Raw genomic sequence first — 65,271 nt, 5'->3', positions numbered from 1 at the left:
CAGCCTCCATTGTAGAGCGAGCAATACATGTTTGTTTGGACGACTTCCAAGATACCGCTCCTCCACCAATAGTGAATACATATCCACTTGTGGACTTAGAATCAGTTGAACCGGTGATCCAATTTGCATCACAGTATCCCTCAATCACCGCAGGGAAATTACTGTAGTGCAATTCAAAGTTCTGGGTATGTTCTAAATATCCCAAAACTCGTTTCATTGCCATCCAATGATATTGGCCTGGATTGCTCGTATATCGACTCAGTTTACTTATAGCACAAGCTATATCTGGCCGTGTACAATTCATGATATACATTAAGCATCCCAACACACGAGCATAATCTAATTGTGATATGCTTTGGCCTTTGTTCTTTGCTAATGCAAGATTCACGTCAATTGGAGTCTTTGCTACTTTAAAGCCCAAGTGCTTGAATTTTTCAAGTACTGTCTTAATATAATGAGATTGTGACAATGCCAGACCTTGAGGAGTCTTATGGATCTTAATTCCCAGAATTAAATCAGCAACTCCCAAGTCTTTCATATCAAACTTGCTATTGAGCATACGCTTAGTAGCATTTATGTTGGCAATGTCATTACTCATTATCAGCATATCATCCACATATAGGCAAACAATGACTATGTGATTTGAAATATTTTTAATGTACACACATTTATCACATTCATTTATCTTAAAACCATTTGACAATATTGTTTGGTCAAATTTTGCATGCCATTGTTTGGGTGCTTGTTTTAGTCCGTAAAGACTTAACAAGTCTACATACCTTCTTTTCTTTATCTGGAATCACAAACCCTTCAGGTTGTTCCATGTAAATTTCTTCCTCCAACTCTCCATTTAAGAAGGTCGTCTTAACATCCATTTGATGAATTTCAAGACCATACACTGCAGCTAATGCTACTAACATCCGTATGGACGTAATTCTTGTAACTGGAGAGTATGTATCAAAGTAGTCTAGACCTTCTCGTTGTCTATACCCTTTGACTACGAGCCTTGCCTTGAATTTATCAATAGTGCCATCATCTTTGATTTTTCTCTTAAAAATTCATTTAGAACCCAAAGGTTTATTTTCAGGAGGAAGATCAACCAATTCCCATGTATGGTTGTTCAATATGGATTCTATTTCACTATTGACTGCCTCTTTCCAAAACAATGATTCCGAAGAAGTCATAGCTTCTTTAAATGTTTGAGGCTCATTCTCCAATAAGAAAGTCACAAAATCTGGTCCAAATGAAGTAGACGTTCTTTGACGTTTACTACGTCTTGGATTCTCCTGATTACATGTACTTTCTTTTGTTTCTTCCCGAGGTCGTTTAGATCCTTCACCAAATGACTCACATTCCTTTTTATACGGATATATATTTTCAAAGAACTCGGCATTATCTGATTCTATAACCATATTATTATGAATGTCGGGATTTTCTGATTTATGAACCAGAAATCGATATGCTTTACTATTTGTCGCATATCCTATGAAAACACAATCAACGGTTTTCGGTCCTATCTTTACCCTTTTAGGTTTAGGAACTTGCACTTTTGCCAAACACCCCCACACTTTAAAATAATTCAAGTTGGGCTTCCTTCCTTTCCATTTTTCATATGGAATGGATTGTGTTTTGCTATGGGGCACTCGATTTAATATTCGATTAGCCGTAAGAATGGCTTCCCCCCACAAGTTCTGTGGCAAACCAGAACTTATCAACAACGTATTCATCATCTCCTTTAATGTGCGATTCTTTCTTTCCGCAATCCCATTAGATTGGGGCGTGTAAGGGGCTGTTGTTTGATGAATAATTCCATATTCTAAACATATTTCTTTAAAAGGAGATTCATATTTACCACCCCTATCACTTCTTATCATTTTTACTTTCTTGTTAAGTTGCGTTTTAACTTCATTTTTGTATTGCCTGAATGCGTCTATTGCTTCATCTTTACTATTTAGTAAGTAAACATAGCAATATCGAGTACCATCGTCAATAAAAGTTATGAAATACTTCTTTCCACCGCGAGATGGTATTAACTTCATGTCACAAATATATGTGTGAATTAAGTCTAAAGGATTTGAATTCCTTTCAACTGACTTATAAGGATGTTTAACATACTTAGATTCCACACATGTTTGACATTTTGATTTTTCGCATTCAAACTTGGGCAGTACTTCCAAGTTAATCATTTTCCGCAAGGTTTTATAATTGATATGACCCAAACGTACATGCCATAAATCATTTGACTCAAGTAAGTAAGAAGAAGCTGAAATATTATTATTATTTTCAACAACCATTACATTTAGGTTGAAAAGGCCCTCGGTGAGGTAACATTTTCCTACAAATATTTCATTCTTACTTATAACAACCTTGTTGGACACAAAAATACACTTAAAACCGTGCTTAACAAGAAGTCCAGTAGAGATTAAATTCTTTCTCATTTCGGGAACATGAAGGACATTGTTCAAAGTCATGACCTTGCCAGAAGTCATTTTCAGAAATATCTTCCCATATCCTTTAACTTTTGCTGTTGAAGCATTTCCCATATAAACTGTCTCTACGGGTTCAGCAAGAGCATAAGTAGCAAAAGCTTCTCTAACTGCACAAACATGGCGAGTGGCTCCTGAATCAAACCACCACAGTTTAGGATTTTCCACCAAGTTACATTTAGAAAGCATGGCACACAAGTTATCAACATCATCATGGTTTACTACCATGTTTGCTTGAACCCTTTTCTTGTCTTTCTTCGGAGCACGACACTCCGTAGATTTGTGTCCGATTTTCCCACAGTTGTAGCAGTTTCCACTGAACCGCTTCTTGGTTGGGTTGTATTTCGGACCAGAAGCCTTCTTCCTCTTTTTGTTAGCTTCAACAATATTTGCTCCCATTATTGTTGAATTTTCACGGCCTCTCCTTTCAGCAGCTTTATTGTCCTCTTCGATTCTCAACCGAACAATGAGATCTTCAAGGGACATTTCCTTTCGTTTGTGTTTCAAATAATTTTTGAAGTCCTTCCACAACGGAGGCAACTTCTCAATCATTGCTGCTACTTGAAATGCTTCGTTGATGACAAGACCTTCAGCAAGTAGATCATGAATAATCACTTGCAATTCCTGGACTTGGGTAATAACAGATTTGCTATCTACCATTTTGTAGTCCAAAAATTTTGCGGCAACGAATTTCTTCATCCCGGCATCTTCAGTTTTATATTTCTTTTCAAGCGCATTCCACAATTCTTTTGAGGTCTCCACGCTACTGTATACATTATACAGATTATCATCCAGTCCGCTAAGAATATAATTCTTGCATAAAAAATCAGAATGCTTCCACGCTTCAATCACGAAAAAGCGTTCATTCTCTGGAGTTTTATCTGGCAGATCAGGAATATCTTCCTTGATGAACTTCTGTAGACATAACGTAGTTAGATAGAAGAACATCTTCTGCTGCCAGCGCTTGAAATCAATCCCGGAAAATTTTTTAGGTTTTTCTGTCGGTGCCAACGCCGGTGTTCGGCTTGTCGATGCGTTGGCAGTCACCATCGGAACAGCTTGGTTTTCGCTTTCAGTCATCATTTTTTCTGTAAAAGAATGATACGAACAAACGTTTAATACACGTTTTCAAATAGGAGTAAAAATCACGTAGATTTTAATCTCCAACAAAACGCCACGAAGGCTTTACTCTCCAAAACGGGAGTACTCAAAACCACAAAGGTTTTAGTTTGCAGAATAATAAGAATAACATAAATACAGAAATAAATATTAAATTCTTTAAGATTGTTATTCCCGTCAATATTGCTGTATTTGTAAATAATAATTCTGCAAAATATAAGTTAGTATAATGAATAAATAATTAATTCGAGCCCACTGAATTCACAGTGTTTCCTTAAGGAATTTAATCCCCTCCTAGTACCCAAGGTAATGGATTATTTCCTCCCAAGATAGAATGAAACACACACTGGTGTAGCGGTACTTCAAACCCCAGTGTTTCAGCGAACACAAAGTTCGGTAGCAAATCACACTTACAATTGCTTTGTTTGAAGTTAAAACAATGCAGAACGAAGGAGTAGAAACTCAGAAAATCGTATGAAAATGCTGAGAGGAAGCAGTGCAATGTATAGCCAAATATGTTGAGCGATTTTCAGTTTGTTTCTTGTGCGTTGTATGTTGAGTGTCTTTATTCAATATCTGCTGCACATATATATAGCAGCCAGTGTTGAAGAAGACCAAACGTCCACCCTCCATGGTGGAGCAAGCATTAGCTTGTTTGTGGAGCAAGCACATTCATGTTTGTGGAGCAAGCACATTCATGGTGGGAAGAGCATTAGGCGGCTGCCAAATGGTCAATACACGGATTGGAAAATATCCGTTATAAATGCGGATAATCTTACGTTAATATTTACTATTAACAAATAAATTTGGTCCAAAAAATTAATCAATCAATCGATCATTTGACCAAATCCAAATCCAAATCCGAATCCGAAGCCGAAGCCGTAGCCGAAGCCGAGCCGAGCGAGCGACGACGACGACGGCGCGAGGCTTGCTTTCTTCTTAACTCTTTAAGAGCTACAAGAAGAGCAATTATATATATACCCACCAAAAATCTCTTCCTCTTCCAATATGGGACAATGTCTCATTGTCAAGAGGGAAAACTTAAAATTTTACTCAAAAATTTTATTTTCCCTCCATTTTCCATTCACCCTCATTTTAAGACTATTTCATCTTAAAAAATAAAAATAAAAAACTCAACAGATTGTTTACCCAGAAAAAATAGATGACAATTGAATTGTACGCGATTTTAAGAATATGTGATTTTAATTCAATACGAATGATTAATGACGTTAGAAAAGCATTAAAGAATAGAATAAATAACCAAACTAATGATAATACTGAATCCGAGCTCGGTTCAAGGCTTAACAAGAAGCTCGCCTTCGGTTCCGGACCGGTGCTTATGAAGAACTTATGAACCAGAAACAAGAACTTCCAATACAACAACAACAACAACCCAGTAAAATTTCATTAATGGGGTCTGGGGAGGGTAGTGTGTACATAAATCTTATCCCTACCCCGAAGGAATAGAGATGCTGTTTCTGAAAGACCCTCGGCTCAAGAAAATAAAAAGACAAAAGGAGACAATATTAGTATCACCACATCGATCATAGGAAAAATAAGAACACCATGAAATTCAGAAGAAAGATGCAAAGCAAAACCGATAGCTTGTAAATAGGTCATGTACTGAAAAACAAAATAGTAAGACACAACATTGCCACTAGCTATCTTAGACAAAAACACTACCTGGCTAGTTTCACAATGGTACGCAGTAAGGCAAGACTCAATTACCTCCTAACCTACAACCCTAATACTCAACCTTCACATCTTCCTATCAAGTGTTATGTCCTCGGAATCTGGAGTCTTGCCATATCCTGCCTGATCACCTCTCTCTAATATTTCTTAGGCCGCCCTCTACCTCTTCTCGTGCCCTCCACAACCAGCCACTCACACCTCCGTACCGGAGCATCTGGGCTTCTCCTCTGAACATGTCTGAACTATCTAAGCCTCGTTTCCCACAACTTGTCATCAATGGGAGCCACGTGCACCTTCTCCCGAATATCATAATTCCTAATCTTATCTATCGTAGTGTGCCCGCACATCCACCTCAACATCCTCATTTCTGCTACTTTCATCTTCTGGATATGTAAGTACTTAACGGGCCAACACTCAGCCCCATACATCATGGCCGGTCTAACCACAACTTTATAGACCGACCATGATGTAGAGAAAAATAGACGTATATTGCATTGGTATACGTGTTACAATGTGTCTAATAAATAATTAGCTTCCCCTTTATATAGTAGGGGAGTTTTACCCTAGGTACAATTCTAAGAAAGGTAAAAATATTCCTTTTCTCTATCGCTGATTTTTCGCTGATACGGACCGAGATACACGCTGTGATATCCGGTTAGGCACGGATATCACAGCCCTTTGGTAATCGTGTATGGTTGCTCGGTAATGCTCTCCGAGGTCTTGGGACTAGAATCGGACCCGGAGCACGTGGTCTCGATGGCTCCGAGGGTAAGTGTTTTGCTCGGACCGTGATACGAGAGGCTCCTGGCTTTGATTCCGATTCTTTACAGTCACATCCTTACTCCGTTTCTCTCACCGGGAAATCGGGGTGCTCATTAGACTCGGCTTTACCCTTATACAAAGATAAATTTTAAATATTTCAAAACACTGCATATATCGTAAAAATTATTTAAAGATTTGAAATTTCTAGTTGAAAATCTTGATTCGATTTATAGTAGTTTTTTATTTTAAAATATGTAACGTTTATTCAAAAAACTTAAAGAATCTATGTCTAAATTCACACTTAAAATAGAGTGCTTTGACTCTCGAACTTAGAACCTTGCCACATAAAATGAAATAGAGGGAGTATCATGACATTAAACCACAAAACTCATGTTAATTCGATAATTATACCTCTAATGCCTTTACATGTCCTTACTTTTGCTTGAGTTTTGAAAGAAAACGGAAATTTTGTGAAGCACTCTATTTTAGGTTAAGCTAACATGTATCTAATTATCACTATATGTATGAAGTTTTTACTCAACTTCAATATTTTAGGGAGCCAAGTCCCTCTCAACAAGAGCTTGGTTGCCTGAAAAATGCTTTTTCACAACGTGAGTCGTTATATGGCGCTATCAATTAAGCATGCATATATTAAAGGAAGCATTGAATAAACCAACAACTCTAAGCAATTACTTGGCTGAAGATGTATCTACTCTTCATGTGGGATGTTTGCAATCACAAAATGGTGAAGGATGTCACATGTCACTGCCATAAAAACATTATACCAATTACCAGCAACCACAACACACAATTAATGAAGTGAGATAGATGTTATTTCATTTTGTCCTTTGTAAGGGACCCAGATCATTTAAAGAAGAAGAGTAAAATTTGTGTTCCAAACATCTCTCGGATACACATTTTTGGAACCAAGCTTTAGTTCCCACTAAGATCAGTGCAGTTGGACGAGCTGTATATGCGAAGCTACAGACTCTAGCATAATTTCTTTGAACTTGGCCTTTCAATATTAATTTCTGAAGTTGTAGAACTGTTTAGTGCGATTTATATAGAAAGCCACATTGTATTGGAGCATTTGGACATACACTGCACTTTAATTTGCTTACGATATATGTATGTATTAAAATGGTTATCATGAATTACAGTTCTAGACTTCTAGTACACTCCAAGTGGATATTGCATGGTTGCATGTACACATGGAAGCTCTATTTTAACGTATTACTATTAGCATGCAATGGCACACTCACACTCATAGACGGATGGATGATTTTAAATTGATGTGTTTAACCGTTTGGTTCTTATAACTGAACCTATATACACTTATGAAATTATGAGTTCAGACTCTAATATTTAATAAAATTTTAGTATTTTTTTAACTGTGTCAAAAACACTAAGTTTAGATGAACCCGACATGCGTACTCTACATCCCCACTGCTCACATTGGCCATTTAGGTATATATAACTTAAATAGCAGTCGGTGTTTCTTTTCGCAAGTCTCTTAGGCAACACTCTATGCACAAAGTATCTGGGCTGAGCTACTCTAAACATTTAATAAGCATCAAACTATTCCAGCTGTCTCTGGATCGGAAAGGTCCACATTTAGTTATCACATTTAATTTAATTAAAACCACTTATTGGTTTCCTCCCCCTCGCCCTCCTTTTATCTTGGCATTAATTATGGGCAGATCTAGCTCACAACATATGGATTCATATGAACCCAGTAAATTTGCTGTAGACTCTTTTTATGTGTTAAATTTACTAGAAAATTTCGACCTTGAATTCACAAAGTTTAAATTTTGAACCCATCTTTACATGAATACCACTTGGAGTTGGAGGAGAAGTGTTGATACTATTTAGAACGAGAATATAACAGTTAATACCTACGCTCTTACCAGAGTAGAAAGAATTCATTTTGGTAACTGATATATATACCTCTTGGTGGCTTAATTCCAAGAACTCAGAAAGATATTATCAAACTCTATTGAATTGAAAACATTAATGCATGCCCTCGTTCAGAATGATAAACGTGCACATATTTTTCACCGGAAATAATAGCCTCTCGCTTCCTAGTGAATGAACAATACATCAGCTAAAATTTTGGAACTAAGCAGCAGTGCACAAAGAACCATGTGTAACCTAACATGGCTGCTTCTTTTATGAATCACCAAAACTCTTTCTATATAGCATACCTGTGGAACGTAGGGATTGAATCTCAATCCAAGAGACATCACAAGCTCCTCTGCAATTTGGGGCCACTTTATTTCCGGATATGCAGCCATGCGTGCATTATAGTTTCCAACTGTACCTGCAAACTTCCCCAGCATCTCAATTTGAGAGATATCTCGCCTTTCCCTACTTAATCGATAAGCAAAAATTGCCATTTCCTTTCCGAGTGTGGTGGGTGAAGCAGGCTACAATGCAGAAAGGCAATTCTTGAAGATTACACTTGTCAAAAACCTCTGTGCAAAGCAAACTATACTCCATGGTATTTCATAAATGAAAGCACAACATTTTTTTCCCTAAATAAACTTAAGCACTATCGTAAAGCTTCTCCCAAATGCACCTAAATGAGAAATCATACACATAAATCTACCTGTCCATGTGTGCGAGAAAGCATGGGGACAGAAGAATTTGTTGTAGCCACGCTACAGATTGCAGCAATTAGTTCATCCATGACGGGCAAGATGACCTCGCTCAAAGCTTCTTTCAGCATCAGTGCATGGGCAAGGTTGTTGATGTCCTCAGATGTACAAGCAAAGTGGAAAAACTCAAGCACCTACCACAAAAATAAGACAAGAAGAAGAATAAGCAGAAATGCATGGTGTTGGTCAACGATAGAGAGATTATGTGTACTTTTTAAAAAATTTCTTTTCCCACTTGATTGAATGGCATGGAAATTTACTATAGTGTAATGCAAGACGTGCTAGAGAAACTATATATACCTTGACTATCTCTGGATGTGATTGGCATCTTTGTTTCAGGAAGTACTCCACTGCTTTCACATCATGATTTGTGACTTTCTCAATTTTCTAAACTTCCAGTGCATCATCCACGCTAAATTCATCAATCAAGTTTTGCAGAAAAGACTGAGCTCCTTCAGAGAAGCATGGAAATTCAATGATTTGAGGGATTTGGGAAAGCTTCAACAACCATTTAATCTAACAGATAGTTAAACGTCAAAATATCCTTTTCCTGTTTCCCACCAATGTGGAAAAGTATGAAAGGTAAGAAGAAACAGAAAAAGACAACTTCAATTAGAATAAATTGGAATACACTTTTGGACCCGTCATCATAGAATGCACAGATTATGCATGACGATAGAGCAAAATATATTACCATGACTATTGATGACATTCCACTGCATCATCACACCTTTCTATTAACAAGTACCAACCTTCACATAACATTAGTTCTGTAGGTACCACTACGTGAACTAATAGATAATTTCAGTTCATCGGGCTTTCACAGTTGAGTTGTCAATAAATCTGCATTACCCTTCAAAGAATCTGAAATTCTGAATACCTTTTTAAATAGTGTTGCTTTACAGAGTAGAGTCTAATACTAGTTAGAACTATGGTAAGTGCTCTTTGCAAGATTGTGTGAAATAGACTTTACATCTTCCTTCTCTTGCAAAAACACTTTGTATTGCATTGCTCTACAAAACATTAACTCACAAAAAGCAGCATGTGGAACCAAAAGCACTTTGTATTAGCTGAAAATAATTTTCTAAAATCTAGGAACCGAATTCCTAAGAAAGAAAAGACTTGTTTCAGGCATTAGAGACAGCATAGGCAAATCCTTTCTTCCCTTCCCCCCTATGCAACATCAAAATCAGCTTTTTCAGAAATGCAACAGCAGTAGAGTAAATTGCCGAACAGACATACCTCAACCAAAACTCTGAATCGAATTAAGCCGTATTCGCTAAAAAATGGAGCCAATTCCTTGACTTTACCCCAATAACGACCATCCAATGGGCACAGAGCAGATAAACTTGAGAGTTCCAGATCATGAGAGAGATCTGAAGACATCCTTTTGGCCTGAGAAATAGAAAGCTCCTTTATCAAGTTGTCCATCAAGAAATGGAAACTGGTGGTTCCATAAACCAACAAAAGAAAAGGTGATCTCAGTGTTATTCATTGCATCTACTTTATATTCATGATATTACAAAAACCAATCAGCTAGAGAAACATTTTTCGAAAGTCATCTACACTATCATTAGTATCATAGCAATTTTATGCTTCATATATAGGTTTTGCAGTAAACTAGTATATCTCTTCTTGTTTGTGCAGTGCTTAACTCCAATAAATGATAACAGCTCTTACATTATCAATTTCCATAAAGCATGATGATAACAAGATCGTAGCAAAATGTTTCCGTGAAAGCATCTGAAATTGTTCATCTTCTTCCAGCTTAGAACTTTATAAGTTAAGAAGCAAGGAACAATAGAATCTTATCTTTGTAACATGAATGTCAGTAGGTTGTGAATTTGGAGATATCCTGAGGTATTTAGTCAGCTAAGTAGCAAATGTAGGTAAAAGATATATAAACATTTTGAAAAATGGTTGTACTAGATAAAAATGTGAACTTTGACGTTTATGACAAGCGTGCTAGCTAATTCTTGAAATTTGTCCTTATATAATTCCACTAGCATTTCAATTTCTTCTACTAGAGCTCAAACGGCTTGGCGCCCAAAAAAAAAAAAAAAAAATACCCAAGCCTTTCTAATATCAAGAATTCCCCTTTATTGCAAATTACACATATTACTAACATCAAAACCAATAAAACTTAAGAAAAGTTGCTGAATTTGAAGTAGGAATTCTTTCATCCAGTTATCTCATAACGAAGACCCACTAAGGAAAAACAGGTCGCCTTTTCTGAAATTTTTAAGGAACTAATATTCCCTATAATGGCTGCCCTACAACAGCAGTCTTTCCTAGTGGGGAGCGAAACTTTAGAGCGATAGAGGGAAGGACTTGAAACATTAATAAACTTGTATACGGTCGAAACCGATTTCGGTCTTCGTACGACTGGTCGAGATGGGAACATAATGGACCAAAGAGCGCCGAAGAGCGTCTTCATAATTTCGGGATAAGATCCGAAGCCGGGTTATCGAGCTTCGAGATTTTAGGGACCGATCAATACCGAGCTCGAAGTTATTATCGAGCTCAAATCCAAATCGAACCATGATGCGAAGCAACGTTATCGAGCTTGAGAGCCAAAGACCGACCAATGCTGAGCCCGAATCAATATCGGACCCCGAGTCAAAACCGAGCTCGAATCAATATTGAGCTCGATTCAGTATCGAGCTGGAGTCAATATCGAGCCTCTAGACAAGAGCCGTTACAGCCGCACTAAGGGAGAGAATCTCGGCACGAAAAAGGAAAAAGTTGATTTATCATGGTTCCCCACTATATATTTTTAATTATACCTAAAGTAGGATCCCCCACTATAAGAGGGATATCTATTATCTCTGTAAAGGCACAACGATTGAGGCATTAAAAATACCATAACTCAGATACTGTGCATATGCTCCATATCGAGAGATTATCATTTCGAGTTTTATACATTATTTTCATCTGGCTTATTCATAAATCATCTTCCCTTAAACCTCGTTAGTATTTTCATTTTTGACAGTCAATACTCGATACTTTCGCTTATACGATTTGTATTAAGATATACCACGTACCCTTGGAACTACGTACAAATTCAACTCTATCCGTTTTTCGGGTAAACAGTTTGGCGCTCACGTGGGGCTAAGGATAACAATGGTTATTTGATACGAATCTGCAAAACACACCATTTTACGTTTGTTGTTGAAAATGTCTTTGATTTCGGATTAGCAACGACGAACTCTCAATTAATGGCCTTACCTATCGACAACGAAGCTGGCATTCAAGGTGAGAACAACAACTTGACGCCCAGGGCCGAAAGACTGCTTGTCGATACTGTTGGGGCTCGAGTCGAAATACCATTAGACATTAATTCGCATGTAGCCATTGAGGCAAACCAACATTCTGAACCTGAAAATAACATTCATGGTGGTACTCGATCTGCAGCTCGAGACACCCATAACGTTGAGAAAAACAGAATCAGCTTGCGTATGATTTTTGAAATGTTGCAGGCTCAACAAGTAGCGATAGCTCAGTTGCAGAGTCAAACCCAGATACCGAACAGGCCGGAGCCCAGTCCACCCCGAGAAGTCACCCACAAAACGGAGCCAGCTATAGTAAGGTCAAATGAGCAAGAATCGGGTACTAATCCCGAAATTACTAAGATGTTCGAAGAACTGACCAAACGAATAGAATCAGGAGAAAGCAAGATCGAGGCAAACGATAAAAAGGTAGAAACGTATAACTCCAGGGTCGATCAGATCCTGGGGGCACCACCAGTGTTGAGGGGTTTGGATTCCAAACATTTCGTGCAAAAGCCTTTTCCACCAAGTGCAGCTCCAAAACCGATCCCCAAAAAATTTCGCATGCCCGATATTCATAAATATAATGGAACGACCGACCCCAACGAATATGTCACCTCTTATACATGTGCCATTAAAGGGAATCACCTAGAAGATGATGAGATCGAATCTGTACTGTTAAAAAAATTCAGAGAGACCCTTTCAAAGGGAGCAATAATTTGGTATCACAACCTGCCACCAAACTCCATCGACTCATTCGCCATGTTAGCAGATTCTTTCGTAAAGGCACACGCAGGGGCCATAAAGGTTGCAATGAGAAAATCAGACCTTTTCAAGGTGAGACAAAGGGGTAATGAAATGCTGAGGGAGTTCGTGTCTCGATTTCAAATAGAACGCATGGAATTGCCACCGGTCACAAATGATTGGACCGTTCAAGCTTTTCACCCAAGGGTTGAACGAGCGGAGTTCGATAGCATCACGTCAGTTGAAACAAAGTTTGATCGAGTATCCGGCCGTAAACTGGGTAGATGTGCACAACCGATATCAATCGAAGATCAGGGTTGAAGACGACCAACTAGGGGCCCCTTCCGGTTCAGTACATCCAAACAGGTCGGTAGTCAAAAACCAGAGGGACATCGACATGGAGCCAAGGTCGAACAGAGACCGATATCAACCATATAACGAAGATTGAAGGAACAATGGTTCAGGATGCAATTCCGCCTGGAACAATCGAAGAAGTGATCGAGGACAGAGTTCTCGGGGACTTATGAGCAAAAGTGGTTTTGACAAGTATGCCGATCCCACAGAGGCACCTCGGTTATCGGAATATAAGTTTAGCATCGATGCATCGGACATTGTATCGGCAATTGGAAGGATCAAAGATGCTAGGTGGCCCATACCCATACAGACCGATCCTTCCCCAAAAAACCTAAATTTGATGTGCAAGTATCATGGCATGCATGGTCACAAGATCGAGGATTGCAGACAATTAAGGGAGGAGGTAGGCCGTCTATTCAACAAGGGCCACCTTCGAGAGTTCCTCAGCGATCGAGCTAAGAATCATTCAGAGAAAGAGACGCCAACAAGAAAAATGAACAGGAGGAACCCTAACATGTCATTCATATGATCGTCGGTGGGGTCGACATTCCACATGGACCCATGTTCAAACACACTAAGGTATCAACCACTAGGGAAAACGAACCCGAGATTATATGCCCGAAGGCACTTTGTCATTCAATAACGAAGAAGCAGAAGGCATTTCTCAGCCCCACAGCGACGCTTTGGTAATTTCTATCTTATTAAATAAAGTTCAAGTTAAGCGTATTTTAGTGGATCCAGGTAGTTTGGCGAATATCATCTGATCGAGGGTCGTGGAACAACTCGGCCTACAGAATCAAATCGTGCCCACAATTCGGGTTTTAAACGGCTTCAATATGGCCAGTGAAACAACTAAAGGGGAGATTATTCTACCGGTGAACGTGGCCGGAACAATTCAAGATACCAAGTTCTACGTAATCGAGGGTTACATGAGGTACAATGCCCTGCTCGAAAGGCCTTGGATCCACAGTATGAGGGCAGCCCCTTCGACCCTCCACCAAGTGATGAAATTTTCGACGTCGAACGGTGTAAAAACAGTATACGGGGAGCAACATGCTGCAAAGGAAATGTTTGCAGTCGATGAGGTAACACTGATATCGACACTATCAACCTCAGAAAGGTCGATCATCAAAGGTAAAGAGGAAGTCAAATAGCAATCACAAACATCAGCCTCGACCGAATCGGGGAAGCAGGAGATAGAAGAAGAAGAGGAGGATTTTCTGACCCCTCGAACTTGTATTGTTCCCGAAGGTTCCAACGCCACCAAATCAACGATCGAAGAGCTGGAACAAGTTATATTGATCGAGTACCTGCCCGAGCGAAAGGTATACCTGGGAACGGGATTAACCCCCGAACTCAGGAAAAGGCTTATCTAATTTCTTATTGATAACATAGATTGTTTTGCTTGGTCCCATTTAGACATGACAGGGATCCCACCCGAGATAAACGACGCATCGGTTAAGCCTGGACCTCGAGTTCAAACCGGTGAAGCAATAGAGGAGACCCCAGTCCGAGATAAAGCATGCATTCATAAAGGATGAGGTAACTAAACTTCTCAAAATAGGGTCCATTCGGGAGGTGAAATATCCCGAATAGTTAGCCAATATAGTTGTAGTTCCTAAAAAAGGGAACAAACTTAGAATGTGTCTAGATTATAAGGATTTAAACAAGGCGTGCCCCAAAGATTCTTTTCCATTGCGTAACATCGATCGCATGATCGATGCCACGGCTGGCCACGGGATCCTTACTTTTCTCGATGCCTATTCCGGGTACAATCAAATCCAAATAAACCCAGAGGACCGAGAAACGACTTCATTTGTCACCAAGTATGGAACCTATTGTTATAATGTAATGCCCTTCGGGCTAAAAAATGCAGGAGCTACTTACCAATGCCTAGTAAATAAAATGTTCGAAGAACAAATAGGTAAATCAATGGAAGTTTATATTAACGACATGCTAGTTAAGTCCCTGCGCACAGAGGACCATTTGGTTCATTTGCAGGAAACGTTCGACATTTTAAGGAAATACAACATGAAGCTCAACCCCGAGAAATGTGCTTTAGGGGTCGGTTCGGGCAAGTTCCTTGGCTTCATGGTATCGAATCGGGGGATCGAGATCAACCCCGATAAAATCAAGGCCATCAAAGACATCACCATCGTGGATAGTGTAAAAGTCATACAGAAGCTAACCGGACGGATAACTGCCTTAGTCCGATTCATTTCGAGGTCATCGAATTGAAGCCACCAATTTTTCTCTCTACTCAAAAAGAAGAACGATTTTACTTGGACCCCAGAATGCCAACAGGCATTAGAAGAGTTGAAGCGATACCTATCGAGCCCACCACTGCTTCACACTCCGGAGGCAGATGAGAAACTTTACTTGTACTTGGCAGTATCAGAAATAGCGGTGAGTGGTGTCCTAGTTCGAGAAGCGCAAGGTACGCAATTTTCCGTTTATTATAAGTTGAACTTTAGGGAAAGCAGAAACTAGGTATCCGCACTTAGAGAAATTGGCACTTGCACTGATAAGCGCCTCTAGAAAGTTAAGACCATACTTTTAATGTCACCTCATATGCGTATTGACCACTTACCTACTTCGGAATATTTTTCACAAGCCCGAACTATCGGGCCGATTGGCTAAATGGTCCATCGAACTCAGTGGGTACGATATCGAATATCAACCCCGGATGACCATCAAGTCTCAAATTTTAGCGTACTTCGTAGCCGATTCACGCCAACCCTCGTACCCGAAGTGGAAAAGGAACTCTTGTTAAAATCGGGTACATCATTGGGGGTATGGACCCTCTTCACAGACGGTACTTCGAATGTGAAGGGGTCCGGGCTAGGAATCATTTTGAAGCTGCCCACGGGTAGCACTATCAGGCAATCTATCAAAACTTCTAGGTTGACTAACAATGAGGCCGAGTATGAGGCCATGATTACAGGTCTCGAACTAGCCAAAATCTTGGGAGCAGAGGTCATTGAAGCCAAGTGTAACTCTTTACTGGTGGTAAACCAAGTAAACAAAACCTTCGAAGTTCGAGAGGATAGAATGCAAAGGTATTTGGACAAACTGCAGGTAACTTTGCACCATTTTAAAGAATGGACTTTACAGCATGTACCTCGAGAACAAAACAATGAGGCCGACGCACTTGCAAATTTGGGGTCGTCGGTCGAGGAAGACGAGATCAGCTCGGGGACTATCGTTCAACTCTCGAAATCCGTGATCGAGGAAGGTCATGCCGAGATAAACTCTACAAGCTTAACATGGGATTGGAGGAATAAATATATTGAATACTTGAAGAACGGAAAGCTCCCATCGGACCCTAAAGAGTCGAGGACCCTACAAACCAAAGCTGCTCGATTCAGATTGGCTGAAGATGGAACATTATACAGAAGGACATTCGATGGACCATTGGCAGTATGCTTAGGACCAGGAGATACCGATTACGTTTTACGAGAGGTCCATGAAGGCACTTGTGGGAACCACTCCGGCGCCGAATCACTCGTTAATTTGTTCGAAAATGTGATAAATGTCAAAGGTTTGCACCGATGATTCATCGGCCTGGAGAACAACTTCATTCAGTCCTATCCCCATGACCATTCATGAAATGGGGGATGGACATCGTCGGCCCTCTACCGTCGGCCTCAGGTAAAGCTAAGTTCATTTTATTTATGACTGACTATTTCTCTAAATAGGTTGAAGCACAGGCGTTCGAGAAAGTGAGAGAGAAAGAGGTTATAGACTTCATCTGGGATCACATCGTATGTCGATTTGGGATACCCCCGAAATAGTGTGTGACAATGGAAAATAATTTATCGGCAGCAAGGTGACAAAATTCCCCGAAGACCATAAAATAAAAAGGATATTAACAATGTCGTACTACCCTAGTGGGAACGGACAGGCAGAATCGATGAATAAGACTATCATTCAAAACATAAAGAAAAGATTGAACGACTCTAAAGGGAAATGGAGAGAAATTTTACCTGAAGTCCTTTGGGCATATCGAACAACTTCAAAGTCTAGTACAGGGGCGACCCCGTTCTCCTTAGTGTATGGTTCCGAGGCATTGATTCCAGTCAAAGTCGGGGAACCCAGTGTGAGGTTTCGACATATAACGGAAGAGTCAAATTACGAGGCTATGAATACTAGCCTCGAATTATTGAATGAAAGGCGAGAAGCCGCTCTCGTCCGATTGGCCGCCCAAAAATAGCGGATCGAAAGATACTATAATCGAAGAACCAATCTTCGCCATTTTAAAACCGGGGACTTAGTGCTAAGGAAAGTCACCCTCAACACCCGAAATCCGAATGAAGGAAAACTGGGTCCAAACTGGGAAGGACCGTATCGGGTACTCGAAATCATCGGTAAAGGATCCTACAAGCTCGGTGTTATAAATGGCAAACAACTACTAAGAAATTGGAATGTGTCACACCTAAAACGATACTACTACTAAGGTATGACCCTCCCATGTTTGTTTATATTTAGAAACTAACCCTTGCAGGAGTTCGACCAAGAACAGGAATGGGTTATTCAACACAAAGCCTTAGGCCTGAAAGCACGCGTTGCACTCTTTTTTCCTTAGACCGATTTTATTTAGGATGGGTTTTTCGGCAAGTTTTTTAATGAGGAAACCATTGATCGTGCTAACTTAGAAAAATTCAATAGTACCTGAGGCCTCTTTACAATCAACCTCGAATACTGGGGGGCGTTACCCTCAAATATATCAAGTTCGATGCAAGGAAGTTACTTCATAATAACAGGGTTTCGATAGGAAATATTGTAAGAGCCAAATGGTCAAAATGAACTATGCTCGTGTAGTTTGCTCAATCCCTGGTATAAAACATAAACACATGTATAACGACATAAAGAGAAATTTCTTCTTTGCCGATATCTCACGTCTTAGAACCCATCCGCTATTTCATGATCTATTACGCAAATAGGCTTAAGGGCCGACCAGTACCCCGTAAATCGGGACTGCCAACCAAAAAATCAACGAGGCCAAGCCCCACACTAAGCCTACTGGCTAACTATTATTTCGAGTTTGAGCAATCACTCACTCGACTACTAAGCCTAAGGGCTACTCTTACTTCGAGTTCGAGCAATCACCCACTCGACTACTAAGCCTACGGGCTAACTATTATTTCGAGTTCGAGCAATCACTCACTCGATTACTAAGCCTACGAGCTAACTATTATTTCGAGTTCGAGAAATCACTCACTCGACTAATAAGCCTACGGGCTACCTTACTTCAAGTTCGAGCAATCACTCACTTGACTACTAAGCCTATGTGTTAACTATTATTTTGAGTTCGATCAATCACTCACTCGATTACTAAGCCTACGGGATACCTTACTTCGAGTTCGAGTAATCACTCACTTGACTACTAAGCCTACAGGCTAACAATTATTTTGAGTTTGAGCAATCACTCACTCGATTACTAAGCCTATGAGCTACCTTACTTCGAGTTCGAGCAAAGCACTCACTCAACCAATAGAAGCCTAAGGGCTACTCATACTTCAAGTTCGAGCAATCACTCACTCGACTATTAAGCCTAAGGGCTACTCTTACTTCGAGTTCAAGCAATCACTCACTCGACTATTAAGCCTAAGGGCTACTCTTACTTTGAGTTCGAGCAATCACTCACTCGACTACTAAGCCTAAGGGCTAATTTTATTTCGAGTTCGAGCAATCACTCACTCGACCATACAGCCTACGGGCTAACTATTATTTCGAGTTCGAGCAATCACTCACTCGACTACTAAGCCTAAGGGCTGATAATTATTTCGAGTTCGAGAAAAACACTCAATCGACCAATAAAAGCCTACGGACTAACTATCACTTCGAGTTAGAGCGAGGCACTAACTCGACCATAAAGCCTACGTGCTACACCGCTTCAAGTTTGAGCAAACACCCACTCGGTTATAAAGGCTATAAAGGTCTGATTTCATATATTCAAAAGTGTTTACAACATCCGAACAGGACCCTACACAAAAAATAGAAAAAAACTCTAAGTCTCCTGGTTATCTCCGGAGGCGGTCTCTCCTCCATCAAGATCCTCCCCGCTCTCAGACCCACTCTTGCTCCCATCATCATCATCGTCATCATCGGAAGCCAAAGCTTCAACATCGGCTTCGATCTCTTTAGCCCTTTTTATCTCTTCGGTGAGATCGAAACCTCGAGCATGGATCTCCTCGAGGGTATCCCTCCGAGATTGGCATTTGGCAAGTTCAGCAGCCCAATATACTCGAGTTTTAGTGGTCTCAGCTGCCTCTCTTGCTTGTACCTGAGCGGCTTCAGCGTCGACCCGATAGACGGCCACGAATGCATCCTCATTGGCCTTTGCTTTTTCAGCTTCAAATTCGACTTTGGAAAGTTCGGAGGCCAACCGAGCCTCGAGCTCCTCTATTTTTCTTGCTTGGACCGAGCTCTTCTCCTTCATGTCTTGAAGTTGGTTTTCGGCCGATGATAATTTGGCTCGAGCAATTTCCTTTTCTGCGACGAGACGGTCCATATCATTTTTCCATCCCAAGGTCTCCGCCTTTATCTTATAGACCTCCTCACGAAGCTTCCCAATCAACTCAAGCTTCTGCTACAGCTGTGAGATCGAAATATTAGCCACCGTTCCAGAATCGAGCCCATGGGTTTTTAAGATTATCATTACCTGCTCGGTCAGGTCGGTCTGGTCTTGATAAGCCTTGGCCAACTCAGTTCGGAGGTCCTTGATTTCTTCTTCCCTTTGCCCGAAGAGGAGTCTAAGGGCATTCCTCTCTTCCGTCACCCGTCAGAGGTCTGCTTCATACCGGTGCAGCTCAGCTCGAGATCGAGAACACGTTTCTCGATGAACCGCTGCGGCCTGGGAAGAAAGAAGAAAAGAAGTTAGAAAATAAAAACAAACATGAAGGTGGTACCGACAAAGTAAGTTAAGGCTTACCCGATTCAGAGCCTGCTGCACTTCGTGGAAAAGACCCAATGCATCACTAGGGCCGGCAACATCCTCGATAGCGGTAAACAGATCACGAAAAGGGTCCTCTCTCTCGTGAGGACCGTCTACCTCGAGGGCCCCCAAAGCTTGGGCCTCTCGAATTGCCCCTTTAGAAAAGGTGGGGAGAGTAGGCGAGTCTCTGATTACTATTTCCCCAAGCGAGTCGCTTGGGGCATTCTCTTCAGTTCGGAGAGCTTTAGGATCGGCCCTTTCGGATATACCCACCGGTTGTCAACTTCAATAGGAGGCATCCTCGACCTCCATTAACTCGGGGACTTTGCCTGAATCGTTCTCCGATACCACCTCAGTTCGAGGCGGAGACACACAAACCACCATCGATCCAGCTGCCTTTGATGCATCAATGGTTTTCTTCACTCGGGCCACCAGTACGGACCCGTTATCTTCTTCTTCCTCGTCTTCATCCCTTAGACGCCGAACTGATTCTTCGGTCAAAGGGATGGTATTCTTCCTCGGCTTACGAGTCGTCATCGTCTTTGATTTTGGATCATCGGAAGTAGAGACCCTTTTTCTCTTATTATCCTTCACCAGTTTTGGAACAAAGGCCAAAGCCTCTTCCTCGCCGGACGGTGGCCTCAAAACTGCATCTTTGCACAGGCCTACACACAAGAAAATTGATTAAGTATATGGAAAATACTTTGTTCGAACTATCAAAGATACGAGAACGTGGCTTACCATGATTTTTGGCCTCCCATCGGCCCTTTGACAAATCATGCCATGAGCGCTCGGCATATGTAGAGGTCGAAGCCATGTCCCGTACCCAGTTCTTGAGGTCAGGAACTGCACCGGGCCTCCAAGGAACTGCTGCATCACAAAAGGGGATATCGGTGAGAAAGAAACGAAGGGGCAAAACAATAGGAGATAACAGCAGAGTTACACTTACGCTTCATGTTCCACTCTTTGGGAAATGGCATCTTCTCGACTGGTATTAGGTCCGAATTCTTCACTCGAACGAACCTACCCATCCAGCTTCGATCCTTGTCCTCGTCTATACTCGAGAACAAAACCTTGATGGCCCGGTACTGAAGTTTTATTAACCCACCTCGAAAGAGGCGAAGGTTGTACAATCGAATGAGGTGGTCGAGGGTGAAAGGTATCCCCTCGATTTTGTTCACAAAGAAACGGATCAAAATAACGATCCGCCAAAAAGAAGGATGGATTTGGCCTAGGGTTATTTGGTATTGACGGCAAAAATCAATGATAACAGGGTCGAGAGGACCTAACGTTAAAAGGGTAAGTATACACATCTAAAAACCTTTTCACATGAGTAGTAATATCCTCTTCGGGAGACGGGATTACCATTTCTTTATTCTCCCAGTTACAATCTTTCCTTATCTGTTCGAGATGCCCTTCGGTTATCGAACACATATACCTCAATACTGGCTCGCATCAGCTAGGAACCGACGAGCCTTTATCGACCTTAAAATCGGAGGTAAGAACACACGCCCCGGGATCACACTCCTCAGGCCGTGGCTCCACCGGTGTTTTGTCGGCGGCAGGCTGTGAAGAAGAAGCTTTTTCTTTTTGAGGAACGATTTTTGATATTTTCACCATTTTGGTTTTGAAGATCGAGAATAGAAGGGGATGACAAAGATGTGGTGTTTTGAAGAAAGATTTTGCAGTAAAAATCACAGAAGGAAGATTTTGCAATAAAAATCACAGGCTTGCAGATAAACTCAGAAGATGCGAGAAAGAGCTTAGATAATTTAGAAATTGGAGATGTAAAAGTGATAAATGGTAAAAAGAGATGTTATTTATAGATTGGGAAATGACGATTCAATATTAGCAGTGGCCGACCACCGTCTGACACGCATTTAATGTCTTGGTAAACTGAACCGACATGACAACTATCACGTACGTCATGGTCGGGCTCGACGCTAACGTCAATGTATATCTGATCGAGCCATTGGGAAATTATATCGTTTTTCACCACATCCTTCCCGAAAAACGAGGGGACTATTTGTATACGGTCGAAACCGATTTTGACCTTCGTACGACTGGTCGAGATAGGAATATAATGGACCAAAGAGCGCCGAAAGAGCGTCTTCATAATTTCGGGATAAGATCCGAAGCCGGGTTATCAAGCTTCAAGTTTTAGGGACCGATCAATACCAAGCTCGAAGTCATTATCGAGTTCGAATTCAAATTGAACCACGATGCGAAGCAACGTTATCGATCTTGAGAGCCAAAGACCAACCAATGCTGAGCCCGAATCAATACCAGGCCCCGAGTCAAAACTGAGCTCGAATAAATATCGAGCTCGATTCAGTATCTAGCTCGAGTCAATATCGAGCCTATAGACAAGAGCCGTTACAGCCGCACTAAGGGAGAGAACCTTGACAGGAAAAAGAGAAAAGTTGATTTATCATGGTTCCCCACTATGTATTTTTAATTATATCTAAAGTAGAATCCCCCACTATAAGAGGGATGAATATACTCGATATTTCCGCTTATACGATTTGTATCAAGATATACTAGGTACCCTTGGAACTACGTACAAATTTAACTATATCCGTTTTTCAGGTAAACAAAAGTGTTGGCTGCTGGGGACAACGTAAGAAGATAGCGTTTGGTTAACATTTGTAGCTTTGAAAAAACTAGTTCCAAGCTCCATGGTAGGGAACATGATTGTAAGATTCTTGGTAGGGTTTTCACATTTGACTAGCCGAAAAGCGCTAAAAGACTACTTTATTTACTAAAATTATTCTTTTATTCGTTAAAGTTATTTTTTTTTATTTTTTTTTTTTTAAGAAAAGAAATCACGGTGAATCTAATTGAAGAAAGAGAGTAAAAAATATCCATTTAAAAAGAACAAAAATTATCCCTTTTGGGTGTGTTTTATGTTATGAAATAAAAACAATTTAGTAATACATGAACAAGAATGTTGTTATGAAATAAAAGCAATTTAGTAAAACATGAATAAGAAATGGATATAGAGAGAAGGAAGAGTATTTCTTCTTCAATTGTATGTTTTTCCTATCTATTACAAGGTCTTTATATAGACATAAAAAGTGAAGAAAAATATGTCATTGAATACGTCATTAAGCATAGAAATATGTCATTAAGCATAGAAATATGTCATTGAATATGTCATTAAGCATTTGAGAAGATCATAGAGGAAGAGTAGACATCCACCATAATTTGATTTTTCTTATAACATTTTAGGATGCGGCTCCCCTCCTGTATAGAATCTCTCCAATTTCAGTAGTGCTAGTCTAATTTTATGACATATGTCATTTTTCAAATCCAAAGGCCAAGATTAAATCAGTCCATAAACTATGGTTAAAATTAAATATTTCTATAATTTAACTTTTCCTTAAATCTAAAATCCTTTACTTACAGGGATAGTAGGATACGGTACCAGCAAATCAAAATTGGAAAAAGAAATGAACAATCCGAAAAATCTTGCTGGGGTTTCATTTTGATTGGGAAAATATTTTCGGATCAATGGAAACGATTCTTTGGCTCAAGAATGAAGAAAAATAAAAGATTAAACCATTTACAAACTACTACAACAACAATACCACCACCAAATTGCAAGGAGAAAAACGAAATCAGTTGTTGAGCAAAATATTATTGTGGGCAAAGAGTGACGGTAACAAAACAGGTTCTTCTTCAATCTTACACCTCTTGTGATTTTTGTAGAGTCAAATTATCCATGTTAAAAAAATGTCTACAATGTGTTTGATAAAATGTCTCAACTGAACTTTTGAGAATAAAGTAGAAAATCAATATTTAACAATGTGATAAATTGCATTCCTTAAACACACATAGGTTGATAGAGAAGAACATGTTTCTTCCTAGTGGCTATGCCTGCTTTCAAGCAAAAAAGCAACATGATAACAGTTTGCTCTACATTTATCACTTGAAAATTAGACTCTATTCAATCTTGTATAGACTTCCAATCTTAGTTTCGAAATGAAAGTTCAAAAAAGCTAAAAGTTATGAATAAGATTGTAGATGACCCCATGTCTTGTAAGTCATTATTTGAGACTTTTTTTTTCGTCAGCTTTTCCAAAATTTAAGAATACAAATTATTTGTTTATTCATATTTTTTATAATATAAATTTATGGAGATATCTAGTGACTCTCAAAGTGGATGTAACGTGCCAATAAAACTTGGCATGGAATTTGATTCAGATGAGCATGCATATGATTGGTACAATAAATACGCTGCTGCAATTGGTTTTAGTATTAGAAAAGAATATGCAAACAAAAATAGAGTACACGGGTATGTGACTTCAAGAAAATTAACATGTTATAAAGAAGGTTATAGAGGTAAAGACAAACGAGATCCTACTGTTCAAAAATATAGAAAGGAAACTAGAACCGGTTGCTTGGCTCATGTTATTGTTAGTCGTCAATCAAATGGGAGGTTTCGCATTACTTCATTCGAAGAGAAACATAACCATCTTCTTGTTCCTCCATCTTTAGTTCATCTGTTGCCATCACAAAGAAAGATAAAAATGGCTCAAGCATATAAAATTGACTTATTACACGATTCAGGGATACGTCTTAAAGCTTCATTTGATTATGCTGCTCGTCAAGCCGGAGGACAATCTTTTCTAGGCTACACTACGAGAGATCATAAGAATTATCTTCGTGATAAAAGAACAGATAGTTTGAAACATGGAGTGGCTCGTAACTTGGTGAATTATTTTGAGAAACGAACTCTAGAGGATCTTGCTTTTCGATTTTCTTTGCAATTAGATGATGAAGGTTTGATAACTAATATATTCTGGGCTGATGGAAAGATGATAAGAGATTTTAAGATTTATGGAGATGTTGTGTCCTTTGACACAACATATAGAACAAATAAATAATACTGACCCTTGGCATTATTTGTTGGTTTGAACAATTATAGGGAAATGGTCATATTTGGCGCAACCCTTCTATATGAAGAATCTGCTGAATCTTTTGAGTGGCTTTTTAATGCATTTTTTAGGATTATGTCTGCAGAGAAACCACAAACATTTATCACAGATCAAGATCCCGCAATATCTTTTGCTGTCTCATTAGTAATGCCACAGACATATCATCGCCTGTGTGTGTGGCACTTGGAAAAGAATGCATTCAAGCATTTAAATCATGTCTTTAGAGCCCACACATCATTTCCAGGAGATTTTAGCAAATTGCTTTACGATTATGAGTATGAGGAGGATTTTTTAAGTGCGTGGCAGGAAATGCTAGAGAAATATGATCTTGGGGATAATAATTGGTTGAAAAGTACATTTGCTATAAGGGGAAAATGGTCCATGACATATGGAAGAAATACATTCTCAGCAGGTACGCGCAACACACAATTGAGTGAGAGTTTCAATGGATCTTTAAGGGGATGTTTGAAATCTGATCTAGATATTGTATAATTTTTTAAGCATTTTCAGAGATCAGTTGATGATAAGTATGCCAATGAGAATAAATCAAATTTTGATATGACTCAAAGAATATCTATTTTAAAGGTTAAATTTCCTTTGTTGGTTCATGTAGGGAAGTATATACCCCAACTATATTTGATATGTTTCAAAATGAGTGGGAAAGGTCCTTACTTGTTTGTATAAAAAGCTCGAGTGATGAAGGAGAATTATGTACATATAATATTAGTACTCATGGAAGTGTTAAGGAGCACGTAGTAACTATTAAGCGATCATTAACTGAAATTTCTTGCAGCTGCAAACTGTTTGAGTTTATGGGTATACTATGTAGACATGCCTTAAAGATCTTGGATTTACTGAATGTAAAGGATATGATTCCTGAACATTATATACTAAAGAGGTGGACAAAAGATGCTACAAACTTGAATAAGATAGATGTCAGTTTGGTAGCAAAGGAAACTGATCTGAAGGTTGAAGTTACTACGAGGTATAGACATCTATGCCAAACTTTTGTTCAGATTTCAAGTGAAGCTTCAGAATCTATTGAAGGATATGAATTGGTTGCAAATTATGTGAGTGAGATAATTGCAAAGTTAAAGGATGTAAAACAGAGAAAGGAAACAGAAAAGTTAGTTCCAAGCAATGTTATTCAAAATGAGCCGAATGAGATAGTATTTGTTGATAATACAAATGTCACGAAGGTGACCGGGTTAAAAAGAAAGCAACCAACTCGTCGTTCTAATACTAGACCAAAGAGTTTTATGGAAAAGGCCAAGAGGAAAAATCAGACTTCATTTCCAAAATCTCATCAACGCCAAACTGATCAGCAAGTAGACTATGTTCAGGAGATTCATTTTCCACGTCCATATGCATCAACGACTATGATATCTCACGAAATCTAAATTTTTTTCTCGTTTATTGTTATATAATAATTTATTTTATTCGTTAAATAATAGGAATTGGCAGAAGGAAATTTTCCTCCATGGTGCCCTTCACAGTTGTCTCAAGGATCACCCCATAGAAGTTTGACTCAACTTTTAAGAGTCAGTGAGCAAAGCTTATGATATTTTTTATATTTATTTATTTTTAATAAGTAGTGCTACTCATCCCAATATGTCTTTTTTTCTCTTTTACTAATTGCAGGATATTTCATTTCATCCAGATGCATCAACGACTTGGTTTGTTTGATAGGTTGTACGCAATAAAAAAATCGAACATAGCGCTAGAAGTGTTGGAATTTGTATGTCCGGTACTATGGAGCTTGGAATTTAGAAATACTTCGTTGATGAGGATTATAATTGGTTTTGGTGACATTGCAACAATTTAGTACGAGCTTGCTATTATGAATTATTATGTTGACCATTTTTATGTTGCTATTATGTTGTCTTATATTGTCTTTTTATCCTCTTGAGCCTAGGGTATTTCGGAAACAGTCGTTCTACCTATTCGGGGTAGGGGTAAGATCTGCGTACACACTATCCTCCCTAGACCCCACTAGTAGGATTTCACTGGGTTGTTGTTGTTGTTGTTGTTGTTGTTGTTATGTTGACCATTTTCAATTGGTATGATGTTGTTAGTTCCTTTAACCAATCATAGAGAAACTATCTTTTTCATCCAGATATGTAATATGATTCAATGTTAACCTCATTGAAGAATTTTTTGTATTCAATTTTCCTCTTATGAATTAACAATTTGTCTTTTTCGTTATTTTTTCTTCACATTAACTTCAATCAAAAAAAATTATCAATGCAACCAATTGCTACAACAAAAAACTATATTTATTTGGTTTCTAAGAAACAAAAAGGTTGGAAGAACACAAATGAAATTGTCCCTGTGAAAATAATATCTCATTTGAAGGAATTTGGAATTTGGGGAGAAAAAGATTTAACAATTTGGAGATTTAATTCATGAAAGAATAATAATAAAAAAAATTCATGAAAGGATTTGATTTGCTGGTACCGTATCCCACTATCCCTGTAAGTAAAGGATTTTAGATTTAAAAAAAAATTAAATTATAGGAATATTTAATTTAACCATAATTTATGGACTGATTTAATCTTAGTCTTTGAATTTGAAAAATGATATATGTCATAAAATTAGACCTGCACTGCTGAAATTGGAGAGATTCTATACAAGAGGGGAGCCGCATCCAACATTTTACTATATATGTACTAATTATAAAAGAGGCTAAGAGAGCTTAGGGTCGTCCAGGTGAATTGGCAAAAATACCCTTTGAGTTTCACGCTTAATTTTGGACTGTATTCACGAGGCTATTTTGGGAAATTGGGGTTATCTGATGGTTTCAGTGCTCTAAGAATGTTGTATCATTTTGCTTCATGAATATTCGTACGGTCTACAAAAGGACAAGAAAACCATTACTACATTTGAACTTGTGCTTCTGCTAGCAAATTTTTTTTACCTGTGGGTCCCATTTACCATCAGTACTTCTTGGTTGTAATCCCACAAAGTGAAGTCGGAAAAAGATAGGATGTATGCGAATCTTACCTTTATTTTTGTGGGGTAGAGATTATTTCAAGATAATTTTAAAAATCAAACTAGAGTGAAAAATTAAATCGAAATGATTTAAAGTTAAATTCCAAATATGAAATTTTAAAAACTTTTAAGTACCATTGGAAAAACTTACATGCACTATATTGGCCTATCGGGGCCGTCCTTTTTTATATCAAATTATTTAATCAACTTATCTTTACGACAACACACTATAAATATCATAAGATTTTTTCCATTAGTAGAATCAATTACCAAATTAAAAGTTGAACATCTAACTTTCACTTATTAAATTCTCTCAAATAAAAATTAGAAAACAAAAAAAAATTGACAGGTCAAACAAAATTAACATGCTAAGGCTCAGTTGGACTTCAAGAACTTATAGGAATATATATTTTTAAAATACAATAGAAGTCCAAAGTAAGAAAATAATTATTTCTTTTGATTTCAAATACTCTTGCAAGCTTTAACTTTTGGAATTGGGCCCGGACACACCACGGGCTAAAGTAACTAGTATCTAAATAAAAATGAACTAGGGTAGATTGGCTCATTCAAAATTTTCAATGTATAAATTGTCAACTGGGTAATTGACTTGCAAGAGAAAAGGAAAAAAAAGGGGCAAGAAATTGACCAATTCCAGTAAGCTATGAAGATGACAAATGCAATGGTCTTTTGATGGATAACTTGCTGTACCAAAAGAAATCATGTAATTTGGAAATTCTAAAGTTGTTTGTAACAGTTAATCAGCCTAATAAGTGACCGTAAAATTCGTTTCACATGATTAAACTGTATTTATTTCTCTCCATTACTTATCAAAATAGTAAGTTGATTTTTAGTGTCACCCTTTAATTTTGTCTTATGCACAACTATATAAACCACTCTACCATTACAAGAAAGAAACAGTAATATTTGTTGAACTCACATATATCCTTATCTTGTAAAGAGTTTCAGCTCTTCTAGTATTTTTCAGGGATCATGATATATGGTACAGAAATAAATATATTACCTATACATTTCTAACTCAAAGAAGATAGGATCACCAGGGGCGTACCCAAAAATGTACGCACAGAGATCTTTTAAAAAATAGAATGTCTATATACAAATTCGAACTTACGACCTTTACAACCCCAAATGCCAGCTTGACAACCAAGAAGTACTCCCCACCGGGAAGTGGAGCTATTACTATTATATTGCTTCATTTTTACAAAATATTAGTATAATAAACGGTATCGGATGACAACGCTTTCACCCATGTGCATCTGCCCTTGAGGACCACCCTAATTCATACTACATATAATTCCTGCATTGGATACTTATATATCTTCAACCTAATCATAATCGTAAGACTCGTGATATAATATGTATACAAATTACAAAGGGATAAGAGAAGAAAAACTAAGCACGCCAAAACAAACAAGAGTGTATCTTATTCTTTTTCTCTTCCAACAGCTTCTCTTTGTCCATCTTGAACGTGTAATTTATAATATAAACCATCCATCTTATCACAGTTTCAGCAGTTAAAGTGGTAGCCAGATTTAATAACAAATAAATAGCACCCAAAGTTGGTTCCCAAGAACTGATAACATCTTGAAATAGCATTGTGTATTTATCCTTGAGCTGGGTTGCGCCTTTACGATGTCCATTGTTGATTGTATCGATTCCACGACTTGGATGACATTGGGGTCTAAACTCTAAAGCTCAAGTATTGAGTTGCTACAACTACTAGTTTGATTTGTCATTCCCAGAATGTAGCATCACTGTGTAAACAAGCAAATGAACTTCACCGAGCGGAGAAGCACAGAGGGAAGTGATCAGGGATCAAATGACCCCATATCCTACATAATGCAAATTTACTTGCACCTTGAGAACCGATAACTGTACCAAGTAAACTACCAAAGTATGTCATAGAGTAGCATGAACCAAGTAATTAAAATCTATAATGGAATTCCTTAAGGCCAAGAAATGAGACTTTTTTGTAGCCTAAACTTGGATTAACTACCCTCAAACTACTTTCTAATGGCTTTTCTGGGCAGACCTGTGTCAGTTTTGTGTAGTTTCTGTACAAAAGTTGTATGACTAACTATGCAGTGACGACTTCAACGGAGGTTCCACGATTTGGCAATTTAGGCAGTTGCCCTGATGCTGCTGAAAGGCCTTGAAGCATTTTTATAACTTCAACTGTATCATCAAGATAGAATTTGGCCATACTTGGTTTCTGACCAACAGTGCAAGCAAACACTTCTGCTTTATCAAGCAAAAAATGGTTGGACACATGACTTGCAATGCTCTCAAACATGTCTTCGTCTGATCTGTCATCGCCTATGCACAAAACAAAATCTGGTGACATCCCTCTGCTCTTCATTGACGCCATCAGACTCTCAACAACTATGCCTTTGCTTATATTCTGCAAATCATTTAAAAAGGTTAGCATCCATTTCCGGTTACCAAGTTTGAAATATTGTTCAACCATCATTCTTTTTTCTCATACCTGTGGTTTCACCTCAACTATGTGTTGGCCTCTTTTCACAACCACAGGTTCATTAGCTAGTACACTCTCCAAGTGATCAAGAAGCTCTTTTGCTTGCCAAGCACCAAAGTCAGGGTCGGCTTCTTGATGATGCCACACTAGGGCACTCTCCTTTTGCTCTATTGACGAACCATCTGTTGCCTCTGTATAATGCTCCATAACAGGCAATGCTACCCTTTTCCAGTCCATGTCTGCAGCTATCGGACGTGATTCCCATTCCGAATCCTTACTCCACCTTTACAAGGGATTAAATCAAGCGAGATAAGCACAATTAGTTAAAGAAAGCAACACACAAGAAGAACCTGATCTTGGTCAATAAAATTGAAAAGGCAGCAATGAGTTAACGCAATTAGTTGAAAAAGGCAGCACAAGATAATAATCTGATCTTTGTTAATGAAATCAAAGTGGCAACAATGTGATACCTTGTAAAATAACCATGTTCAGCTGATAGCCCGAGTCTTGGACATGGAGATAACCACTGACTCAAAGAATCCTTACCTCTGCCACTCACTATAAAAACAACATTCTTTGGATCACTACATAAACTGTTCAAAACTGAGATGACTTCTTCACCAGGAGCTTTATTCACTTTATCCTCGGGCATCATTGTACCATCGTAATCAAGCAAGATAAGCCTGCTATTTGTCCTGTTGTAAGCAGAGACAATATGTTCCACCGAAAGCTTCCTGAAATTAGGACCGAGGGCAACAACCCTGAAGCCAAGACCAAAACCAATGCCCCAACATCTCTTGTGATAATGCTCGGCACAAGCTCTTTGAAGGTCCTGATCGAAACTCCTAGCCCAATATGCCACATCATGAGAAGAAACATATTTGTAATGCTTCTCGTGGCGCAATTCTTTTTCTGGATCTGGCATGGTCACTGCCAAACCCATAGCCTCAGATACACTGTCAATATTCCAAGGATTTACACGGATTGCACCACTAAGAGATGGCGAGCACCCAACGAATTCAGAGACAATAATCACACTCTTTCTGGAAGCAGTAGGACCATCTAGCTGCAAGGCCTTATCCAAATTATCGCTGCCCTGCCTAGAGACCGTATACTCATAAGGCACCAAGTTCATCCCATCTCTAACAGCATTAACAACAACACACTCAGAGATTGCATAATGTGCAATCTTGTCTTGAGTAGAAACTGGACCATTGATACAAACAATCGGCTTGTACCCCGGTTTGCCATATTTTTTATTAATTTCACTTGCAATTCTGTTGACCTCTTTTTGAACCTCTTGGACATCACTCCCTTTACTTCTAGGGGGGTTGGTGATCTGAACCAATACCACTTTACCCCTCAAGACAGGGTTCTCATCTAGAAGCCTCCCCATTGCCAGAAACTTTAGACCAATTCCTTTAAACATGTCCATATCATCAATACCTAACATCACAATTTTCCCCTCATATTTTTCTTTCAACTCCTTTGCTTTCTTTCCCGTGTCTGGTAGTGACATAACATTTTGGAGTTGTCCCATGTGAATACCAACTGGAAGGATTTTAATGGTCACAGTTCTACCATAATAGTCAAGACCAATGTAACCCCTCTTGGATTGATAGTCCAAACCCAACATCCGACTACAACATGATAAGAAATGCCTAGCATAATCAAATGTCTGGAAGCCTACAAGATCACAATTCAATAAAGCCCTTAAAATCTCTTCCCTAACAGGCAATGTTCGGTATATTTCAGATGATGGAAAAGGACTATGAAGAAAAAACCCAACCTTTACTCTATTGTACCTTCTCCTCAAGAAAGTAGGCAGGACCATAAGGTGATAATCTTGAATCCATACATAATCTTCATCTGGATTGATCACTTCATAAACCTTATCAGCAAAAATCTTGTTTGCTGAGACATAAGCCTGCCACATAGACTTGTCAAACCTGACTCCATGGCTAGGGGTAACAGGCAACATGTAATGAAACAAAGGCCATAGATAGTGCTTGCAAAAACCATGATAAAACTTGTTTATTAAATCCAAAGGCAAGAAAGTGGGCACACACCTAAACTTGTCCAACAGAAATTGAGCCACTTCATCTTGTTCTGAAAGATCAACCTCTGCTTTCAAACACCCCACATATATAATCTCTACATTTGGTGAAAACCCATCTTTGAGCTGCAAAATCAAAGTGTCCAACGCATATCTGTCCCATTCAAAGCACCATTTCTTGGTTTCAGAATCCCTATAAGCTTTGACTGGCAACTGGTTGGCAACAATGATTCTTCTCTCATATTCATTCTCCACCTCAACATTACTATTATTCCCTTCCAAGTCCTCCTCATCAAATTCAGATATAATCCCTGGAAAAGTCATGACTCTTGGGATTCTGGCCCGATCAACACTGTAGGGATACTGGTCAAAATTTAGCAAATTGAAACAAGATCGCGACAACATAATGACAAAAGTAAGAAACACCTAGAGTTCATAAAGATCTTACGTCTGCGATAAGATAACAGAAAAGTTCAGAACTTTATACTATAAAAGGATATGAAAATTTAGACAAGTGCGATGGGTACTTTCTTTTATCGGTGGGTGTTACAGACACAAAGTGTATGCTTCAAGAATAAGAGATGAAAACATAAGACTACCATTGAGAAGCAAATATATGGAAAGCTTCGAAAAAATAAAGTGTAGATATATATAGAATATTTTGTACAAGGGAGGTAGGGGAGAGTGGATAAGAACGAAGGAGGAAGACCGACTTGCACCAAAATGGCTACTACGTAATTAGCTTTTGTATAATTTTTACGGCCAAGATTGACATCATCATAATGTCGTCTCATATTTATACTCTCGTCTCATATTTATAAATATAAATATAATAAATATATATACATCATCAATCTACGTCTCAATTTTTAATGGGACGTGGCCTATTTTGACACGGAGTTGCTAGTGGTGTTCAAAGTATTGGTCTGATTTCTGAATATGTATTCGGGTACTAGGTCTCATCTTTCTCAATCGGTTGACTATTGAGCAATGAACTTTCTCATATTTTAAACGTTTCATTTATTGCCTTTTATTGTTGGGACGTTATTGTTTTTGGTAGCAGCATCACCATTTTCAACATTTGAAGTAAAAACGATAGCAAAAAGGAAAGTAATAAAAGAAATCAATAATAGAAGAAAGTTACTATTGTAGCGGCCAATCACAAGGCTAGAGAAATCTGCTACTGGTTTTTAGAGGATACAAACACATTAAAATCTAGCTTTAAAGTTGTCGATTTTATTGAAAAGTTAATCGTAAAGAAGGTTACAAACACTTTTTCGTTTTTCACTTTATCCTGTTATAATACAACAAATATTGTAACCTAAACTAATTAGCAAAATCATAGGAAAGGAGTTTTACAGCTATGACAGCTCGACACAGTCATATTGGATAACGAGAACAGCTGGCACGTGATCTTGTGTGACCTTTCCCTTTTAGAGAAAGGAAATTATTTCTAAGCTCGGAAAAATCAGTTTTAAGTACTTATTCTTGTATGAAAATAACTTATACTAACGTTATGTTTCAAGACTGACGGCAACGTGTTCCTCCACAAGTAGTGGGCCAAAAGCTTCTGATTGGTTAGACTGCGGGAATGATAGAGGCCATCTTTGACGCGTCATTTGAAAAAATAGAGTTTGGGTTGGGCGCGTACCTACAACTCTAATTTGGTAACCTATGAGCAAAATAAGGAATACTGTATTTGTATAAATAAAGCAAACAGAATATAAAAATCATATAAAACTTGAAGGAAAGTCTCACAGTAAAGTTTATTTCTCTGTGTGATATATAGATTAAACGTTCGAGTCATAAAAATAACTACTAATATTTTATATTAAAATAAGATGTTTATATCATATAACATTGGGTGGGATCCTTCCCGAACGAATTAGAGAAGAAATTTATTTTAATAGTGTAAAAGTTCTTGATACCAACTAAATGTATATAGAGAGAGGGGTTAAACTCTACTTACGTATTCTTTCCTTGCTTTAAAATAAAAATTAATTTTATAGAAAATGATTTTTAAAACGAATGCCACATTCACCTTTTAACAATTAATTAAAGAGGATGCTTGTGGAAGTAAGCACAAGTTTGTGAAAATATCTCCCTTTCTCTCCTATCACGTCAATGCACCGAGAACCCCCAACTTTAAAACAGCCACGTTTCATTCTTACAACCGAAACTTTGTTTTTGACTACACGGTATCCCCATTATTCAGGTGGTAGTTAATCATCGGATGGCTCGTCAATGACAGGGTCCCACATTATCCGTTTTGGTACGAGAAAGAGGAAAACTATTTTGTTCTTTGTGTGGTTTGCGAAAGGAAGTATTATAGTTGGGCCTAATCTCCTAGAAGGCTCGAAGCAGCATAAGAATTACTACTAATTGTTATAAAATAAAGACGGTAAAGTAAAGACAAGTATAGAGAAAAACTGATATATTATTTAACTTCAAATTGATGTACATAATGAACTAAAATCTACTCTATTTATAGAAGAAAGGAAGTTGTTGTGTAAGCTGCTTCTGCAAACTGCTATGTAATCTGCTATTGTACTAGATATAGATAATCTTCTACCGGGGGTGATGTTTATCCATAACGTAGTACCGAAAGGATAAGCCCATTGTACCAGATATAGATAATCTTCTAACGGGGGTAGTGTTTATCCATAACGGGGTACCGAAAGGATAAACTCATTATGCCAGATGTAGATAATCTTCTACCGGGGGTGATGTTGTCACGACCCAAACCGATGGGCCGCGACGAGCACCCAGTACCTTACTCAACCGAGTATCAACATAACGTATTTTTCGTATCATTCTATCATAGATAAATGAACTGGAGTAAAGCATGAGGGAATACAAACTTATACATATGACATACTGGCCTATAAGACCAAAATGATCACTCGTACACTGAACATAGGTCAACAAGGCCATACAATCTTTCATATACATGACATATGTATACAAACCTCTAAGAGTACATAAAAGTCATAAGGCCGGGATAGGGCCCGGACGTACCAGTCGATACGTGTCCAATGCATACTAACCAAATAGGCAACTCCGGAGTAAATGGAGCGCACCAACACCTTCCGCTAAGTTGATAGCTTACTTGGAGGGCTCTCAACCTGTCTATCGGGACCTGCGGGCATGAAACGCAGCGTCCCCAGGCAAAAGGGACGTCAATACAAATAATGTACCGAGTATGTAAGGAATAAAAATCAGTAAATAATAGACATGAGAGAAATATGGAGTAAAAGACTCAACATGTAAGTCTGAATAACTCTGTGAATCATTAATATTTATAATGTCATGCATATGCGTATAAATGTCATACCATGCATAGGTATATGCGTACATAACATCATCAAGCCTCTGAGCGCATCCCATCATATCATCTCGGCCACTGTGGGCAAAATCATCAACGTATACCAGCTGATCAGGTGGTGGTACGTATATAACGTCGTAACCTTTTTTCATATCCCATATACATATATATACGCGTATATAGTGCCATCTGGTCATGGTTTAATGTACATGTAGGAATGAATGCAATGCATGAGAAGTACGTCAATAAAATCTCTCGGAATGTCATAAGACAATTATACCTTTGATTAATGTCATGAAGTAAACTTTATCAACTTACGTATTTTCTGAGACCCATGAACAAATGATAAAACAATAGGACACATGGGGAATCAAGAACATAGGCATCTCTAGTATTTCTATGAATAGAGTCATTTATGAAAGTTGTGCATTTGCTCGTTTCGTTTGCATCGTATGGATCATGCCAAAAGGAAAGAAGGGATAACCTTAACATACCCGAGCCAATTCTCTTGACAATCCTTATAACACACGTCAATTGCGATAAAACACGTAACGACAGATCGAAGTAGGGGAAAATCTGTATGATGTTCTTGAGAAAGATTGCACCGTACTCCCTTAAAATTATAAAATCTCACATTGCTAAGATACTAAGAATTCTCGTTTGAATTTTGTTTCAAGAGGATCACGTTATTATCACATGAATTCTCATATGAATTGGCTAAAGCCCTCATTTCCTCCTATTGTAGAGATATCCATCTCCTTAAGTGATTTAGAGACATTTTTATTACAGGGGTGGACCCCACTTTGCAAGATGACTAAGCCACTAACTCACCAATTTTTTGCCACCTTGAAATATGACTTAAGAGTCACTAATTTGGAACGGTGGGCTGCCACGTTGGGGCCTTTTAGGATTTATCCAAGATCTTGATTTATTATTCAATAGTTTCTTACTTAGCTAATTAATCTCCCATTAATCAATAATTAACTAATTACCCACATAATTACGAATTATCTCAAATTACTTAAAATACTACTCACTTTTAACACACTTTATGTACCATACTATCGTGGTTATGAGGTACCTTGTATGGTACTAGTCCATAAATATCGGATATTATAACTCGGACCGTATTTTATCCCAAATTGACAAACTTCAACGAAACTCACTTTCTTCGATTCGCTTACCCTCTCACCTTCACGAATTTACTTATCACTTGTTTGAAATAGCGTAATACTTATAATCTCAAACTAATCTCATTCTCGAGCTTACGTCGATTAACTTACGACGAAACTTTAACATACGAAAATGCGGGATGTAACATCTCATTTTCGAGCTTCCATCAATTTATTTATGGCGTACTTTCACGTACGAAAACATGGGGCGTAACATCATTCCTCCCTTTGGAACATTCGTCCTCGAATGTTGACTGATGCGCTTATCGGTCTTATAACTGAATAGCTCTTACGAATGATTTTAATACTGCCCTTGCCATCCTATTCTGTAAATAAATCCAAAGGTTAGGGCATTCCTCCCTTTAGGCCTCTTTCTCACACCATGACTTGTGGTCGGAATTCTTCCAATCTCGTAACTGTTGCTACCTTCTACCATGCAGCCTGTTATTCTTCTCTCATTTTCCTCTAGTTTTTAGCCAATCTTTAGGCCTCACTTTGTAAACATATACAGATCTTGACAAGATGTCCCTCTGGGCATCTATAGGTATACTGAAGTTCTTCGCTCGGTACTTTGTCGAACTTACGAATATTGCTATATCTTATTTCATAGACTCGGTTATCCATCCGTATGACTTTACTGCATCTAGGTAGGTCATACTATATCATAACTCTTACTTCGATTTATCGTTACTGAGGTCTGCTACCAAACTCTAGGTTACTCTCTCGCTGCTTATCATGTATGTATAAATCTAAGTCCTTTAATGCTTCCTCATTACTGTTTATCTTAAGAATGACAACCTGATCTCATCCCATACTGTTGAACTTTTATCCATCTATTGTTGATTCATATTAATGTTGATCCATCATCTACCACTGATAACTTGACCTCTTATGTAACACTACCGCTAGGGCTCACATCTCATCGGGGACATCTGGAGTAATTAGATTGATCCACCTAGGGGTGATACTATATTTCCATAACTGTACTTTATAGCATCCCAATGTAACTCACCTTACATAGGTATTTAATCCCGTACAATTCATGAAATCCTCTTCAAGTCATTACTCAATCGAAGGCCCAAACGTCATCCTTTATCTATCACAATCACACTCTCATTATACTACTAGGGCAGTATTCCATCGCTTCTAAATGCTACTAGTCTTAGACTCCTTTGAGTTCATTCAGGCTATACTGAGCTCTCTATAACTTAGAGAAACCATCAGCTCCCTTGTTTTCACGGGCTTAATCCTGAGGACTTATCCATTTTCGTCACCTTCTCAATTGCCATTTCTTATCCTTACTCCTGTCTTTCTAAAACCTTGTCGTTCTATCATAATTTAGCTTGCGGCCGATTTCCTTATGCTTTTCTGGAACATCAAGCGATACATCACATCGATTCTAACTCTTCTTTTACTCTCTTAACTAGACCTCTCAATACATAGAAATCATAGGCTAGAAGATATGCCATTGACAATGCCGCTATCATTCCTGGATATTGAATCCCCGCGCTTCTAGCCTTCTATCCGAAGTATGAGCTATTCACAACCTTCTGCATTTGAGTATCTCGTATTTTGTTCACCTTTACCTCACTTACCTTAAAGCCTCGCATCACATCTTCTATCTCTTTCACGATCTCCCTTCCACATAGGTATAATTTACATCCACAACTTGAACTTCTATTATAATACTTGCACCTCTTTACATAATTCGGTGAGAGCTTCATACTGACTTCTTATGAGGGTGGTACTCTTATAACTGGCTTTATCGTAGAGCCGTTATAAAATATGGCTACTGTATTGTCTCTCTTGTACCTATGATATTAAGAGTGATTTTGCAATGTTCTCAATCACGATGTCCATAATCTTTTGGGTCCATTAATCAAACTCCTGATTTACTTAGTTGATGTAACTCTTTAGTTTTCTCTTTCCTCTGATCAACCTTTATGTAGGCCCGATCTACGGCTCATGGAATTAGTTATTAGTTTAGCCCTTCATGGACGCTATGGAATATCCATGATACAATCTTCTAACAATTCAATCCTTTGTCTATGACCTGGGCTCAATTCTTTCTTTTAACTTGTACCGGAATCTTCTACGGCTGTATGATTGTCAACATATATGCTGCATGGATAATACTCCAAACTCTTAAGTGCGTTCATAATGTAACTAACTCTGGATCATTGATCAAATAATTCCTTTTGTTCCTTCTCAGCTTTCTTTAAACGTAAGCTATTACTTTTCCTGGTCTTTCTGCCCCTTGTTGCGTGCATACTTAGCTTATCTTAGTTCCCACGCATGCCGGAGTTTTCGTGCAATTCATATGATCTCGAATATTACTTTTGGTTTCATTTCCCACTCATTAGCTACGATAGGTGCCACTTTCTTATGGAGTGCATACAATGTTGTAGTGAGGCTGCTATTACAAGACCATGTCTTCTTCAAGATACTATGCTTAGGTTGAAGCCTTCTTCCTTATTTCCTCAGCGTCTTTCGTTGCAGTACTTAGGGAGGACCCTCTGACTCTTGTAAAGCTGCGAGCTTATTACATCCTATACTTGACGGAATTTTTGATGTCCTTCCTTGCCTATAATTATCCGTAGTTACTTACCTCCACGCCTTTGTCCTTGTAGGGTTGCTCCTGAACTGATATTTTGACTGTTTTCCTAGTGGCACTCTCTTTTATTTCCATAACACTCATATGGTATCTTTAACTACCCCAACTCCTATCTGAATATTTCTCAAGGTCACGATGTCATATCTGTGAGACTAAATTCCCCATGTTGGGGTTCACTCTGTTTATCTTGCACGATCTATTGATTTGTTTGTATCCTCTTGTCTAGCCATAACTAGGCCCTTCCTGAATCAACAACTAACTACTCGTTGGCCCATTCTTATATCAATATTTTGCATAATCTTTCTTGGGTCATTTCCTTTGTCTTAACTTACGTCCCGCACTGGCTCCTTATCTATCAATAACATCTAGGGAAGGAACCCTTACTTCCTCTCCTTGACGTCGTGTTTGCATAATGTTCTGGAATCGTAGCATATCAGTAGGATTTGAGTAAGTGCAATATCTTCCCTTTCTCATTTTTATCGCATTCTTACTTTACCACTCCATAGTTACTAGAACCAATTAATTCTGACTTAATGTCACAATCACTGCATATTCCCCTCTTTAGGGGAGTACTAAGATTCAGTGCTACGATGATCTACGTATAGATGTTTTACCTCTTCATTTTTGGCATCTTTTCACATCATTGATGACCCTTACTCGCCTTGCGGTAATCTTTCTGCACCAAGGATAACAAATTTCTTTACTCGTGAGTTTGACACTTAGTGTAACTGGCACATACAGTCCCTTAAGCTTAACTTTGCTCACATTGATTGCTTTAGGGAAACGTCTTCCTGAATAACCATTCTCTGAATTTCTCATGAATCTTCTTTTGATGTCCATTGTATTATTGGCGGAACGCAATATGAAATTCTCATGATGCCAACCATTATCAAATCACTCAGTCCCTAATTCATGTTTAGTTTATCTTGTTCACCAGGCCATACTGATTTCTATTATTCTGTGGTCTAACTTTTCCTCCTGGTAGTCGCGTTGGAGTCACGAACTTATTTCTCGAAATGAGGATATGACTTTATGGCCTATACTCTTTTGTTTTCTCAAGGCCTGTCACCTCTCGTCTTTTTCTTCACTTGACTATAGACTCTGTAATACTGTCATCTTTTTGATCTACCGTTGTCATTCATATATCACATCTTACTCATAATGCTTCATTAACTCCCTTCTTATTTCCCGCTAACATTTATATCTATCACTTTATTCTAAAAACTCGAACAAGACATTCTTGTACTTTTAGATCCCCTTGCTCCATCTACTGGCTCTTCGGGTTGCCTAACATTCTTTCTCTACTAGGGACGGGAGCCACACTAAGATAATATTTATCCCTTCAAGGCTTCCAGTGCCTATCTTTGTAGTACTCATATCTAGCTGTACTATTTTAGAGTGCACCATCCGGATGTCTCACAAGGAGATCTATTAGCATATTTGCAATATCCTTCAGAAATGTTAACTAACGTAAACAATCCATCCACCATTTTGGGTTACTCTAACCCCAGCTGGATCTTGATATTCCGTCCTTCTCTTAAACTATATCTGTTAGCTCCCATAAAGCATAACCGAGATAGGTGTGGCCAATTGTACATACCTTTGTTATTGTTGATGGTAACTCAAAATACTTATATTCCTCTGCCTGAATTGTAGATACTGATAATCTTCATTAACTGGCGCCTCGTACTCTTCTTTATCTAGCTTCTTTTACTTGTTCAAACTTGTATCTATCTTCTGAATCTCTCATTTCCTTTTACCATAGGGGTGGATAGATGTTCTTGCCTTAAGGCTCCTTATCAAGAGGCTTACACATATTAGTACACACATGATCTGCTAAAGACCTCATATTTACTCATCATAAGCATGATGCAAAATCGAGTTCCTCTGACTCAACTCTTCCACAGCCACATTCAATCTCTTACCAATTGTATATCTTGATGTAGGTATCGTATTACGAATATAATAGAATTTAGGAATTTGAATTTCTATGACTGAGCTCTACCACACGATCTGGAGTAAGAAGAAAGAGTGACAGTCCTAAATGCCCTGTAGCCTCCTGCTTATAAGTGTGGTGCACGACACACCCATAAACAAGACTCTACTAGACACAACTTATAGACTCCCTAGGACAGAACTGCTCTGATACCACTTTTGTCACGACCCAAACCGATGGGCTGGACGAGCACCCGGTACCTTACTCAACCAAGTACCAATGTAACGTATCTTTCGTATTATTCTATCATAGGTAAATGAACCTTGAGTAAAGCATGAGGGAATACAAACTTATACATATGACATACTGGCCTATAAGACCAAAATGATCACTCATACACTGAACATAGGCCGGTAAGGCCATTCAATCTTTCATATAAATGACATATGTATACAAGCCTCTAAGAGTACATAAATGTCATAAGGCCGGGACAGGGCCCCGACGTACCAATCGATACGCGTCCTATGCATACTTACCAAATAGATAACTCCGGAGCAAATGGAGCGCACCAACACCTTCCGCTGAGCTGATAGCTTACTTGGAGGGCTCTCAACCTGTCTATCAGAACCTGCGGGTATGAAACGCAGTGTCCCCAGGCAAAAGGGACGTTAGTACAAATAATGTACCGAGTATGTAAGGAATGAATATCAGTAAATAATAGACATGAGAGAAATATGGAGTAAAAGACTTAACATGTAAATTTGAATAACTCTGTGAATCATTAATATTTAAAATGTCATGCATAAGCGTATAAATGTCATACAATGCATAGGTATATGCGTACATAACATCATCAAGCCTCTGAGGGCATCCTATCATATTATCTCGGGCACTATGGGCAAAATCATCAACGTATACCAGCTGATCAGGTGGTGGTGTGTATATAACGCCGTAACATTTTCCCATATCCTATATATATATATATATATATATATATATATATATATACGCGTATATAATGCCATCTGGTCATGGGTCAATGTACATGTAGGAATGAATGCAATGCATGAGAAGTACGTCAATAAAATCTCTCGGAACGTCATAAGACCATTATACCTTTGATTAATGTCATGAAGTAAACTTTATCAACTTACGTATTTTCTGAGACCCATAAACATATGATAGAACAATAGGACACATGGGGAATCAAGAACATAGGCATCTCTAGTATTTCTATGAATAGAGTCATTTATGAAAGTTGTGCATTTGCTCGTTTCGTTCGCATTGCATAGATCATGCCAAAAGGAAAGAAGGGATAGCCTTAACATACCTGAGCCGATTCTCTTGACAATTCCTCTAACACACATCAATTGCGACAAAACACGTAACAGCGGATCGAAGTAGGGGAGAATCCATATGATATTCTTGAGAAATATTGCACCGTACTCCCTTAAAATTTGCAAAATCTCACGTTGCTAAGTGTCACAAGGGCATGGTTTCTATCCGTTGAAACCTGCCTGTGCAGTACCCAAGTCTTACACTTGACTTCAGCCTATCCAACACTCGGCCAAAATTACAGCAACTTTGGACTTAGAATATTTTCGGACAGCTTCAACGTAGTAAGCTTTAGAGCTGATTTAGGCAACGAATTAAAAGTAAGGAAACGGTAAATTGACAAGAACACAAGGCACAATTCACAAGAAACTCTTTTCCCAACTTTGTATTTATAACTCGTGTATACAAAGAAACTCAACTCTAAGTACTCCGCGTACAAAAGAAGATCACTCTTGACCCTCAGGTGTTCTCTCAAAGACTACTCTTAGCTTTAGGTGTTTTCACTCTTGAAAACAGACTTAGGAACTCTTTCCTAAGTTAAACATGCACTCTCACATGTTTTTCTCTCTTTCAAGACCACTCTCAGTCTTGATACTCTGTTTCAAGACTTACTCTTAGTCCTGATGCACTTCATCACGAAAATGCCCTATATATATAGATATATGGGCTGTCACTGGCAGATTTGAAGGGGAAACTTACAAAAGGGCAGTCCATTCTAGTGCTTTTCTCAGTCAAAGCACTACATAAGCACTTAATCATTTAATGGGGCACTTACCCACGAAATGGCCCTTTTCAGCACTCAACTCTGTTTTGTGGAGTACTCAGCCCTCTTTGTGGAGCACTTAGCCCTTTGGTGGATCACTGGTCTCACCATCCACTGAAACAAGCCCGTCACACAGCATTGCTAAATCTGTCCTAACTTGTAGTTGACATCCCCCAACTACTTAGGCCTTTACACAAAATAATAGATACAAGCACTATACAGACATGGGTACAAGTTATTACAACAAGGTAAACACGCTCTACTTTGGCATGTGCAATACATGTGCCCGTTTTACTTGGTCAGCTATTGCATGCCCTAAGGCTGGCATTTCGCCCATCCTTGGCGCCTTTTGATATTGTTCCGCACCAATGCCTTGTCCGCAACCTGCTGCCCATGATTTTGCCGCACACGCCCGACACCAGCCAGGGTCGCGAGAGGCCGAGGGCACGGTAGAGGCCGCGGTAGGGGTAGAGGTGCCGCTCGCACAACAGCTGGGGCGGTACCTGCAAATCCACCAATTGCCCCAGATCAGGACCAGATTCCAGTTGTTGATGCACCAACTCAGGCACCACCTGTGCCTATTGTGATTCCAGGCATTCAGGAGGCCTTAGCTCAGATTCTGACTGTGTGTACCAGTCTTGCTCAGGCGGTCTCTGTTCCGGCCGCAGCAGCCACTTCTCAGGCTGGGGGAGGTGCTCAGACTCCCGTTGCCCGCACACCTGAGCAGGTGGTACATGGATTCCAGACACCGGGGGCACCACCAGCCCAGCCGGTTGTAGCTTCTCAGGACTATGTGGTTCCTGCTATGCCTCAGGATGAGCAGCATAGATTGGAGAGGTTTGGGAGACTCCAGCCTCCATCTTTCAGTGGTGTAGAGGGAGGGTATGCACAGGGTTTCTTGGATAGGTGTCAGAGGATACTCCGTACAACAGGTATTTTAGAGACCAGTGGGGTCTCGTTCACTACCTTTCAGTTCTTTGGGGCTGCAGTCAGTTGGTGGGAGGCTTACGAGAGGCGTAGGCCGGTTGGCGTAACACCCCTTACTTGGCAGCAGTTCTCCGTTATCTTTCTGGAGAAGTTCGTGCCTTAGTCCCGCAGAGAGGAGCTGCGCAGACAGTTTGAGCAGCTTCGTTAAGGTGATATGTCTGTGATGCAGTATGAGATATGATTCTTGGAGATGGCTCGTCATGCTATATGGTTGGTTCCCACAAACAGGGAGAGGATCAGGAGGTTTATAGATGGCCTCACTTTTCAGTTGCGGTTGCTCATGACCAGAGAGAGAGTGTCTGGTGCTACTTTTGATGAGGTTGTCGACATTGCTCGGCAGATTGAGATGGTTAGCAGTCAGGAGAGGGTTGAGAGAGAGGACAAGAGGCCTCGTGGACAGGGTGGATTTAGTGGTACTCCTTCTGGGGGTCAGTTCTAGCACGGTAGAGGCTGGCCATTCAGACATGCTCAGACAACTCGCCTAGTTCACCGTGGTGCATCATCTGGCCACGGTTCTTATAGTTATCAGCAGGGCCGTTCATATCTTGGTGCCCTTCCAGCGCAGAGTTCTTCTCGTGCTCTATCGGGTGAAGGTTCGTCTATGCCGGGTCCTTCTTCTAGTTATCCCGGTGCTCAGGGCTCCCTTCAGTCCCCAGCACAGCACCGGAGTGTTGCTATGAGTGTGGGGAGTTTGGTCACATGAGGAGAGAGTTTCCCCGTCTTGTGTGAAATCCCGCTCCGTAGAGGAGCCAGTCTATGTCATCAGCATCAATTTCTCTATCACCCGCCCAGTCAGCTAGGGGTCGCCCGAGAGAGGGAGGCAGATCAAGGGGTGGCCAGGCCCATTTCTATGCCCTCTCTGCCAGACCAGATGTCATTGCTTCAGATGCTGTGATTACAGGTATTGTCTCAGTTTACCACAGAGATGCCTCTGTATTATTTGACCCTAGTTCTACTTATTCATATGTTTCCTCGTATTTCGCTCATTTTTTGGATATGCCCCGTGAGTCTTTAGTTTCATCTGTTTATGTATCTACTCCTATGGGTGATACAATTATTGTGGATCGCGTATATCGGTCATATGTGGTGACTATTGGGGGTCTGGAGACCAAAGTGGATCTTTTGCTGCTCAGTATGGTCAATTTTGATGTGATATTAGGTATAGATTGGTTGTCTCCATGTCATGTTGTTCTAGATTGTCAAGATAAAACTGTGACGTTGGCGATGCCGGGGTTGCCGAAGGTTTAGTGGAGCGGTTATATAAACTATGTTCCCAGTAGAGTGATTTCATACTTGAAGGCTCAGCGGATGGTTGAGAAGGGTTATCTATGCTATTTGTCTTTTTGTGAGGGATGTTAGTGCAGAGACTCCTGCCATTGATTCTGTTCCGGTGGTACGTGACTTTCCAGATGTGTTTCCTGCAGACCTGCCGGGCATGCCGCCTAACATGGATATTGACTTTGGTATTGATTTGGTGCTAGGCACTTAGCCCATTTCTATTCCACCGTATCGTATGGCACCGGCAGAGTTGAAGGAGTCGAAAGAACAACTTCATGAACTCCTTGATAAGAGGTTTATTCGACCTAGTGTGTCACCTTAGGGTGCACCGGTGCTATTTGTGAAGAAGAAGGATGGTTCTATGAGGATGTGCATTGACTACAGGCAGTTGAACAAGGTCACAGTCAAGAACAAGTATCCTTTGCCACGTATTGATGATCTATTTGACCAGCTTCAGGGGGCGAGGGTGTTCTCCAAGATTGATTTGTGGTCAGGGTATCACCACCTGAAGATTCGGGATTCAGATATTCTTAAGACAACTTTCAAAACCCGATATGGCCATTATGAGTTCTTAGTAATGTCTTTTGGGTTGACCAATGCCCCAACAACGTTCATGCATTTGATGAACAGTGTATTCCATCCCTATTTGGACTCATTCATTATTGTATTCATTGATGACATCCTAGTGTACTCTCGTAGCCAGGAGGAGCATGCTCAACACCTGAGGATTGTGTTACAGAGATTGAAGGAGGAGAAGCTTTATGCAAAGTTCTCCAAGTGTGAGTTTTGGCTTGGTTCAGTAGCATTCTTAGGGCACGTGGTGTCCAGTGAGGGTATTCAGGTAGATCCGAAGAAGATAGAGGCGATGCAGAGTTGGCCTAGACCGTCCTCAGCCATGGAGATTAAGAGCTTCTTTGGTTTGGCGGGCTATTACCATCGCTTTGTAGAGGGATTTTCATATATTGCATCGCCCTTGACCAAATTGACCCAAAAGGGTGCTCCATTCAGGTGGTCGGATGAGTGTGAGGAGAGCTTCCACAGCTCCAATTCTAGTTCTGCCGTCAGCTTTAGGTTCTTACACTGTGTATTCTGATGCTTCTAGGATAGGTATTGGATGTGTTCTGATGTAGGAGGGTGGGGTGATTGCCTATGCCTCACGCCAGTTGAAGACTCATGAGAATAACTATCATGTCCATGATCTTGAGTTAGCAGCTATTGTGCATGCCTTAAAGATTTGGCGGCACTATTTGTACGGGGTTCATTGTGAGATCTATACTAATCACCGGAGTTTGCAGTACCTGTTCAAGAAGAAGGATCTTAATTTGCGCCAGCGGAGATGGTTGGAGCTTCTCAAGGACTATGATATCACTATTTTGTACTATCTGGGGAAGGCCAATGTGGTGGCCGATGCTTTGAGTCGTCGGGCGGAGAGTTTGGGGAGTTTAGCATATCTTCTAGTAGCAGAGAGACCTTTGGCATTGGATGTTCATGCCTTAGCTGGCCAGCTTGTCAGATTGGATATTTTGAAGCCGAGTCGGGTACTGGCTTGTGTGGTCTCCAGGTCTTCTCCTTATGACCATATTAGGGAGCGTCAGTATGATGACCCCCACCTGCTCGTTCTTCAGGACAGGGTTCATCTAGGTGATTTTAGAGATGTGACTATTGGTGATGATGGCGTGTTGAGAATGCAGGACCGGATATGTGTACCCAATGTGGATGGGCTTCAGGAGTTGATTCTTGAGGAGGCCCACAGGTCGCGGTATTCCATCCATCCGGGTGCAGCGAAGATGTACCAGGATTTGAGGCAGCACTATTGGTGGAGGCGGATGATGAAGGATATAGCTGGGTTTGTGGCTCGGTGTCTCAACCTTTCAGCAGGTTAAGTATGAACATCAAAGACCAGGTGGTTTTCTTCAGAGGTTAGAGATCCCAGAGTGGAAGTGGGAGCGGATCACCATGGACTTCGTAGTTGGGCTCCCACAGACTTCGAGTAAGTTCGATGCTATTTGGGTTATTATGGATCGGCTGACCAAGTCCACGCACTTCATTCCAGTTGCTACTACTTACTCTTCAGAGCGGTAGGCTAAGATTTACATCCGAGAGATTGTTCGTCTGCATGGTGTCCCAGTTTCCATCATTTCAGTTAGGGGCACTCAGTTTACATCGCAATTTTGGAGGGCCATGCAGCGAGAGTTGGGTACTCAGGTTGAGTTGAGTACAACCTTTTACCCTCAGACGGACAGACAGTTCGAGCGTTATTTAGATATTGGAGGACATGCTACGCACTTGTGTCATCGATTTTGGGGGTTCATGGGACCAGTTTCTGCCGCTCGCGGAGTTTGCATATAACAACAGTTATCAGTTGAGCATTCAAATGGCTCCGTACAAGGCTTTATATGAGAGGAGGTGTAGATCTCCAGTAGGATAGTTTGAGCTGGGTGAGGCTAGGCTCTTGGGTGCAGACTTGGTCCAGGATGCATTAGACAAGGTAAAATCGATTCAGGAGAAGTTTCACACGGCGCAGTCTAGGCAGAAGTGCTATGCGGACAAGAAGGTCTGTGATGTGTCTTTCATGGTTGGGGAGAAGGTTTTGCTGAAGGTATCACCCATGAAGGGTGTTATGAGGATTGTGAAGAGGGGCAAGTTGAGCCCCCGGTTCATTGGGCTTTTTGAGGTGCTTCAGAGGATAGGGGAGGTGGCTTGCAAGCTTGCCTTGCCACCCAACTTGTCGAGTGTGCATCAGTGTTTCACGTTTCTATGCTCCAGAAGTATATTGGAGATCCGACCCATGTTTTGGACTTCAGCACGGTTCAGTTGGATGGTGATATGACTTACGATGTGGAGCCGGTGGCCATTTTGGATCGGCAGGTTCAGAAGTTGAGGTCAAAGGATATAGCTTCAGTGAAGGTGCAGTGGAGAGGTCAGCCTCTGGAGGAGGCCACCTGGGAGACCAAGCGGGAGATGCAGAGCAGATATCCACACCTATTTGAGACTCCAGGTATGTTTCTAGACCAGTTCGAGGACGAACGTTTGTTTAAGAGGGGGAGGATGTAACGACCCGGCCGGCCGTTTCGAGAGTTATAGCCCCGTTTCCCCCATTTTTGCTTCTTTTTGTGTTCTTCAGCTTGTTCGGACATATTCAGAGGAGAAGCCCAGATGCTCCGGTACGGAGGTGTGAGCAGCTGGTTACGGAGGGCACGAGAAGAGGTAGAGGGTGGCCTAAGAAGTATTGGGGAGAGGTGATCAGGCAGGATATGGCGAGGCTCCAGATTTCCGAGGACATGACACTTGATAGGAAGATGTGGAGGTCGAGTATTAGGGTTGTAGGTTAGGAGGTAGTTGAGTCGTGCCTTACTTCGTAACATGGTGGGACTAGCCATGTAGGATTTTTGTCTAAGATAACTAGTGGGAATGTTGTGGCTTACTATTTCGCTTTTCAGTGCAGGTCCTATTTACTAGCTATCGCTTTTGCTTTACATCTTTCTTCTAGATTTCATGATGTTCCTATTTTTCTTATGACTGTTGTGGTGATACTAATATTTACTAATATTGTCTCCCTTTACTTTGCATCTTTCTTCTGGATTTCATAGTGTTCCTATTTATCCTATGATTGTTGTTGTGATACTAATATTGTCTCCCTTTTTGTCCCTTTTTGCCCCTTTTGTCTTTTTGTTTTTTTGAGCCGAGGGTCTTTCGGAAACAGCTTCTCTACTCCTTCGGGGTAGGGATAAGGTCTGTGTACACACTACCCTCCCTAGACCCCATTAGTAGAATTTTACTGGGTTGTTGTTGTTGTTGTTTTTTGTGTTCTTCAGCTATATTATGAAATTCCGGGTTAGTTGGTTCGGGTCCGGAGTGGTTTCGGAGTGAATTGAGACACTTAGTCTCTTTATTAGAAGCTTAAGTTGGAAAAGTCAACCGGATGTTGACTTATGTGTAAACGATCTCGGATTTGAATTTTGATGGTTTCGTTTGCTCCGTTAGGTGATTTTGGACTTAGGAGCGCGTCTGGAATGTGATTTGGAGGTCCGTAGTGGAATGAGGCTTGAATTGGCAAAAATTAAAAATATGGCAATTTTCGTCGGCAGTGGAAAATTTAATATCAGGGTTGGAATGGATTTTCGGAAGTTGGAGTAGGTTCGTGGTGTCATTTGTGACGTGTGTGTAAAATTTGAGGTAATTCGGATGTGGTTTGATAGGTTTCGGCGTCGTTTGCGAAATTTGGAAGTTTAGAAGTTCTTAAGCTTGAATCCAAGGGTAATTTGGTGTTTTGATATTGTTTTGAGTGATTCGAAGGTTCGACTAAGTTCGTATGATATTATGGAACGTGTTGGTATGTTTGGTCGAGGTCCCGTGGGCCCCGAGGTGATTCCAGGTGGTTAACGGAAGGTTTGGAACTTGAAAAATGCAGTTGAAGCTGCTGGTTCTGATGTCTTCCGCACATGCGGAGTGGGAGCTGCAGGAGCGACTGAGGAGCCGTAGATGCGGCCATGGAGGACCTGGGCAGGAACTGTAGGTGCGAAGGTATTCCCGCACCTACGAGAGTCGCAGATGCGGGTAGGTATGCGCAGGTGCGAGAGGGAATCCGCAGGGGCGAGGTAGTTTTCGCACCTGCGATGATCGCAGATGCGGTCGAGAGTCGCAGAAGCGATTCAAGGGTTTTAAGTGACTTTTCGCATAAGCGGAGCTTTGTTCGCAGATGCGGCATCGCAGAAGCGACAAAAGGGACCGCAGGTGCGGTTTCACTGGGCAGAATGTATAAATAGAGGACTTCGAGATTTTTCCTCATTTTCACAATTTTGAACTCGGACTTTGGAGCTTTTGAGGTAATGTTTGAAGGAAATTCAAGGCTATTCACTGAGGTAAGTTCCTTGAGCCTAATTATCCTTAGCTATGGTGTTTTTCCGTTGATTTCATCATCTAATTAGGGATTTGAACTAGAAATTTGGGGGATTTAGGGCTTAAGAGTTGGAGAATGGATATTTTGGGGATTTGAGTGACCAAATGAGGTCGGATTTTGATAAATTTGATATGGTTAGACTCGTGAGTGAATGGGCTTTCAGATTTTGTGACTTTTATCAGATTTCGAGACGTGGGACCGGGTTTGAGTCGATTTCGAATTTTGGCTCTAATTTAGTAGTTTTCTTGTGGAATTGATCCCTTTAGCCTTTATTGATTGTGTTGTATTACTTGTGGCTAGATTCAGGACGTTTGGTGGCCGATTTGAGAGTCAAAGGCATCACAGAGTAGGATTTTGCTCGGATTGAGGTAAGTAACATTCTTAAATCCAATCTTGAGGGTATGAAATCCCGAGAAATTCATATGATGTGGATATTTAGAGGTGACGCGCATGCTAGGTGACGGACGTGTGAGCGTGCACCGTGTGGGATTGAGACTTGGTTCGTCCCGGGAGACTGTAAAGTTGAATAGCCCATTGTTATTACTTGTTCATCTTGTTTTTGACCTATTGACTGTCTTACATATTAGAAACCATGCTTAGGCTATATAATAACACTGTTGGGACCCGCATTGGTCGTGAACTTGTTGAATTGACTGCTAGATTGTTGTCTTGTACTCAGTCACCGTTTTACTTATGCTGATATCTCAACTCTCTCTCATTTCTTGATTAAAACTCGTTGTATTCTCTGTTTGGGTTGTTTATTGTGATATTCGGTGAGGTTGGAGAGGCTAGTGACTGAGATAGGGCCTGAGTGCCGGGTTGAGAGCTATGTGAGATATATTGGATCATGATGCACGCCGCAGCAATATTGGATCGGGTTGCACGCCGTAACAAGCCTTCGGGCCATATATCGGATCGGGATGCACGCTGCAGCAGTACTTGGATCGGGCTGTACGCCGCAACAATATATGGATTGGGCTACATGCCGCAACAGTATTGGGTCGGGCTACACTCCCCAGCAATATAGCGCTTGGGCTGTAGGAGCCCCTCCGGAGTCTGTACACCCCTAGTGAGCGCAAGTACCTTTGATTGTAGGTATTAAGGCTGAGAGCCGAGTGATTGAACTGTTGAGATAGATGAGTGACAGTAGCCCTGTGAAGTTGTACTTGCTCTTATTTGTTGTTGCACTTCATTGCTAATTGTTATTATTGTGAAATTTCTGGAAGATTCATATCTATTTTACTTGAACTCGAAATGATTTGACTTAAAACACCGGATTGAAAGCTTGCCTATTTTTCTTGCTGAAATTACTGAATGAATTGCATTTGTGTAGCTCGTCACTGCTTCTCAGTTCCTTATTTAATTCTGTTACTTACTGAGTTGGAAGTACTCACGTTACTCCCTGCACCTTCTGTACAGATCGAGGTATGACTGGACGTGGAGGTCATTGAGCTCGTGCGCAGTTGATTTTTCGGAGATTTACGAGGTAATTACTGGCGTTCGCAGACCTTGTGCTCCTTCCTTATTATCTTTCTTTCTCTATATTGATATCTAGACACATACTATTGTAGACACCGTCTTTTATATTGAGAGTCTAGTTGCTCATGATTTAGTGACACCCCGATATCGGGCTATTTTTTCGCACTTATATTTTATTTGGGTTTTACCCTGTATTTATGAGAAACTCCGGTTATTTTAAATATCTTAATTCATTTCTGTTGAATTTTGAAAGTGTTTTGGAAAGGTCGGCCTGCCTAGTACCACGATAGATTCCATCACGACGGGTTAGATTTTGGGTCATGACATTAAACCTTGGGGAGTGACCGGTCTTAACGATTTGCAGCAGTCAGACCGAAATCGCTTTCAAGGCAATGGCTTGCCACGACACAATATTTATTCAATAAGTTATTTCTATTCTCTTGTTATTCTTGGTCAATATGGATATCCATATAGATCTATAATATGGTTATCCATATTATCCGCCGGTTAATCCGTTTTACCCGTATTACATATGGGTCGTGTTGAATAATTTTTTCGTTTTGTGCATTGTCCATTTTTTACCTGCCAATATCTGACTCGATCCGCCCGTTTGCCATTCATATAACAGGCTAAGCTTGCCTGAATATCTAAAAAGAGTTACTATCTTTTAATTAAATTAACCAAGAAGGCACTATTTACTATTTAGCTACAATAATATTTAAGTAGTGTGTGTGAGAAGTGGGGGTAGCTAGTCCTTTAAGTTTGTTAGGTGATAAAGTTATCCGGGCATTTTCCATGCTCATCAGGAATTTCTTATGATTATTATTATTATTATTATTATTATTTTTAGTGTGTAGATCGATCATGAATGACCTCCAGTTAGGCACAAAATTATTTAGCCAGCTAACCTGAAGAAGAGTCTGATCGAGTATGTTCATACGAGAAAAGTAAATCCAATTTTCTATGGAAATGTGTCAATTAGTCAACTTATCTTTGTGGTAAGGCAAACACTGTCTTTCGTCTCTTTTCTTTTGTGTTTTGTCTCAATTACTTGTAGGTTATGATTAGTCTTCATCATACTAAAGCCTTAACCTTTAACTACTCCAAATATAGTCTTTGTCCCTTTTCTAAAAGACTGAACATGTCAATTCGCCAATTTGTGCGATATATGCAATTATCATATATGTTGAGCCATTTCAAATCACGTGAATCGGAATAGAATGAATTAGTATAATCAAGGTGAAAAAAAGCTTATAATAGTTGGTAATAATTTTGTTGAAATTTATACACAACTAGCGGTCTAAATGCTGAAAATGTTTTTTTCATACAATGTTCTACTTTTTGAAAATGAAAATGAGGAAAGTATACATAATGTAATTACTGTTATAAATATATTATATTATGAATGTTCATTTAGTACTCCGTTGTAAATAAGCTTCCTGAAGAAACTTATTTACAAGATACTCCGCCGTAAATATATATCTATTTAGTACTCTATTGGAAATAAGCCTCCTGAAGAAGCTTATCCTTTCGGTACCCCGTTATGGATAAACATCAACCCCGATAGAAGATTATGTATATCTGGTACAATGAGCTTATCCTTTCGGTACCCTGTTATGGATAAACATCACCTCCGTTAGAAGATTATCTATATCTGGTGCAATGAGCTTATCCTTTCGGTACTCCATTATGGATAAACATCATCCCCGATAGAAGATTATCTATATCTGGTACAGTAGCAGCTTACACAACAGTTTGCAGAAGCAGCGTACACAACGACTTCCTTTCTTCTATAAATAGAGGAGATTTCAGTTCATTATGTAAATCAGTTTGAAATTGAATAATATATCAGTTTCTCTCTATACTTGTCTTTACTTTATAGTTTTTATTTTATAATGCGTTATCAGCACGAGACTTTGCCATCTCGAGCAAATACTTTGAAAGTATCAGAGGTAAGACCTTTCTTTTTCTAAATAATGTCAAATCTTTCTAAACTTAAATTTGTAGCCCTGGATATATCTGGCAAAAGCTACTTGTCTTGGGTGCTTGATGCTGAAATTCATCTTGATGCAATGGGTCTCGCAGACACCATCAAGGACAAAAATTAAGCATCAAACCAAGACCGTGCCAAAGCAATGATATTCCTACGCCATCATCTTGATGAAGGCTTGAAAATAGAATATCTCTCTATTAAAGATCCAGTCATACTGTGGAATAATTTGAAAGATAGATATGACCACCTGAAGATGGTCGTTCTTCCACAGGCACATTATGATTGGACTCATCTAAGACTACAAGATTTTGAATCTATTAGTGAGTATAATTCTGCTATGTTAAGAATTATTTCCCAATTGAAATTATGTGGTGATAATATTACTGATCATGATATGTTGGAGAAAACTTTCACCATTTTTCATGCCTCGAATATGCTCCTGCATCAGCAATATTAAGAGATGGGATTCAAAAAGTATTCTGAACTTATCTAACATCTTATTGTAGCTAAGCAACATAATGGGCTATTAATGAAAAACCATGAAAGTCGACCTACTGGTTCTTGTCCATTTCCTGAAGTGAATAATACGAACTTCCACCAAGCTAAGCGTGAAAGAGGACGTGGCCCCAGTCGTGGTCATGACCGTAGTCGGGAAAAAAACTCTAATCATGGTAATAATAATGCACAAAAGAACCCTCCTCACCACCGGTGTCACGCCCCAATCCAAGGGGAGCGCGACTGGCGCTCAACCGAGTGAACCCGGTCGAGAAAGCCTAGTAAAGCTTTCCTACCCGACTCATTCATGATCCAAAAAGGGAATGCGTTACCATTTGTAAAACAGGGGAGAGATCAGTTATATAAATATATAAATGTTGCTAGTTCATTTTTCATTATATGCATTATGCCATAGTTAAGTTTTCAAAATACAACTCGATCCAATGACCACCCCAACATACATACATGACCCACACAAAAAAACCGTCTACGGAGCCTCTAAGGATACAAAAGAGCAACATGACAATGCCGGCAATAAGGCCCCGGCTATATCTCAAAATGTAAAAACTTATACAAAAGAAGGACTACATGACCCCTAGGAGAAATGGGGCTCACCAAAACTGCTGTGAGGAGAGAAAGAGAGCACCACTATCTGCGATCGGCACTATCTGCGATGGAACCACCTACATCAATTCAAAGATGTAGCGCCCTCGGCAAAAGAGACACTAGTACTGTTGATTAGTACTAGTATGTAAGGCAAACACTAATTTTAGTAGAATGAATAGTGAAACAAAGAGAAGACAGTCATAATAATCAATAAATACTTCATAGAAATACAAAGAAAACACCAAGTAAAAATCACATAGTTTTCAATTCAATCTTTCCATCTTTTTTTTTTTTTAGATTAATAATCTTTAGTGACAAGCCACAACTCACAATGCCACCGTGTTTTTATACGTAGTCCGGTCTCGGCCCGACCGGCTAAGCCATCTCAAGTGAGACATATCCATATCCATAATGTAATTCAATAATTCCAATACAAATTCCACCATGTGTACAACATGGCGCCCGATCTCGGCCCGATCAGCTAAGCCATCTCACTTTAGACATAACCTCTTTCAACTGTCCACTCAATTCATATTTCTTTCCCATCTTCATTACATGGCACAAATAATCTCATTTATTAAGTAGTTATTGGCACTTGGGCACATTTTACAATTCAAGTCTTTCGCTTTATATTTGTTCAAATAACATCAACACTCATGTCAATAACTACCATCACATAAGGCATTTCACACATAAGGGAAGGAGCTTGGAAAATCATAATTACGTTCTCAAATAGCATGATGACATGGTAACCATCTAAAACAACGAGGGAACATGAATCTTTCAATCAAACACACTAAGGAAAACAATTCTAGTATAATCAAGTTGGAACTTACACCAATTATTCGGACACCAGGAGTTCGATTCTAAGAAGAAGAGAGTTAGCCATACATACCTCAATTGCGCTTCTTTAGACTTTACAATTATCCGGAACCCTTAGCAACCTCAATCTATTTTTGCAATATACAAATTGAACCCAAAATTATGAAAATGTTCATAGTTCTAGTTCACTTTTTTATTTTTCCCACACTCTTTATCACATGCATGCAAGATGAACCACTCTCATACCCATGAAGTATTAGCCTAGTACCCCATCATAGCTATGTTTGAAATTAAGAGTTGGGGTGATGAAATCTTACCTTTTTGGATGAAGAAATTGGGTGCTCTACTTGAGTATTTCCAAGCTTTGAGTGATGGTTGAAGATTGATTGATGAAAATTAGGCCCTCCCTCTTGAACCCCCTCTCTCTCACTCTAGAAGTATCATAAAATGAGCTCAAAATAGACCTAATGGGTGTTTTAACAGAATGGGAGTCGGGTTTTAAATTAAGAAAAATGGTGCCCCGACACAGGTCTGCGGTCGCATATGCGATCGCATAATGGTTATGCGGTCCGCAAAGTGACCGCAGAAATGGACCTCAGGGGCCTAAACTTTCGGCTCAGGTATGCGACTAGTATGCGGTCCGTATACTTGTTCTGCTGTCGCATAATGCACCGCAGAAACCCAAGAGGAATTATGCGACTGATATGCGGTCCGCATATCGATTATGTGGTCCACATATCGATTATGCGGTCCGCATATCGATTATGCGGTCGCAAATTGGCCAAACTTACTGCTTCACTCTGCGGCCATTATGCGGTCCGCAGAGTGATTATGCGGCCGCATAATGGGCCGCAGAAATGCGTTCTTCTGCGAAATATTTTCCTCTCAGTTCATAGGGTACTGTTCAATCCAAAAATTCCGAACCACAGTAAGCAAGCTCGCCGCGAAGAATTTCTACTAAAATAACGCAGAAATCTAACTTGCCACCACAAAATCCCGAGTTTTTGGTTAAAATTTTTACGGGTCCTTACAACCGGCAGTGGAAAAGGAAAGAACAAAAGCATGAAGTTGTGCAAGCAGCAAAGGCAAAAAATGCATGCTATAGAAGTAGAGGAAAAAGGCATTGGTCACGTACATGTCGTATGCCAAAGCACCTGGTTGAGCCGTATCAAGCCTCGAAAAATTTCTACTAAAATAACGCAGGAATCTAACTTGGCACCACGAAACCCCGAGTTTTTGGTTAAAATTTTTACGGGTCCTTACAACCGGCAGTGGAAAAGGAAAGAATAAAAGCATGAAGTTGTGCAAGCAGCAAAGGTAGAAAATGCATGCTATAGATGTAGAGGAAAAAGGCACTGGTCACGTACATGTCGTACGCCAAAGCACCTGGTTGAGTTGTATCAAACCTTGAAGAATTTCTACTAAAATAACGCAGGAATCTAACTTGGCACCATGAAACCCCGAGTTTTTGGTTAAAATTTTTTACAGGTCATTACATCTTCCCCCACTTAAGATCATTCGTCCTCGAATGAGGATCAAGGTTCACTTAACACAGTTTCAGCTATTCAAACAAATGAGGGTACTTTTCTTTCATTTTATTTTCGGCTTCCCAAGTAGCTTCTTCGACTTGTTGGTTTCGCCATAACACATTCACAGATGCAATTTCTTTGTTTCTCAATTTCCGGACCTGCCTATCAAGAATAGCAATCGGAATTTCTTCATATGACAATTCTTCACTAAACTTGATGGTCTCAACCGGCACAATAGCGGACGGATCTCCAACTACCTTCTTCAACATGGACACATGGAATACTGGGTGTACTAATGACATCTCAGGTGGTAGTTCAAGCTTGTACGCCACCTGACCTATCCTTTGAATAATTTTATATGGCCTGACATACCTCGAACTTAATTTCCCTTTCTTTCCAAACCGCATGATCCCCTTCATGGGAGATATCTTCAAGAACACCCAATCATCTTCTTTGAACTCTAAGTCTCTGCGACGAACATTCGAGTAGGATATTTGACGACTCTGAGCAGTTTTCAACCGCTCTTTTATGATCTTAACCTTTTCCATAGCCTGATGCACAAGGTCTGGTCCTATTAGTTCAGCTTCTCCAGCTTCTCCATACAAGGCCTCAAACGGCGCCATCTGAATACTGTTATGGAAGCTGTTATTATAAGCAAATTCTATGAGCAGCAAATGATCATCCCAGCTACCCTTGAAATCAAGCACACACGCACGCAAAATGTCCTCAAGCGTCTGAATAGTCCGCTCTGCTTGCCCGTCAGCCTGTGGATGGAAAGCCGTACTAAGATTTACCTGCTTACCCAAACCTTGCTGAAACTTCTTCCAGAAATTAGCTGTGAATTGGGCCCCTCGATCGGAAATGATGGAAAATGGAGTGCCATGAAGCCTGACTATTTCCTTGATATACAACTGAGCATATTATTCCATAGTGTCAGTGGATTTAACTTGTAAAAAGTGTGCTGATTTCGTGAGTCGATCCACGATCACCCAAATTGAGTCAAACTTATGCAGAGTGCGCGGTAACCCTACCACAAAATCCATGTTGATCATTTCCCATTTTCACATTGGAATTTCTATACTCTGAGCTAACCCACCGGGCCTTTGATGCTCGGCCTTCACTTGTTGACATTTTGAACATTTTTCCACAAAGTCCGCCATACCCCTCTTCATGTTATTCCACCAGTAAACCTCCTTGAGGTCATGATACATTTTTGTAGAACTTGGGTGCACGGAATATCTAGAAGTATGAGCTTCTGCCATGATTCTTTCCCGAAGACCATCTACGTTTGGAACACATAGTCTCCCTTGGTACCGTAATGTACCGTCATCCACGCCAAGAGAAAAGGCAGTAGTCTTGTGTTTATGAATCCCCTCCTTCAGCTGCACCAACACTGGATCATTGTATTGCTTCTCCTTGACCTCCGTCACAAGCGATGATTCCGCCCTATTCCGCACAATCACTCCCCCTTCATTAGAGTCCGCAAAACGAACTCCCAAACTGGCCAACTGGTGAACCTCCTGGGCCAAGGACCTTTGACATGCCTCCAAGTGAGCCAACTACCCATAGACTTCCGACTAAGAGCATCCGCTAACACATTAGCTTTCCCCGGATGATACAAAATGTTGATGTCATAATCTTTGAGCAATTCAAGCCACCTTCTCTGCCTTAAGTTCAATTCCTTTTGCTTAAAAATGTACTGAAGACTCTTGTGGTCTATGAATACATCTACATGGACTCCATACAAATAATGACGCCAAAGTTTTAATGCAAAAACCACCACCGCAAGCTCTAAGTCATGAGTTGGATAATTCTTTTCAGGATTCTTAAGTTGCCTTGAAGCATATGCTATAACCTTACCATGTTGCATTAATACACACCCAAGACCGATCCTTGAAGCATCGCAATACACCACAAACCCCTCGGTACCTTCTGTCAGGGTCAATACCGGCGTTGAAGTCAATCTTGATTTCAATTCCTGGAAGTTCCTTTCACAAGCATCGGACCACTGGAACTTAACCGTCTTCTCTGTCAAATTAGTCAATGGGGAGGCAAGAGTGGAGAACCCTTACACGAACCTCCTATAATACCCGGCTAAACCCAAGAAACTACGAATCTCTGTTGGAGTAGTAGGTCTAGGCCAATCTTTCACCGCTGCAATCTTTTGAGGATCAACCTTAATTCCTTCTTCGAAGATGACATGACCCAAGAATGTAACAGATTCAATCCAAAATTCACATTTTGAGAACTTTGCATACAATTGGTGTTCATGAAGAGTTTGCAGAACTGCCCTAAGGTAATCGGTGTGATCATCTCGACTTCGTAAATATACAAGGATGTCGTCAATGAATACTATCACAAAGGAGTCGAGGAACGGCTTGAAGACTCGATTCAGAAGATTCATGAAAGTTGCCGGGGCATTTGTTAGCCCGAAAGACATTACCAAAAATTCAAAGTGCCCATACCAAGTTCAGAAAGCTGTTTTCGGAATATCCTGCTCCCTTACCTTCAATTGATGGTACCCAAACCGCAAATCAATTTTGGAGAAGAACTTAGCACCTTGTAATTGATCAAACAAATCATCTATTCTAGGCAATGGGTATTTGTTTTTGATTGTGAATTTGTTGAGTTACCGGTAATCAATACACATCCGTAGCGATCCATCTTTCTTCCTAACAAAGAGAACCGGTGCGCCCCAAGGCAACACACTCGGTCGGATGAAAGCTTTCTCTAGCAAATCCCTTAGTTGTTCCTTTAGCTCTTTTAATTCTGCCGGCGCCATTCTATAAGGTGGAATGGATATAGGCTGTGTGCCCAGCATCAAATCAATCCCAAAATCAATCTCCCTGTCTGGAGGGATTCCAGGGAGCTCATCCGGAAATACATCGGGGAATTCATTCACAATTGGTACAGATTCAAGGGTAGGCACCTCAGCAGTGGTGTCCATAACTCGAACCAAATGGTAAATATACCCTTTCCTGATCATCTTTGTGGCCTTAAAGTAGAAATAAACCTACCTTTTGGCATAACATTATTGCCCTCCCATTCAACAATTGGCTCGTTAGGAAACTCAAGACTCATGATTCTGGCTCGGCAATCGAGTTTGGCAAAACATGAATAAAGCCAATCTATTCCCATTATTACGTCAAAATCAATCATCCCTAGTTCAATAATATAGGCCATGGTATCCCGACCACGCACTGTGACAACACAATCCATATAAAACCATGCAGCCATAATAGACTCGCCAACCGGAGTAGATACAGAGAACGGCTCATGAAGCTGTTCCGGTTCTATCCCGAAGCTCGTAGCAACATAAGGAGTAACATAGGACAAAAAAGATCTGGGATCAATAAGGGCATACACATCATGAGATTGAACAGTCAATATACCTGTGATGACATCCGAGGAAGCCTCCGCACTTTGTCGACCACTCATAGCATAGAATCGGCTGGGTCCTCCCGAACTCTGTGCACCACCCCTAGTTGTACCATGCCCTGCGGGTGCTGAAGAGCCTCGAGCTGGAGGGTGTGCTGAAGATGTGGAAGCTGTAGGACTGGATGACTGAGCTGTGCCCCTGCCTGTACCCTGACGGGATGCACGACACTCCCTCTGAATATGGCCTCTCATTCCGTATCTGTAACATACTGGCATGTCCAGGTAGCAGTCTCCAGAATGTATCCTCCCACACTTAGGGAATGGGGCCCTCTGCTATTGCTGGAATCTCCCTCTTGATCGGCCCTGATGGTGGGACCCCCCACTGCCCTGATCGGGCCTAAAGCGACTCCCCTGCTGCTGACCGTGCCCTGATGGCGGGGCAATAGCTGAAGACTGAGCATAAGACTAGGATGGCCCTTATGATCCTCCCCGAAAAGCTGATCTCCCACCTTTGAATGAGTCCCCAAGGTTGCCCGCTGATCGGGCCCTACTACTACTTTCCCGTTCCATCCTGAGCTTTAACTTTCGAGCCTCCGTAGCTTGGGCAAATGCCACCATACTTCCATAGTTCATGTCAGAATTTAGAGCAGTTGTGGTAGCCTCATTAATAACCAAAGGGCTAAGGCCCTGCACAAATCGACGCACTCTTGCCTCCATAGTCGACATCATATGAACAACATACTTCGACAGGCGCACGAACTCCATGTGATACTCCCACACATTCCTACTACCCTTTTTAAGGGCCTCAAACTCCACAGCACGATCTGCCTTAGTCTTGGCAGGCAAGAAATGGTCTATGAAGGCATCCACGAACTCACTCCATCTCGCCGGAGGGCTCCCCTCCTCACGGGAATCTTCCCACATTTCAAACCAGGAATATGCCACCCCTTTCAGATGATAAGAGACCAACTCTACTCCCTCTACTTCAGTAGCACGCATAACTCGGAGAGTCTTATACATCTCATCAATGAAATCCTGAGGGTCTGCCCCGGGATCAGTACCTGTGAACACTGGAGGGTCTAACTGAAGGAACCTGTTTACTCAGGAACTAGAAGAATCCTCTTGCGAGCTAAATAAGGTGGGTGCAACATTTGATCTCTGGGCCTCTTTCGAAGATAAGTACAGACATTTCCGTACCGATTTGCAAGACTCTACTAAACCTGCTCATGACTCGTGAGACCTATGTAACCTAGGCTTTGATACCAACTTGTCACGACCCAAAACCTAACCCGTCGTGATGGCGCCTATCGTGGTACTAGGCAAGCTGACCTTTCCAAAACACTTTCAAAATTTAACATAAATAAATTAAGACATTTAAAATAACCAGAGTTTCTCATAAATATGGGGTAAAACCCAAATAAAACATAAGTGCGAAAAAATAGCCCGATATCAGGGTGCCACTAAGTCATGAGCAACTAGACTCTCAATCTAAAAGACAGTGTCTACAATAGTCTGCGCCTAAATATCAATACAGAGAAAAAAGGATAATAAGGAAGGAGCACAAGGTCTGCGAATGCCGGTAAATGCCTCGTAAATCTCTGGAAAATCAACTGCGCACGAGCTCAATGACCTCCACGTCCGGTCACACCTGGATATGCACACAAGGTGCAGGTAGTAACGTGAGTAATTCCAATTTAGTAAGTAACAGAATTAAATAAGGAACTGAGAAGCAGTGACGAGCTACATAAATGCAGTTCATTTCAATAATTTCACAAAGAAAAATAGGCATGCTTTCAATCCGGTGTTTTAAGTCAAATCAGTTCGAGCTCAAGTAAAACAGATATGAATCTTCCTGAAATTTCACAACAACAACAATTAGCAACGAAATGCAACAACAAATAAGAGCAAGTACAACCTCACAGGGCTATTGTCACTCATCTATCTCAACAGCTCAATCACTCGGCTCTCAGCCTCAATACACACAATCAAAGGTATCTACGCTCACTGGGGGTGTACAGACTCCGGAGGGGCTCCTACAACCAAACGCTATATTGTTGTGGCGTGCAGCCCGACCCAATACTGCTATGGCATGCAGCCCGATCCATATATTGCTGTGGTGTGCAGCCCGATCTAAGTACTGCTGCGGCGTGCAGCCCGATCCGATATATGGCCTGAAGGCTTGTTGCGGCGTGCAACCCGATCCAATATTGTTGCGGCGTGCAGCCCGATCCAATATATCTCACATAGCTCTCAACCCGGTACTCAGGCCCTATCTCAGTCACTAGCCTCTCCAACCTCACCGAATATCACAAACAACAGCCCAAACAGAGAATACAACGAGTTGTAATCAAGAAATGAGATAGAGCTAAGAGATAATGCCTAAGTAAAACGATGACTGAGTATAAGACAACAATGTAGCACTCAATTCAACAAGTTCACGACCAATTCGGGTCCCAACAGTGTTATCATATAGCCTAAGCATGGTTTCTAATATGTAAGAAAGTCAATAGTTCAAAAACAAGATAAACAAGTAATAACAATGGGCTATTCAACTTTACAGTCTCCCGGGACGGACCAAGTCTCAATCCCACACGGTGCACGCTCACACGTCCGTCACCTAGCATGTGCGTCACCTCTAAATATCCACATCATATGAATTTCTCGAGATTTCATACCCTCAAGATCGGATTTAAGAACGTTACTTACCTAAATCCGAGAAAAATCCTACTCTGTGATGCCTTTGCCTCTCAAATCGGCCACCAAACGTCCTGAATCTAGCCACAAGTAATACAACACAATTAATAAAGGCTAAAGGAATCAATTCCACAAGAAAACTACTAAATTAGAGCCAAAATTCGAAATCGACTCAAACCCGGCCCCACGGGCCCACGTCTCGAAATCTGACAAAAGTCACATAATCCAAAAGCCCATTCACTCACAAGTCTAACCATTCCAAATTTATCAAAATCCGACCTCATTTGGTCACTCAAATCCCTAAAAAGTCCACTCTCAAACTCTCTAGCCCTAAATCCCCCAAATTTCTAGTTCAAATCCCTAATTAGATGATGCAATCAACGGAAAAACACCATAGCTAAGGGTAATTAGGCTCAAGGAACTTACCTCAGTGAATAGCCTTGAATTTCATTCAAAAATCACCTCAAAAGGTCCAAAGTCCGTGTTCAAAATTGTGGAAATGAGGAAAAATCTTGAAGTTCTCTATTTATACATTCTGCCTAGTGAAACCACACCTGCGGTCCCTTTTGTCGCTTCTGCAATGCCACATCTGCACGCTTCTGCGACTCTCGACCGCATCTGCGATCATCGCAGGTGCAAAAATTACCTCGCCCCTGTGGATTCCCTCTCGCACCTGCGCATGTCTGCCTGCATCTATGACTCTTGCAGGTGCGGTAATACCTTCGCACCTGCAGTTCCTGCCCAGGTCCTCCATGGCCACATCTGCGGCTCCTCAGTCTCTCCTGCGGGCTCGCACCTGCGGTTCCCACTTTGCAGGTGCGGAAGATACCAGAACCAGCAGCTTTACTTGCATTTTCCAAGTTCCAAACCTTCCGTTAACCACCTGGAATCACCCCGAGGCCCTCGGGACCTCGACCAAACATTCCAACACGTCCCATAACATCATAAGAACTTAGTCGAACCTTCGAATCACTCAAAACAATATCAAAGCACCAAATTACCCTCAGATTCAAGCCTAAGAACTTCTAAACTTCTAAATTCCGCAAACGACGCCGAAACCTATCAAACCACGTCCGAATGACCTCAAATTTTATACACATGTCACAAATGACACCACAAACCTACTCTAACTTCTGGAAATCCATTACGACCCCGATATCAAATTTTCCACTACCGACCAAAATCGCCAAATTTTTAATTTTTGCCATTCTGAATGCGCTCCTACGTCCAAAATCACGTAACGGAACTAACGGAACAATCAAAATTTAAATCCAAGATCGTTTACACATAAGTCAACATCCGATTGACGTTTCCAACTTAAGCTTCTAATAAAGAGACTAAGTGTCTCAATTCACTCTAAAACCACTCCGGACCTGAACCAACTAACTCGACATATCATAATATAGCTGAAGAACACAAAAAGAAGTAGAAATGGGGGGAAACGGGGCTATTACTCTCGAAACA

At 40.3% G+C, this 65,271-nt stretch overlaps 1 protein-coding gene, 1 long non-coding RNA gene and 1 pseudogene across 2 annotated transcripts; 1 reads left to right on the top strand and 2 right to left on the bottom strand.

Moving 5' to 3' along the window:
• Window positions 1-8,011: 8,011 nt before the first annotated feature.
• On the bottom strand, window positions 8,012-20,976 carry LOC107773133 (uncharacterized; annotated as a pseudogene).
• A 2,386-nt stretch (window positions 20,977-23,362) lies between these two features.
• On the top strand, window positions 23,363-26,834 carry LOC142175528 (uncharacterized). Its single transcript, XR_012704641.1, has 3 exons — window positions 23,363-23,693; window positions 26,415-26,501; window positions 26,602-26,834. It is a non-coding gene; the product is annotated as an uncharacterized LOC142175528 (long non-coding RNA).
• A 2,587-nt stretch (window positions 26,835-29,421) lies between these two features.
• Window positions 29,422-33,414, bottom strand: LOC142175421 (putative alpha,alpha-trehalose-phosphate synthase [UDP-forming] 11). Its single transcript, XM_075242125.1, has 3 exons — window positions 30,916-33,414; window positions 30,455-30,728; window positions 29,422-30,370 (listed from the first exon to the last, which is right to left on the bottom strand). Exons 1-3 carry the CDS (start codon window positions 32,904-32,906, stop codon window positions 30,047-30,049), a joined length of 2,589 nt encoding a protein of 862 aa, XP_075098226.1. The 5' UTR covers window positions 32,907-33,414; the 3' UTR covers window positions 29,422-30,046.
• Window positions 33,415-65,271: the final 31,857 nt, after the last annotated feature.

Source organism: Nicotiana tabacum, chromosome 21 (assembly GCF_000715075.1).
Source record: "Nicotiana tabacum cultivar K326 chromosome 21, ASM71507v2, whole genome shotgun sequence".
Classification (NCBI taxonomy): domain Eukaryota; kingdom Viridiplantae; phylum Streptophyta; class Magnoliopsida; order Solanales; family Solanaceae; genus Nicotiana; species Nicotiana tabacum.
Note: the sequence above shows the minus strand (reverse complement) of the source record. Positions and strands in the feature narration are given on the sequence as shown.

What these genes read in the sequence shown, in the direction of transcription:
- LOC142175421 (XM_075242125.1), bottom strand. Translation starts at nt 32,906, where the DNA reads ATGTTGTCGCGATCTTGTTTCAATTTGCTAAATTTTGACCAGTATCCC. An exon ending in GAACATGGTTATTTTACAAG is followed by an intron (nt 30,729 to 30,915) that starts GTATCACATTGT and finishes TCCCTTGTAAAG; the next exon opens with GTGGAGTAAGGATTCGGAAT. An exon ending in TAGTTGAGGTGAAACCACAG is followed by an intron (nt 30,371 to 30,454) that starts GTATGAGAAAAA and finishes AATGATTTGCAG; the next exon opens with AATATAAGCAAAGGCATAGT.